The sequence below is a fragment of the Homarus americanus genome, unplaced genomic scaffold (genome assembly GCF_018991925.1).
Source record: "Homarus americanus isolate GMGI-L3 unplaced genomic scaffold, GMGI_Hamer_2.0 scaffold56333, whole genome shotgun sequence".
Lineage (NCBI taxonomy): Eukaryota > Metazoa > Arthropoda > Malacostraca > Decapoda > Nephropidae > Homarus > Homarus americanus.
This window is the reverse complement of record NW_024734940.1, coordinates 8,613,550-8,685,638: the sequence shown is the minus strand read 5'-3', so window position 1 is coordinate 8,685,638 and position 72,089 is coordinate 8,613,550. Positions and strand designations below refer to the sequence as shown.

Genomic DNA, 72,089 nt, shown 5'->3' with positions numbered 1-72,089 from the left:
TCCGGGTAACTTACGACTTAGAGTCCACCTCAAATTCCAAGCTTCAAAAATAATTGGTATTCTGATAGTGTGGTATATACTGTATAAATAGTGGTTATTAATTTATATAAAACATATTTTCTAACCAGGAATTTATATATATTATTATCTGAACGTGAATTCATATAAAACTATTTAGCTTAATTTGTGCCGATCATGGATATACACATATACAGGTAGATTTTCACTCTGAATTTATATTAAGATATTTACTGATCATGAATTTATATAAAAACATATGTTGATCATGAATTCATATAAAATTAAACATGGAAGATAATTTACGAGCTACCAACACAGACAGACTCACGCGTTACCAGATAGATTTTAAGAATTACCAGCATTTAACTATAAGATCTACCAAACAAACCAACAATACTTACGCTAACAGGTACGCAGTTTTTAAGTCACATGTATCTAATTATTAAGGTTTCAGAATTATGCTACCTCTAAGTTAATTTTCTTACAGTCGACGTGGAAAAGCGGAACTCGGACGAAAAATTCTTCACATTCTGATAAAATCTCAGAACTGAGTTAACAGTTATGGCGGGAAACTGGCATCGGTCATTTTACCTTACGTTGGTTCATATTTTTTTTTTTTTTTAATTTAGAAAAAATGACTTAACATTTATATATGATGATGGAATCCTTGTGTTAGTGAATTTGTTTCGTCTCTGAAAAGAACATTTTTTAATAAAATTCGTAAATGGTGAATAAAAAATAGATTATTTTCTAGTTTTTAGTATTCTATTCTCCATATATATATATATATATATATATATATATATATATATATATATATATATATATATATATATATATATATATATATATATATATATATATATATATATATATATATATATATATATATATATATATATATATCGTATATATATATATATATACATATATAATAGTAGTAGTATATATATATATATATATATATATATATATATATATATATTCATATATATATATAGTGATGATGGATATTGTTATATGTAGTGATGATGGATGGTGTTATATGTAGTGATGATGGATGGCGTTATATGTAGTGATGATGGATGGTGTTATATGTAGTGATCATGCATGATGTTATATGTAGTGATGATTAGACAATAAAATAATAACAGTTTAATGCTAAAAAAATATACTTTGCTGTACCGTTGTAGTGAAAAACATGGTGGAACTTACATACACCTATAATGAACTATTGATGGAAGAAGTTGTTTTGGGTACTGAACAGTGAGACAATGTGGAGTCTCCTGGAGGGTGGCGTCCTACCGTGGCCTAGCGAATGAGCCGGGTGGCGTTTCTGGTAGTGTATATGTGTATATATATATATATATATATATATATATATATATATATATATATATATATATATATATATATATATATATATATATATATATTAGGCAAGGCTCTTAAACCCTAACACCTACTCAGAATAAATTATAACAAGCTATAAACCAATCACATATATGAACCCAGGATTTCAACTGTAGGATGTTAAAATCTGTAGTCTCCAGCGACAGTGGTGGTGTCGCCAAGCGGCCGCTACATATAAAACTTTTTTTTTTTCTTTCTTTTATCCTCTTCACCACTGATCAGCTCCTTAGCCGCTTGGGCGATCCGTCACGTCTCTGTCACGCACTGTTGGCAAGTACTGAGCATGCACCGGCTTCTGAATGTACCTGAACCCGCTCCAGTGTTGGTCAAGTCTGGTCTTAAAAGAGCTTACACTCGGTGCCGTCACAACACACTGGTAGATTGCTCCAAGAGTTCACAACTCTCACTCCGAAAAACTTTGCCCTCACAGTCTTCTGAACCTGCGGCTTCTCAATCATGAGTTGTGACCCCTTGTGGGGCGAGCGTCCGCCTGCTCCAAGTAAGGACACTCGACCGAGTTGTGCCCCTTGTGATGCTTATACACCTCAATTAGGTCGCCCCTTGCCCGTCTGTAGTATAAGCTAGGCAAGTTCAGGCGTGTAGCATACTGTATGTGGCCGGTTGTTCAGATTTCTCTATGTTTGTCTATTTTCTCTTTGATAGGTTCACATACATACGTACATGTAAGAGATCTCACACTAAGGATGGAAGTAAGAAGTGAAACTCACAATAGCATTCTCTGTATATATATATATATATATATATATATATATATGTATTGTAAGTGCAGTGCGGTGCTAGGGAGTTGCTGTGTGGTGAGGAGCTTGCTGAGAGGTCTTGTTGGGTGAGGAGCTTGTTATGAGGTCTTGTTGGTTCTGGAGAGTAGAGTGACCTCCACGGCTAGGCCGAGGTGTATTTATACGATTCTCCAGGATCAGAGAAGCGAGGTGCGAAATGAGTGGCGCCAATCACCGCGCAGTCCGTGAGTGAGGCCTGGTCTGTGGAACTCGCTGCTGATTGGCTGGTATGCGAATGGCAAGTGATCAGTCAGCAGTTGTAGGGGAGAGTATCCACTACAGTACTACCCCTCCCCTCTGAGTGCTGCAGGAAACTTGTTGTCGGCAGGGTTGTATCCCACATGCGAGACATAACAGGCGGGGGTGTGAATCAGTCGGCTGCTACGGGAGACGAATTAGTCGGCTGCTACGGGAGATGACTCTGTCTAGTGACGCGGAATCTGTGGGAGAAGGAGGGTTGTAGAGGAGAGAAGGTTGAACAGGCAAGGAATGTGGTGCTTCTCTCGCGGCAGGTGCAAAGTCCTCAGGGGCGCCGGGTGGGGTGTCTGGGTCCATAGGGGCGGCTGCAGGATCCTCATCAGGAGCAGTAGGTATCTGAGGATGAAAAGAGGGTACCCAGAAATGTTGTGGGCGAGGTGGTGCTGCAGGCGGCAAGGGTGGGCAGACTGGCGAAGAAGGTGCGGGATGAATGTGTTCAGAGCGATGGGAAGGCCGGCATGGGGCAGTAGCCTTGAATGCAGAACTGCCTGTCGTAGTGTTTGTAGTAGGTCGTGACGGGCAGCAGGAGTGAAGTGGTTAAGGTCAGAAGTAAGGCATGTGATGTGCTGCTTGATAGTGTCGGAGGTTATGGCGTCTACCAATCCCGTTGACGTCGCTTCCTCGTGTAGTCGCAAGGAACCTCACAGCGTCTAACGTTAGCACCAAAACGTTGATGGTACCAACAGAAGGTAGGTACACTGCGCTGGGGGCTGATGGGGGAGTCTGAGGCAGGACGGGGGTGTTGGGGTCGGTAGGACACAGTGAGTGGGGCAGGAACAGGAGCAGCAGCAGGCATGGAGGAGCAGAGCTGCTCGAGGGTGTCCATTCTGTGGTGTAGAGATTGTTGCAGGTCCTTCAAGTCTTGTTTGTCTGGTGGAATGCTACTTCTCTGAGGAGCGTTGATGTGGTTGACGAGACCGGAGGAAAGTGACGGTGTGGCCGCTGAGTTGTTTGCGACAGCACGGCGCACAGCAGCATATTCGTGTTATACTCTGTCTGCCGTGGCTGCATAGGTCGCCGAGGTAGTAGAGTAGTCCAATGCCGAGAGGACGAGACGAACTTCTGCAGGGAGTTTCTGAGTGTGAAGCTGGCGCAGGATAGTGTCAGAAAGCCTGTCTGTGCGGCGGGAGTTCAGTCTCCGCATCTCGTCCCAGAGACATGCAGGTGTTGAGTTGCCGAGGGAGAGACAGGTTAGGTCTTGCAGGAGACTGGTGTCAGGCTGCTGGTATCGCCTCTTGAGAGCATCTCGTAGAGCTGCAAATTTGTCAGCTAGAGGGTTGGTGATGGTTTCTGAGACTTGCGTGGCGACTTCTGTGGGCAAGGAAAAGAACAGGGTGACGTACTTCTGTTTGTCTGTAGCTGTTGAGCCGATGAGAGCTGCCCCCATGTGGATTAGCCAGTCTTCAATGTTGTGATTGAAGACTGGGAGAGTGATCCGTTCCTCATCCGTTCTTGTGAGAGTGCATCACACTTATTGGGTAAGGATGAGGGATGGGTGTTTGCTCCAACCCCCTTTCATGTTCACAAACTCCTGGGAGGGAGGTGAACAGTTACAGGGGGGACCACAGGACGAATACACTTTTGAGGGTGCAGGTCCCTAGGCCAGAGCCAAAAAAGAAGGAAAAGACCTCAAACCACATCTGGAATATCACGCTATAGCTGCTCTCCAGCTGGAGTGTGGGTTACTCACACCACCAGTGGGGAGGGCAAACTAATGCTCAATAAACCGAAAACGCTTGTGAGATGTTGTTGACAATGTCAGTGGCGGGTGGTCCGGTCAGGTCAGTTGGCCAAGAATGGCAGCAGAAAGAGAGCGGTCTTCACAGCTCTGGGGGTATGGCAGCAGAAAGAGAGCGGTCTTCACAGCTCCGGGGGTATGGCAGCAGAGAGCACGGTCTTCACAGCTCCGGTGGTATGGCAGCAGAGAGAGCGGTCTTCACAGCTCGGGGTATGGCAGCAGAGGTCTTCACAGCCGGGGTATGGCAGCAGAGAGAGCGGTAGCTAGTGGTCTTCACAGCTCCGGGGTATGGCAGCAGACCAGCTCCGGGGTATGGCAGCAGAAGGCGGTCTTCACAATGTATGGCAGCAGAGGCGGTCTTCACAGCTCCGGGGTATGGCAGCAGAAGGCGCTTTGTATGGCAGCAGAGAGAGCGGTCTTCACAGCCGGGGGTATGGCAGCAGAAGGCGGTCACAGCTCCGGGGTATGGCAGCAGAGGCGGTCTTCACAGCCGGGGGGCAGCAGAAGGCGGCTTCACAGCCGGGGTATGGCAGCAGAGAGGCGTCAGCACGGGGGTATGGCAGCAGAGAGGTCTTCAGGTATGGCAGAGAGAGCTTCACAGCTCGGGGGTATGGCAGCAGAAGAGCGGTCTTCACAGCTCCGGGGTATGGCAGCAGAGAAGCTTCAGCTGGGGTATGGCAGCAGAGAAGGGCCCGGGGGTATCTTCACAGCGCGGGGTGGCAGCAGCAGAGAGAGCGCGGCTCACAGGGGGTATGGCAGCAGAGGAGCGCGGTTCACAGCGCCGGGGGTATGGCAGCAGAGAGGCGGTAGCCCTCAGAGACAGCGGGCACAGGGGGTATGGCAGCAGAGAGAGCGGTCTTCACAGCTCCGGGGTAGGCGAGCTCGGGGTATGGCAGCTTCACATGGCAGCAGAGAGAGGCGGTCACAGCTGGGGGTGGCAGCAGAGAGAGAGCGGGCTCCGCAGCAGAGAGGACAGCTGAGGGGTAGCAGCAGAGAGGATTCAGCAGAGAGAGAGCTCCACAGCGCGGGGTATGGCAGCAGAGAGGGAGTCTTCACAGTCCGGGGTATGGCAGCAGAGGACAGCTTGGCTCACAGCTCCAGGGTATGGCAGCAGAGAGGGAGCGGCAGGGGTATGGCAGCAGAGAGGAGCGGTCTTCACAGCTCCAGGGGTATGGCAGCAGAGAGGAGCGGAGCGCCGGGGTAGGCAGCAGAGAGGAGTGGTCTTCAGGGGTATGGCAGCAGAGAGGGAGCGGTCTTCACAGCTCCAGGGGTATGGCAGCAGAGAGGGAGCGGTCTTCACAGCTCCAGGGGTATGGCAGCAGAGAGGGAGCGGTCTTCACAGCTCCGGGTGTCACCAATTGTAGCGTACTGTAAGTGGCCAGTTGTCACATTTCTCTATGTTTGTCTATTTTCTCTTTGATAGGTTCACATACATACGTACATGTAAGAGATCTCACACTCAGGATGGAGGTAAGAAGTGAAACTCACAATAGCATTCTCTGTATACAGTAGTTTGTATATTGTGCATTTTAACCACAAAAGTTCCCCCTATTTCAAAGTCCTGCCCATTTCGTGCAATCAAAATTTTACTTCCTTAACTGAAATTGAAAATAATGGAAAAATATAATTTTGAGAAAAACACTAGGGTAAAGTATTCTTTTTTTTTTTATTGAAATCAGTACAAGTACCTGTATAGAGTTTTTTGGTTGTACTCTACTAAATTTCTTTACCATAATGAATTTATTATAAAATATAGCCAAGTACAACACAGTATTCAAACTTAGTATGACTTAGCTGTAGCAGGCAAAACTTGGTTAACATTCCTTTTAAGACCACCTACAATTTAATACTTGGGTCATTTCTTTTTGTACTTAAAATGAAAAATAATTTATTTTATTTATGAGTGTTTCCTGAATTGAACATCCGCCCTCCCTTGCCTCCTTCACCTTGAGATACTTCTGCGCTCTATACCACTAGCATCATGAGATTTTTCTTTAATACTCAGTGATATAAGGTAAGAAAATTTTAGTGAAATCAGCTTCCTAGGTTAAGTTAGGTTGGGTTAGTATGGTTTTCATGAATTTGCCCAAGAAATGAATGTGAAATCCATTCACAACCCATCAAAATACAGCCACTCCTCGACTTACGACGGGATTAGGGACCCAAATCCAGGTCGTAAATCGAAAATGCGAAGATAATACATAGAAAATCTAAAATGGGTTCCTTTTTTTCTTCTCAGCACCACAAAACTCTCACTTTTTAGCTTGTCAGCCATTTTAAAGTGAATTACAAACAAAAATTTTGTCTGTGTACCGACTTTGGGACTCGAAAATACGTAATTTTACCAAATTTGGGTACGACTGAGGCAGGTCGTAAGTGCGGGTGGTCGTAAGTCGAGTAGGTCATAAGTCGGGGAGGAGTTGTATATCTTCAAACTCCTGGGGTATTCAGAATAACATCAAGTGTTGTGAGTGGCACAAATTGTCCATGAAAGGTCTCATAACATTCATGGTGCTCAACCCATCAGGATTTACACAAAGTCTGAATCTTTTTTGTGGTTACATTCTATGCTAGCCTAGACCTTTCTAAACAGTGCCTGACACTCTGGAGAGTACTGTACATAAACAAAAACACAATTCAGGAAACCAATCACACACATTTTTAATACTGTACAGTACCTGCTTCTTTGCATGATGACATGTCACTCCTTTTGAGGGTATCTCCCATCTGAGCACTCAGTGCAGATTGAATCTTGTGCAGGGTTTCCATATTTCTAGCACTGATAGAAGGCCAGCTTTTAGACATACAAAATGCAGGCCAAAAAGGCCAAAATTCTAGGAACATGAGGACAACTTTTTTAAAGGGGGAAAGCAATGCAGTCAAGCTAAATAGTAATGTATGGAATTTAACATTTTCTTTGTCTTCAATGAATGAAATACAAGAATCTCCCCTTTAACCAGAATAATTGGCACAGTGTTTCCAAGTTTGAGAGATTTCCATATATTGAGATGAATTTTCTTATCCCTTAAAAAAAATTACACATCCCCTGAAGTTTTCCAGGCATTGGTGAATGTTTTGTCGTCTAAATTATATACGGGTACTCCTCGACTTATGACAACCCGGACATACGACCGCCGTGGTCGTATAAAATATTTTTCAAATTACGTATTTTCTAGTACCGACATTAGTGATCGCGCTGTGTTCCGACAAAATTTTTGTTTGTAATTCCCTTTAAAATGGCTGACAAGCGTAAAAGTGAGTTTTCTCATGGTGCCTTAAAGAAAAAGAGACACCCATTTTAGAATTTCTATGTATTATTTTCGCCTTTTCGACTTAAGACCAATTCGACTTACGACCTGGTCGTCGGGACGGAACCCCATCGTAGGTCGAGGAGAGACTGTATCTGGCATGGAGCACTGTTGCTATCGAGGCTTCCTTAACTGCAGTCGGACAAACAAAGAGCGGTATTTATTTCTGCAAACACCACTGTACACGTACAGTATATTGTAAATAAACATAATATACTATTGTATACATTATACTATATGTACTCACCAGCAGATGCTGTTGTCTCAAGTTTGTGATACAGGCAGGCCACAGACCAAATGGTGACATGATACAGGATGACTTGCCTTTGTTCTGTACCATCTACTGTAGCAGCTGTTGCTGTCACTCTCCTCACCCTAAATGAAGGAGGGATTGTACTATACACACACTGTATAATGTACATTGTACATACACCCTCTACACACAAACCTACAGTAGGCATACACTCTCCTCTTTCCTATGTACAGTACTGTCTGTACTGTATGGTACTTTTACACTTACTGAATGTACAATACAGTAAATGTAACTATAATCACTTTTTATATTTTAACACCGCTTTAACGGTATTCTTGGCTGATTGTATCCTGGTGCAGTAATGTAAAAAAAATTTATAACAGATCGTATGCGAAAACAGCAGTGAACGAGTGAACAAGCTTGTACAATGGCAGCAGACAATGAACTAAGAGTGTCATGATGCTAGAATTTGAGGAGATAGGCTGCAAGCTACATCAGCCAATCATAGGAATTGCATGCAGTCACATGACAGTATAGTAGCCAATCGTAGAGCCCAAGAACCTCTGAGCCTACCCACCCATGCGCTCGGCAGGTGTCAGCATCTGATGCAATCTCTCGGAAATTCATTCCAATACTTGAAACACTTTTTCTCAGAATTTCTCTGAATGCTCTTTTTATTTTCCAGGTACGGTAATGGAAAGTTATGGAGATCGAAGATTTTGGCTAACTGGGAGATCAGTGTACAGTATTGCACAGTATTTTGTAACCATTTCAAGTAAATAATAATAATAATGTTCTAAAAAACTGAAAGGACCAAGAGAATCCTAATCTGATTGAAAAGGCCAACCAGTGATTTTTGCAGACATATCACCTGCAAAAAGGCTAAATTTGAGTTGTTTGGCTTGAAAGGGGCAACCTGGCAGCCCTGCCCCATATTCATGTGTAATGAACAGGGCCCAGAATTCAATTCACACACTATGATGGAAGTGAAAATGAAATTCAAAATCAAATTGTGTTTACCTGAAATGACTGCACGCACTAATTCCAATGATGCTAATATACAGTACTACCCAACCTTCTCCTCCTCCACAGAACATGTCAAATGGGTGCTGAATATTTTATGACTTATCCTCAAAGTCAATATTGTGGAACAGAAGTGTCCATTTTATTTTTGCATACTTAAAAAAATGGTTACTTGCAAGAAATGAAGAGGCCCAGATGTCACCAACCATCTCTCCAGATTCATCTTTACTAACCCCTTGAGTACTATGTTGAATTAGGCCCTAAAATAAAATATCACCATGCTCTGAGGGAGTACATACTGCAGTGCATTGTATTCAAAGGGTTGACTTCACACTCAAGTGAGTGTCATTGTACTCAAAGGGTTAATCCATCATATCCTATGGGTTAAACTATCTTTCTTACTGGGCAAATTCACTGTAATCTGGGTGGTTGGTATCTTCTTCAAGGGGTAAACAATGTACAGTACTGTATACTAAAACAATATTTAATATCTGTATTGTTAGGTTGAAGTTTATATCATGTGGTTTTGCCTCAGTAATTTTAGGCTGTAACACATCTCAACATTTAACATGGAATCCCATGAGAAAGTGGGTTTTGTTGAAATAGAATTCACCTAATGAGCATTTTTTTTTTTCAAGAATATACAGTATAACTGGATTACTTGTAAACAGGGGCATCACCAGGATAAATTCAGTGAGGAAGCACTTCAGAATACGAGGGGTGTCAATGACCCATGCACCCCTAAAAAACTAGTCAAACCTAACATCAATTTAGCTTACTAACCTAGACCCTTGTGGTGAGGGGCAAAGTACTGTCTAAGCAGGTGGCTATACACTGAGTGAGAGACTGTAAGGGGGACTCAGGTTTGCCTACTTCTAGCTCGAGGCTCAATCATAACAAAATGGCACAAGTCCAATATGATACTCGGGAAAGCAATAGAAACGACATTAACTAATAACAACAGTACATAATCAATAACAAATTCTTATTTTGCTGAAGCTTCCACCAGTTGATCGAGAAATTCGCCCTCAAAAATCCCTAGTTGCAAAGAGCAATCCAAATTCACTAGGATTAGCGGTTTTCTTGCTACATTGGCAACCTTGAGTTGGGGGGGGAGCAGACTCTGCATGGTACTTCATAATTTGGGCATCATAACAGTCACTCCTTGACAGCAAATTTTATGTACAGTATAGTCTCGGTTTAAGAGGATTTTTTATACGCAGTTGGTCATTTACGCAGCACCTGTCCAGACGCGCCAATTATTAGTTACACGGTACATTCCTGAATTTACACGGGAAGCGGCGCGGGCAAGCTGCGCTCTAGGTTGCTCTTACGTCACCGCTGACGTCAGACTCGTGGCGATGACGTTTCAGACTGTGATTGGGCCACGCGTCCCCTCCGCCACAAGCTGTGATTGGTCTAATTTAACGTGACATGCCCTGCCACCAGAGGGAATAAGTCGCTGACCTTAGATGCGTCAGTCCCACTGTCCTCCGTCTCCGCGTATATAGTGCTCCCTCGTGCCCGCTAATCTGTTCAACAATGGCTTCCGCTGGACCCCCACCACCCCCGAGAAACCTTGAACTACCTGGCCCAAGCCGCCCCAAGCCCAAGAAGGTGCGACGCGCCTTAAGCTATGAAATTAAGTACAAAATCGTCCAGGAGTTAGAGAAAGGCACGAGGTAGGTGGATCTTGCCCGACAATATGGAGTGAATGAATCGACGATCCGCACCATCAAGAAGGATGCCGGCAAGATCAAAGAACACATGAGCATCACAAAGTCTGTAGGTGCCTTGATGGTGAAATATTGCCACAATAAGGTGCTGCTCAAGACTGAAGGTTTATTGGTCAGCTACTTGATTCGTCAGTCAAGAAGGAACATGGCAGTCGACATTTGGGCAGTGCAGGACTACGCGAAAGAACTCTACCTATCAGTGGCGCGAAAAATGGGAGTTGCAGAGCCCAAACCCTTCACTGTTTCCGCTGGGTGGCTGCAAGGCTTCAAACGTCGTAATAAGATCACTGTTGAACAATGACCATATGAGACAGTCTGAGCAAGTGTAACATGTCCAAAAAATTGGCCTTCGTAAAGTCTGCGGTGTCCAAGGCAGAAGGCGCATGAATGTTCACTGGTCTGTCCCTCTCCTGGTTTGACAACTGTTTCGTTCCTGATGTAAATAAATTCTGTGAGCAACATAAAGTTCCATTCAACATTTTGTTGCTGCTTGACAACGCACCAGGACACTCGCCCCTATTGCTGGATCGTCACCCCAACGTAAAAGTGGTCTTCCTTCCCCCTAACACTACGTCGTTAATCCATCCCATGGATCAGGAGTTGATATGCAACGTGAAGGCTGCTTTCTCCGCAAAGATGTTTCGGCTTCTGAACGACTTCACGAACACCAAGGATGAATTGTAGAACCTCCTGAGTGGCACCGATAGCGAGAGCGAGGATCTAGAACAAGATTTGGCGGACCATGAAGTGTATGCGAGTCAAGCGGTTCTGGAAACTGTTCAACGTCAAGAAAGCTGTTGATTTCTTGGTGGAGGCATGGGGCCAGCTATCTGTGGCAACGATACGTCATGCGTGGCGGCATGTGTTGGAGGGTATCCCAGGTGGGAGGCAGAGGCAAGCGGTGGCTGGCGAGGCTCAGTCTGTTGCTGTGGCATTGGACATAGCAAGAGAGGCCTATGCCTCCCCTACCTGGTCTTCCTCCCTAAATGCCACACAACATAAACACCTAGAAAAAGTGCAAAAGAGGGCATGCAAGATTATTCTCTCCCCTTCCTACTCCACATATCAAGAAGCGCTCAACACACTGACCCTTTCGACTCACTGACCATCACCACGACCTCATCTGCAAATTTGGTAAGAAGCTTCTGTACCATCCTCAACACCGGCTCCCACTACCACCTGAGATCCCTAGCCCGAGAATTGCTGTTCGACACCACAACCTCATCCAGCTCATACGAGCATGAACTGATCGCTATAAGAACAGCCCAGTCCCAACCATTGTAAAAATTATCAATAACTTGTTATAAACCAGTGTACAGTATTCACTCCCAGTAAATCCTACTTTTTGCACTGTCACTATGTTGAAATGCCTTGTAGTTTGAGCTTTTCCCCATCTAGTTATTATATATCTTATTTGTATCACTTATGTTACTTGTATATTATTTGTAAATCGAAACCCATTCCCCAATTATTTAACTGTATATTTTCAGCCTTCTGGCTGCTATGCTCTTTCAATAAACCGTTAATTATTATTATTATTTAGATGATGACGTCAGTGAGCAGCCAGGTGTTACGGTGGAAGAACAAGAGCAGAAACTAACACATGCTGATGTGAAGGAAATCATCGAGGCAGCCGAGAGATTGAAGCTCCTCCTTGCCAAAGACCCAGTCAAGCATCGCTACGAAGTGTGTAATAACCTGCAGTTGTAATCCATGGAGCCCTACGGTTCAGCTGTATCACGACCAAATCAATGCTAGCCGTCAATGAAACATTACCGAGTTCTTCACCCACAACCCACCGCAGCCACAGCCAGCCCAAGTCAGTGATAGTGAGGATATGGACTTTGAGGGGTTTGACAAGGAGGCCCCGCTAGCCTCTGTGGTGGATAGTGATACAAGTGATACAGGAGGCGAGGGCCAATAATCTGCCCTCTGCCTCGGAACCAACCCCCCATCCCCGTGTGCCCAGCCATCTCTTCTACTAACGTAAGTGTTAAAAAACCTAATATTATTGATATTTTTCTTAAATATTAATTGTGTTTGCATACCATCATAAAATTAATATGTTATTTTGACTACAAGGTACGTATTGTGTCGGAAAAAGGGTAGTCTGGGGGTCGGCCCAGTCTCTATTTCAATTAATCCCATATGTTCTGTTATTTTGTTTACCGTTTCGCATTATACATGGGCCTCCATGGGTTTAATTGACCGCGTAAACCCAGACTATACTGTACAGTAGTTTTAATTTTTAAACAAAATCAACATACAGTATAGTCTGCATTTACGCGGTCAATTGAACCCGTGGAGGTCCGCATAAAACGAGAAACGCGTAAACGAAATAACAGAACATATGGGATTAATTGAAATAGAGACTGGGCCGACCCCCAAACTACACTTTTTCCGACACAATACGTACATTGTAGTAAAAATAACATGTTAATTTTATGATGGTATGCACACACAATTAATATTTAAGAGAAATATAAATAATATTAGGTTTTTTAACACTTACGTTAGTAGAAAAGATGACTGGGCACACGGGGATGGGGGTTGGTTCAGAGGCAGAGGGCAGATTATTGGCCCTCACCTGTATCAATTGTATTACTATCCACCACAGAGGCTTGCAGGGCCTCTTTGTCAAACCCCTCAAAGTCCATATCCTCACTATCACTGACTTGGGCCGGTTCTGGTGGGTGAAGAACTTGGTAATGTTTTGATGACTGGGCGACCTTGTGCGCACCCTGCCCGTGCCGCCTAAATGATGAAATTTACCGAGTAATTAAAACATTTCATTCTGGCAAGGCACCGCATAAATGACCAAACGCGTAAACAAAATCCGCATAAATCCAGACTATACTGTATATAAAAATGAGGGGGCATGGCCCCCTGGTGATACCCCTGCTCATAAACCTGGACATTACTTTATCTAACATCTTCCTCAGTGAAATCTTTCACATCCGTCAGCATCATCGTTGTAGTTTCGTGACCGTTTTCTACACTTGCGTTGGTTAGCTACAATTATCTGATCTAAGTTGCACAATCTCTGGCTGCCTCTCAGCACCAATGACTAACAATCATGACCCCAAATCATTATTAATTTCCTGCATAAACAAGTCTTGAGACCAATCATAATTAATGAAGTGTATTCACAAAACAAATATTAAAATCATATTCAAAAACACATTATATAGGCTTCCCTCTTAACATTACACTTGTTAAAAAAAAAATCCCAATTTTACATTGAGAGAACCCAATTTTATATATTTAGTAAAGCTGCACCCCCCTAAAACCCCTTTCTAACAAATTTATGACAAAATTCAAACCGAAATAATTACAGTACTAGAAATAACATGAATACTTACCACCAGCAGGAACAACTATCCACTAATGGATGATTAAGTGGTTGTAGTGGTTGCTGGTGGAGCTAGATGTTGTGATGGTCGTCTGGGTCTGAATCCACTTCACTTGTTAAGAGATATCAATTGAATGACATCAGCAGGAGAAAGAGAGGACAAAGGCTGTCAGCACCAGACAGCATCAATGGAGAGGGAGTGGTGGAGGTGAGTCAGGCTAGCACAGCAAAGTTAGCAGGGTCAGGAAGAGACCTGACAGATCAAAGAGAGGCATCACGTTGGATGATGGAGGTTGAAAAAGCAGAAGAGGTGGGTGGATGTGTATCCAAGTGAGACTTGAACTTGAAAATTTTGAATTGCTTATCGTTCATCGTTTTTGTGATTAAATCCTCCTTGTAGGGAGCACGGGCAGAGGTTAATGCAATCTCCAGGTGCATTCTTTTTTTTTTTAGACTAGGGTACATATCCATCACAAACTCTGCAATTAACAATAAAAAAGTCACCTTTACCTCCAGTCTGTCCATCTGCCTCCAGGTTTTCATAGTCCTCAACAATTTCCAACAGATCATCACCACTTAATTCACCATCACAGAAATCAATCGGCGCTAATGTCTGCATTGTGTAGATCCATAGAACAATGCGAGACTGAATGAGAACACAGACTGCCTCACGTAACTGCTCCCTCAGTGCATTGTTCACACCATCAGCACAGAAGACTAGTGCTCCTACACTGGTCACACAAAACAATGTACTGTACATGCAACCCATTCAGTTACACAAAATTAAATTCTTCCAACACAAAGCAATTATTTAGTCAAAATATGGTCATCACATACAAGTAAATTCTCATTGAGAGAACTTGCTGAGAGAGACAAAGGCCTATACTTCCCTAATTACAATAATTATATGATCCTACAATTAAAAATACTGTACAGTATAAGGATAAAAATATAACAAAATACTGTAATTATTTTTATTAAAATAAGAAAGATTATTGAAGGCTATAGTGTGTAATAAGGATATATCTAATATACCATAATATAAGCAACAGAGAAATGTAAATAACTAAATAAAGAAGAAATGATAGTAACAGAAGTCCACTCCAAAACTTAAAAAAATATATCCTCAAGTATTCTCTTGGCCATTCTCAAAAGTTAGGAGTTTAGTCATTGTAGAACAAACAAGTAAATAAAAGGATAAATATGTTCTTTACCTTAATCTATAAGTGGCCACAACTAGCCAGTTTGTGACTAATAAGTACAGTACTATCATATAAAGTTAGTTTTGGTATAGCATTCCTTCAATATATCTGACTATTCTTCACATGAGAAGAACCTCGAGTTAAAACCTAAACAACAAAATTCATCTGTGGATATGAAGAACATTGGCACACCTCTACTTCATGTTTATATCATATTTCTAACAACCCAACCCAATATTTACAACAATATATACGAGGTAATGTTAGTTCACCCTTTATTAAATTGAATTTAAAATATGAACTACATAATAAAAAGTCATCCTAATCAAGGGAATGTTAACAAAGCAAAAATGGTTATGAGAATTAGAGGGAATCTTATCACTATAACACTACACTCTGAACATATAAAAATACATACACATTTAATCAATATTTAAAACTAGTGTACTTTTGTCATGACACACAGGTTACGAAACAGCTATTCAATCTTAATCAAAGACCAATGAGTCCATAAAAGATGCAGAAAGTTTGACTTTGATGACTTTACCAACTGATATAAAACTATATTTGTATATATATTTGTGAAGACGTATCTGACTAAACTTGATAGTCTTCTGGCCGCAGTGCATCAGGGTCCCAGGCTCTGATGTTTGCCAGTGACTTGTTCAGCTTGTTGCACCATATTATTCTCTCCTCTTTACTGTCAGAGGACAACAAATGCCTGCAAGAACAAAAGAAAACATATTATGACAAATCTATCTGTCAACCATCACTTAAGTACAGTAATATCTCCGTTAACCAGAATCTTCGGACACGCAACTCTCCGATAGCCGGAATTGAAATTTTCTCAAAAATTCGTTCCCAGAGTCGGAATTGTCTGGAAAATTACGGCTTTGGGAACGATTTTCCGTAAAATTTTCCCGATACCCTGAAAATTCCGGGGATGGGGGATTTTCTTTCCGGGTTTGAAAGATGAAAATCGGGCGCATTTTCCAGAAAGCTCAAGAAATTTTTTCCAGTACAGTGATCCCTTGGTTAACAAATTACCTTCCAAAAGATTCTTCACTTCGGTTAACAAGCAAACCCTCGGTTAACGAATTCCTTACAAATTTTTCCCAACATGTTTTCGCTTGCATTTGGCTGCCCACCAGCTGTGGTATTAGTCCGTCAATACAGTAATCGGTTTTAGGGCTTAAATTCCTTACCATTTTAGTAAATATCAAAAAGATTGTACTATTCAATAATTTTAAAAGTTTTATATTAAATCTTGTAGTCATTTTAACAATTATTGAACATAATTGAAGTACAGGAAACTAGTTTTTTGTGCGCCAAACAACCACTCAACACACCAAGCTTGGCATCAGTTTGTTTACCAGTTCAGAGAAAGGAACATCTTGTTTGAGACTCTTCAACATAAACGCTTTGTTTGGTGTTTCCAGTCAAATTATTGGTCATCTTTAAATATATTTTACATATTGCTAATATATAGCGCAGTGCAGTGTTGATTTAAAGAAAATAATCTTGAATTACACCAAGTGAACTGAAATTTTATGGGTGAAATGGCGGCATAGGGTGACTTCTCTTCTCCCTTCTCCTCCACCCCCATTCTAATTCCCATCATCATCATCAACCAGGAGCCTTCTACATGCACACCTCAAAGTAAGTGTACTTTACTGCATTTATTTTTAGTTTCTATGTAATTTTCGGTGAGCTGGAACCAATTATCCAAAAACCCATTGAAACAATGGTTTCGGTTAACGAGCAATCTTCTGGAACGAATTGTGCTCGTTAACCGAGGGACCACTGTACCCGGAAAATTCCGGGATAAGCGATATTTTCCTGGGTTCGAGAGAAGATTTAACGGGCAAGTTCTGAAACTTCCAAGAACCTTTTTTCCGTTACCTGGAAAATTCCGGGGACGAGGGATTTTTCCGACTTTGAGAGAGTCATTTTGTTACCCTGAAACCTCTCATTCCTGGAAGTTCTCTGCACCAATTGTTCCAGCTAATGGAGATATCATTGTACAGTGCTCTTAATTTTCATTCAGAAGTGGAATTACCAATTAGATAAAGGGCACGAAGAAATGTATATATTAACGAACTCAATCCGTTACAGATTCGAAACCATTGTTTCAATGGGTTTTTGGGTAATTGGTTCCAGCTCACCGAAAATTTCCTAAATTCAACAAAAATGGTAGAAAATTTCACTTACTTTGAGGTGTGTATGTAGAAGGCTCCTGGATGATGATGATGATGATGGGAATTACAATGGGGGTGGAGGAGAAGGAAGAAGAGAAGGCATTGGGGTGGAAGAGAAGTCACCCCATGGCACCATTTCACCCATAAAATTTTAGTTCTCTTGGTGTATTTCAAGATTATTTTCTTTAAATCAACACTGTACTGCATTATATATTGTCAATATGTAAAATATATTTCAAAATGACCAATAATTTGCTTGGAAACACAGAAAAAAAGCGTTTAGTTGAAGAGAGTCTCAAGCAAGATATTACCTCCAGTGAAAACAGAGAGACTAACGCCTGTTTGCTGTGTTAAGAGGCTGGATGCTGCGCATTAAACTAGTCACTTTACCTTCAATTATGTTCAATAATTGTTAAAATGACTAAAAAATTTAATATTAAACTTTTAAAATTATTGAATAGTATAAACTTCTTGATATTTACTAAAATAGTTAGGAATTTAAGCCCTAGAACCGATTAATGTATTGGTGGACTGATACTAAAGCTGGTTGCCCGGCCAGTGCAAGCGAAAACATGTTGAGGTCGGTTCGTAAGAAATTCGTTAACCGAATTTTTGTTCGTTAACCGAATTGAAGATCCTTATGGAAGGCAGTTCGTTAACCGAAATTTCGTTAACCGAGGCGTTCGTTAAACGAGGGGTCACTGTATATATTTTTTACAGATTCTGGATGGGATGCACGACTACTACTTCCACATACACCTCTATGCTGACTCAATTCATCCTACCAATTCCTAAAAGTCTCCCCATTTCCGGTTAAAAATGGGGATAAAATCACACCAAAAAGTCAAAACTCCTGAACCAGTGAAAGATTATAATCTTGATAAACAATCAGGATACCCAAGAAAGGAGGAAAAAGAATGAAGAGCCATTTCTATTAAGACGGGTAAGTTTAAAATACTATTAATAAATAAAAAGCAAATAAAGGAGGGAGAGAGGAAGATTTAGAATGATGGGGTTAAGAAGTTAAGGGAGAAGAGAAGACGGAAAAGAAGAAGTGTGTGTGTGTGTGTGTGTGTGACCACAAAACTTGCCATCAAGAGGTGTTTGGAAATGGAAGTGCTGCTGATGCTGAAACCAGCTAATGTGAAGCATGAGATAACTTATGTTAATGCACTGAGATCAAACAACAACAAATGAAGAGTTTATTTGTTCTTTAATCTGACCACCCTAAATTATAGTGAGATAAGGACTGAAAAAAAAAGTGGTGGCAACATTTACAGCCATTTTCTACGCTTGCATTGAATAGCCGTAATTGCCTGATGGCAGTTGTTGGGTAAAACCAGAACAGGATATCCTCCACCTCCAACACTCCACTGCAAACCCAGGGCACCAACCCAGAAAATGCAGTCGTGATAACAGGGTGAGTACAGCACTGGTGACCTAGTTGTCATCAGGAATGTTAAAGCAGTTTTACAGCTGAATGTCTTTCCTGACACCAACCCACAAGATGGAAATAGCTAGCAAGCAAGGTTGCAACTCCCTGGGGTAATCATAGACTAACTTCCACTACCATCTGAGTGTCACTCATCCATATCACAGATGCTTTGATCTGTCTGGATACTCACCTTTAAGGAAGTGGTCATAGTTCCATTCTGCAAGTCCTAAAAATACCTCCTTATCATGCTCCACTCATCACCCCTCTACTAACCCTAACTTCACCTCCCAGGATGCTGGTTCTTTCCTCTCACCCCAATTCCTTTCCCTTCATCCCCAAACACTTCATTTACTATTATTTCATCTAACATACTTTCCATTTAACCAAACCAATGTATGTTTTATCTAATCCACACTAAGACCTAACACCCCATGTACTCAGTATGTGTCAATCAGTATAAAAAAAAACATTCCTCTCATTTCTTACTCAAAAGTAAACCCCCAACTTAAAAAAAGAAAAAAAAAACAATCTAAAGGTACATACTTAGTGACTAAAGAGGAACCCTGAACTTCTTGCACAAGATTTGTAACATCTCTGGCATGTGCTGGCCGTAAGCAGGTGAGCTGGAATGTATGCTGTCGAGCACAGATGTCCCTGGCAACAAGTTCAACGCGCCGGGTGGTGCATGACCGTAAATCAATCTGTCCACTTGCTTCCTGAAAAGACAAAGAAAGAAAAAATAAACAATAAATGAAAACACTTAAACGTCTCTCATGTTGAAACAGGACGGCTCTGCTTGGGTCACACCACAACTACAGAATGTTGTCAAACTGTACCATCCAAGGGATTCCCCCCCCCCCCAAATATGTTATTGATTAATAATCTTATATTCTACCATTTTTGCAACATTCATGATTTTACCTTCAACTACCAGTAATTAACATCTCCTTCACTTATTTGTATCACATGACATGAATAATCTTGAAAGGGATGTCATGGGTACAGTCATCACATTTTTGCGGAGGGTTTTCCACGATTTCGATTAAGAGCGAATTTTGGGAGGGAATATAAAAATATGTCAAAGGGAAAATTTGATTTGGGTGCCATTTTCTGGGCGTCCCACAAGGTGGTGTGATGGAAGCCCAGGCTTCGGCTTTCTGTGCACCCTCTCTTCCCTACAGTCCTTGCCCTCTCATTTTAGTGTAATAACGCACTGCATATGCAGTACAGTAATTTGTCGTGTCCTCAGCAACCCACGTGTTTTCGGCATGGCTCCTACACATAAGTGTACCGTACTAACTCTGAAAGAGCCACTAGTGACTTAAAAGTTAACAAAGGAGCAAAAAGAGTAATGAGTTTGGTAGAAAAGGTTGGTTTATTGACAAACTCCTAAGTGGTATGAGTTATGCCACATATACTCATGCATACGGGGTAAATGAATCTACAGTGCGATATATTAAGAAAAGTGAAAAGGAAATTAGACGGGCAATGGTTAATTGTGCACCAGTTGCAGCTCAAGTCTCCCAGAAGACTTGAATTGCCACCACATTCTTGTAGATACAGTAATATAACTATCTGTGAGAAGGCCAAGGTTTTGTATGAACGATTTTATATTGAAGGAGATGATGAAGGGAAGTACTCTTTTGTGGCCAGCAAGGGGTGATTCAAGAACTTTAAGGGGAGAGTTGCTGATCATGTGGCTGCAAGTCTTCAATGCAGACAAAACAGGTGTGGTGGAAGAAAATGCCTAGCAGAACATACATATTCAAGTAAGAGACACAGGTACCAGGATTTAAGGTGGCAAAGGTCAGGGTCTCACTATTGTTGTGTGGTAACACAGGTGGCCACATGATATCCTATGCTTATTTATAGGGCAACGAGATCACAAGCACTGAAGGGGAAAGATCTACAGCAATTACCAGTGTTCTATTGCCACTATAAGAAAGCCTGGATGACCTTTATACTCTTTAGTGACTGGTTTCACAACTGCTTTACCCTCCAAGTGGAGAAGTATTTGAAGAAGGGCATACAGTTTACAGTGCTGCTGGTGATTGACAACTGCCCAGGCCATCCACAATCCTTGATGTTTGCCCACCCTAATATAAAGGTAACCTTTCTGCCAAAGAACACCGCCTCACTCATCCAGCCACTCGATCAAGGTGTTATTGCTGTTTTTAAGACAAAATAAGTTGCTCAAAACTTCACCAGGATCAGACAGGCACTGGAAGAGAGCTAAACGGATGTCAGGCAGTGCTGTAAAAAGTTTAACAATCTCCAACTGCCTCACATTAATTAAGAAGTGCCATGATGATCTGTCTTACCACTGTATCAACTCGTGCTGGAAGAAATTGTGGCCTGAAGCCATCAATGACTTCAGTGGCTTCCCTAGAAGACCCTTAAATATTAACCATCGTGAATCTGGTAAGTGAAGTTGGCTGCGAGGGATTCTCCGAAATGCAAAAAAATTTAATTCGTGAGGAACTGCTGGGCAATTCTGGAGAACTAACCAAAGAGGAGTTAGAGGAGTTATTTCAGAAAGGGGAGCAGGAGGTAGAACAGAAGGAGCAGGAGATAGAAAAGGAGAAGACTGATGCCCCGCAGGTGTGGACACTGGAGAAGTTTGGCGAGATGATGAGGAGTGTGAAGAGTGCAGTCTCCCTCATGATGGATAATGACCCTTCTCTGGACCACGTGTTGAAAGTCAAGAATGGCATTGACAGTGTTATGACTTCATACATGGAAATTATGAAGCAGCTAAAGCATGAGGAAACAACCTTCCATCACAGAGCAGCCTTCCATCACAATGTTTTTGTTTTTAAAGAAAGAGCCATCAAAACTCTACAAGTTCCCAGTTGTCGACACCTAGCACCTGACCCACACCACCAGATGTAGAATCAGCTGATGACCTCCCTCCCCTACTCTCCCTGGCTTCATCTGACGACTGTGGGTGGCAGTAACTTTACAATCTTCATCATTTCTACCATTAAAGGTTAGTCAATCAGTAAATTATGTACTGATAAGTACTAAATATCAAAGCACTGAACATACTTTTGTCTGAAGTGCCAGGGAAAAATATTAATTCGATAAGGGAAGAAATTTCTGTGTTTGACTATAATTTTCAACCCTATTAGCTGACTATCTACACCAAGTTAATTCAAATGCTACTTCTAATTTTGTTTTGCATTATTTATTTGTAAAAACATTTGGTCTATTTAAGGATATGCAAGAAGATTGCCAATTCATTTGAATTGTTTTCTTTAATAGGAAGCAGGGCTTTGGTGGGCAACAGGGAGGCAGAGAAGGTTGGCATGAGGTTGTGGTGTGCAAGCGGGGAGGCTGGTGATGACATGGACTATTAATCATTATCATATCCCGTATTTACCATTTTCCTCAACTTGTAAATAAAAATTAACAAAAAAAAAATTTACATTCTTCCTTTATTATTGTAGACTTAACTGTTGCTAACACAGATGCTACTAATATGACTCAGAGGGCTTATAGCAACATCCCAGTAATTAACGTAAAGAAACAGGGATTCCCAAAATAGTATTCGTGGTTTTGGCCATTCGCGGATATTTCAGGAACCCAACCCAAACAAAACACAAGGGTTGATTGTATTACTTTTATGATGGTAATGGTGTTGTCTTACTTTTTAACATGGCTTAATTACCAGTCTGCTATCTCATTCTTTGACCTTTTTAAAAATTCACTGAACCCAGTCATATTTCTATAACAATTATATCATCTGCCCCTTTTCACTAATTATACTATTGTATACAGCAATTTATATAAAAGAAAGGATGAATGTTTTAATAAAATAATATACAAGTCAAGATTAAATTTACCCTTTTGATTTCGTCATCAGGATACCGCCAATAGCGAAGATGCATTCCACTCAGGACGCACCATCGCCGGTTCCAAGCTCCAAACCCGCCCACATCCTCAAACATGGTAAGGAAGCCACGCTCTGTGATCCCTCCCTCAAAGCTGCAGCTCACACGCATCAGAAGGTGGCCATCAAGGGGTGAGGAGAAAGGTACCTGGAGGGGGGAAAAGTTCCATTTTCATTTCATCACATGTAGAAGAAAGATTGCTATCTGAAGCTCATATACATAAGAATTCTTTTAGTTTCTGTACAAACAAATACAGATACTGCAGCAACATTTAATAACAAGTCATCAATAGCAATTTTTGGAAAAGGTAACTATATTTACAGCAAAAGACATCAAGTATGGCTGATCAGGTTTTTAGAAAAGGAAACAACATCTGTGACAGACTGTATAACTCCTGAACTGTTACATAGAAATAACAAGAGCAATATGTTTTCCAAATAAACTGTATAATGCATAAATCCTTTTAAGATTATTATTTTTTTACATTATGCTCAGAGCATTTAAAAAAGGAAAATATTTACCTTTTCAAGAGTCCAAGCATTCCGGGTAAGGGTAGCAATATTGAGGTGAGTGAACCCAACCAGTTGAAAGGCTGAGGTGCGAACAGCATAAGGTCCACCAGGAGACTGAACTGATGGAGACGCCACACGAGAATCATGCTTCTGTAACCTCTTGAGGGGAGTCAGCTTCATACGACTCTGCTCCTGTTGCAAACAAAAATATATAAATAATTAAGAAATAAAAAGCAGCAGAGCACAACAATCCCTCTCCTCAAGAATCCATCAATCAGCCATTTTTTAACACCGGATACACAGTATCTTAAAACCAATAACTGCATTATCACTATTATTCTGTAAACTTTTGAAAATTATTAAAATAGAAATCTATGTTTTCTGAGCTATGAGAGGAAATGAAAAACATGCATTGAGGATCAATTTACATTTAATTTCCTTTTCCTTTCTTATACTGTATTGCCAATTTGATCGACAAGATTTTGAACATGTACATTAACTTTTCTTTTCAAAGCACTGTATCTTCATTCAACGCAAAGTAGCTCTTCAAATACCTACTGTATATTTATCTTGAGTTTTACGAAGACACCAAAATTCTTTGAAAGTTGGAGCAACCCTTTGTAACCCAATCATATTGTATAATTTGAGGTACTGATGAACCCAGTAATACATCCCAGTAATTCTCAAATGCAAATACAGCAAGTCTCTATGTGAAACAGACAATTGTGAGATGTACCTTTTTTATGTTTTGATGTCGTTGCTGGTGAGTACATAACGCATACACCTCAAGGGTGATGTTGAAGTCAGATGTGAGGTGATGGAGGGCCATGAGGTTGGGGAAGGTGACTGATCCCTCCACCACACACTCGGGTGTTGTCAGCAGCTGGGAGGATATCACCTGCTCACGGTGCTTCACCAGAACCATCAAATGGTACAAATCATCACCTGCGCAAAAGATTTATCATATTACTCTGTAGATTATCAAACTTGGGTAATGTGGAGAAAATGGATGTGGGACTGTTAGATAGGAGTATGATATGTTAGCAAGGGAAGAAGACAAAACAGAGCAGACATGGTGGGTGTGGGACTACAAGGGTGAAAGGTCCATAAAGTAAAGTGAACAACCCAGTAGTCATCTGCACATACAGGATAGTGGATGAAAAATTTTGCGGTCCTCTGTTATTTGCTGATGACACCCTGGATGTACCCAAGAATGTTTGTGGGTAGTTTTAAAGTTGCCAGCAATTTCGCGGCTGGGACAGGGAGTCTTTCGTTCTAGAGACAGCAATTTCCTTTTTCTGTATTGTAAATATGTGTGTGTAGACACACACACACACACACACACATAGAACACATACAAATAAATATAATTGGAAAATACTCTCAAATAATATGAAACAAATTTATTAAAATTGTGAGTCTAACCTCAAGTCCGTGCTTTATTACTTTATTTATAAAGCACAGACTTGAGGGTAGACTCACATATTTAATAAATTTGTTTCTGATTATTTGTGAGTGTTTATCCATTATTATTTACTTGTATGTGTTTTGTGTGTGTATGTACACACACACACACACATATATACAATACAGGTAAAAGAAATAATTGTCCTAAGGGCAAACACAAAGGGAATATACATTTCTTTGTACAGAAGTAAAAATGTACCCCCCCCCCCTTCCTCAAAATGTTATTCATGGATTTAGCGATTCGCAGCCATTTTGAGAATCATAACCCTCGCGAATTTGGGGGGCCCCCTGTACAAGTAAGTTGGAAGTATTATTAAATGAGCTATGACCAAATCTAATACTGTACATTAAATTGGATATGAGCTTTCCTTTTGGAATATTTGTAAATAATACAATGGACAAGTATGTTAATGAATACATACACTAGTTTACAAGTGTTTTAATGTAAGAATGGATGCCCCTCGTGATTGAGGGTGGCCGGCCCTAGGGCCACCTAGGCGTGAACTTGTTTAATGTGTAGAAGCTGTCGCCAACACCACAACACACCCTAAGTTAACAAGTTGCATGACCCAGTGTCAAGAAACAGTCCGAAAAGACCAGACAGCTCACCAACAGCACAGGCTAACCATTACCCTGAAATATGATCCACAAATCGATTAACATCCAGGTTCCCAATTACTGCTGTGTAGACAGAGGCAAATGGCATAAAGAAACTTGCCCAAAGTTTCACCCTGCTAGGGGATCGAACCTGGGTCCACTCACCTGCGAGGCGAGCATGCTGAACAATACACCACAGGTCGCCATTTTTTTTTTAAATGTATACAACCCTGACATACAAGAAATAATGGAGACAAATGTACGTAAATAAAATAAATATACAAGGCATCCAATACTTACCAGTCATTCCTTTCTGGAGGAAGTCCTGTTTAAGAGGAACAGATACATTGCTGATACTAATGGAGCCCATGCAGGTGTCCTCATCACCAGACCCCTGTTGCCCCAGGGCTCCCTCAGCCTTTATTCTCTGCAAATGGGACAACATGCAATTCAATACAATTCTGACATGAACCGGTATATACAGTTATACAATTTACTGTGTTACTGCTTTTCTATTCCATCTTAAGAGAAAAATTCAATGAAAAAGAATAAGTAAAAGGAATAGAAACAAAAACACAGTTTACCAAAAATATTTGGTGAAAGTTGCCAGTAATATTGTTCGGGGTTTTATTGGTTAAAATACTAAAAAATATAAAAATTTCCGCCAGAAACATTATACAGTAGAATAAATTATTATTATTTTTGTTTTCTTCACTTTCTCCCTATATGACTCAATATATAAGTAGGCATAGGCAACTTCTAAATATTTACCCTCCTCTTTTCTACTTTATATTTCCAGCCCTTTCCTGCCAATGCTGTGTAGCTGGAAACTAGAGCAATTACATGCACACACTTCCCCACCACTCATTCTTACAACAATAAAATCTATATTCTGCAGAGGTACTCCCCTTCCACAATGAAGCCTCCCAAATCTGGTTTTACCCTTCACACCACACAAGCCAATATCGCATCTTTCCCCCCAAAATCACACAATGCTGTTATTTACATTCATTCATGCCCTCTGCTGCTTCCTTAATGTCACTCCCACCTCACTTATAGTACTTCCCTCACCTCACCCTTTCACGTCCTCCTTGGTTCCTGCCCTCACACTCACCCATCTACCTCTGAATTACAGTACTGTATAGATATAAACTTTTCAATACTAATCTTTCACTTTCCAATTCTCTCAATGTCCATTTCACCTTAAATTATTTTCTAACTATATCAGTTAGGAACCCAATATTTTGCATAAATGTAGCCTAATGTTACAGAAAGAACGTGACATGATCCTTAGAGTTATCAGGTATCATGTGACCAGTTAGTGATGTTTACCAGGTTTTCACTCAGTCATGCCATGGTGGTCATTGTGTTTGTGAGCACCAAGACATGACCGAGTGAAAACCATTAAATGCCACTCAGGATCATGTCATGTCTTTCTGTAATATTAGGCTACATTTACATGAAATATTAGGTTCCTAATTGATATAGTTTTTAGTGTATGGGAATGATTTAAGGCTCTTGAATAAAAAATTACTCCATAATTCTCCTTGTATCTACTTTTGTTTTATAGTTTGGTGCATCCTATTTTTCCCCACATTTTACTCTCAAACCCAACATTCCTGTCACTTTTAAGTTACTCCCTTTTGCATCCACACCCATATTGTTAGTTCAACATCTCCCCTGTATCCCTCTATCAACAAACAAACAATTAATGACAGCCTAAATACAATTCACTCAGTCAAGTTATATTCATGGCATCTTCTGTGATTTCTTCATCTCCCAAAGTATGTCTTACTTTTAAGCTAGGATTCTATTCATGCGTTGGCGCCAAAAACAGATCACATTGAAATGTATGCGGTTGTTTCCACTGACACGGTTGCGTTAGCGTTATACATTTGCAGTACATGCCAATCACCCCCTGTAGCAAGTGAAAATGCAAACGGACTGCAAACGCGTGAATGGAATCCTAGCTTATCCCATCAATCTTGTATGCTAACAATAAACCACATGTTACTCACCTCAATTCAGAAAATCTATCACACGTGTTTTACTAAGCAAGGTTTGCAGTCCCCCCATATCAGCCAGGTACATGAAAAATACCTGAATTTCATTCAGTGCTGTTTGTCTCTTCTGACTGGCAAGCAGCAACAGCTTCTCAGCTTCCACATGCTGTGGAGTTCCCTGTTGTTCAAGACGCTGGAGCACTACAGTAACAGCATTGGAGGCTTGGGCAATTACCCGCTGCTGCTCCGACACCTGTAATTCAAATAAAGTTTATTACAAAACATGGTACTAACTTTAGATCAGTTACAGTTCTCTAAAGGTTAGAGTAATGGATTTCAAGTGTTGTCATTTACACATCATAAATATAACTAAGCTTCTAAAAGAGACTTACATCTTCCTGTAATTCCTTGATGCGAGCACTGACAGTGACAGATGGGCTGACAGGCTCGGGAGTTGGAGAGCGCAAGTCTGGTCGACGAACAATCTGGCGCACTGGAGTGTAGGTCACTTCCTAGAGGCGGTAGATAAAAACAATCACAGTATTTTTTTTTAACAAAAATTACCCATTTTACATTCCCATACACGTTTATCCTTAAATTGTACTAAGTTGAGGGCAATATTATTGTGGCAAGTGTAGAGGGACCTTTCTTTTTACTACAGGTACTATACTGTAATTTTTTTGGACACATTCACACTGTTAAGTACTTGAAGGTGTGCCACTTTATTGCTTCATAAGCTTCACTTTTTATTCTTACCTCAGTAATTTGCTTTTCAGATACTTAAAGAGACAAAACTTCCACTTATAAGTCTTACTGATGTAAGCTAGGATGTGGTACTACAGTGAGTTCTGCTATAACGCGTGTTTTGATAACGCGAATTTGCTCTAACGCGATTTATGAATTCGGAACAATATTTGTATAACGCGATCGCTTGTTTGCTATAACGCGATTTTTGCTTACTATTTCTCCAATTTTGTGGTATTAACTGTGAATATGGTAAAGAAGAATATCTCCAAAAAGCATTCTGATGATAGAATTCCCGGTGATTATCGTAAAAGAAAGGATATAACACTTGAAGAGAAGCTTGATGTTATCAACCTCAAAATCACCCTTCTCCCCCATCAAGTTACATTCATATTTTTTCAAGGTAAAGTGTTAAATTTACTGTATGATTTCATTATTAGATATGAATGTAACATTTATTTAGACTGTGCTATCCTTTGTGTTAGGCTAACTACTAAATTTTTTCGATTTCGAGTAATCTGCACCTAACCCTATTTTCTCCATAAGCCCTGTTATTTCTATTACGCGATTTTCTATAACACGATATTTTACAAGAACACAATTATCGCGTTATAGCAGAACTACCTGTAACTGCTTTAGAAATGTGAAAGCCTGATCAGTGCACATGCAGCTCTTAAATCTTTGAACAAATGATTTATGCACTTCTATGGTATCGGACCTCGAGAGAGAGATATTATTGTCGACTAAAGGAGGAGAGTTAATAAGACGATATGTAATTTGTCTTGGTATGCTTTATTGTGGGTAAAAATAAATACAGTATACAGTCTCTCCTCAACTTACGACATATTCGACTTACGACAACCCGGACATATGACGGCCATAGTCGTATAAAACATTTTTCACATTGCGTGATAGCGCTGTGTACTGACAAAAAAAAATTTTGTAATTCCCTTTAAAATGGCTGGCAAGCATAAAAGTGAGAGTTCTCATGGTGCTGAGAAGAAAAAGAGACGCCCATTTAAGAATTTCTATGTATTATTTTCGGCTTTTCAACTTACGACCCGGTCGTCGGGACGGAACCCCGTCGTAAGTCGAGGAGAGACTGTATACTAAATGCGTCCTCAAAAAGCGTGAATTTGCTACCAATGTTTAACAGTTAATTCATGTAAAGATTTCTGATAAACTTCCTACGTGCTCCTGTTTGAAATGATGAATGTATATCTTTATATAATTTAGCTAAATATCATTCTCGTCAGAAACAATTATCCCAACGATTATGAATAAACTAATTTAGACATACATCATTACTTCCGGACGAAATTGGAGATTTGCAACAACCAATCGGCTGTAACTCTTGAGGAGGGGGCTGGGCATCTCTTTTCAGCTGGGAAAAAATGCACTATAGTAAAGTGATCAATGGAACTACAGGAGGGAAGGAGAGAAGGGAAAGTGGGGGAGAAAGGGAGAGGAAAGGGGAAGGAAAGAGTGGAAATAGGAAGAGGGAAGGAAGGGAAAGACATAGAGGAATAAGGAGAGGAAGGGAGAGGGAAAGAAAGAAAGAAGGAAAGGAAGGACTATGGAGATAGAGAAAGAGAGCTTACTGGCAATTAATGGATATGGCAATGAAGGAAGAGGAAAAAGAAGGAAGAGAAAGGAAGAAGGAAAGGAAGGATTAAGGAAATGTTTGCGATACATGTGGAAAGAGAGAGGGAGGGAGGAGGAGGGAGGGAGGGAGAGGAGGAGGAAGGAGGAAGAAGGAAGGAAGGAGGAAGGAAGGAAGGAGGAAGGAAGGAAGGAGGAAGGAAGGAGGAGGGAGGGAGGAGGAGGAGGAGGAGGGAGGAGGGAAGGGGAAGGAAGGGAAGGAAGGAAGGAGGGGAGGAGGGAGGAGGGGAGGGAGGAAGGAGGGAAGGAAAAGGAGGAGGAGGAAGGAAGGAAGGAGGGAGGAAGGAAGGAAGGGAGGAGGAGGAAGGAAGGAAGAAGGAGGAAGGAAAGAAGGAAGGAAGAAGGAAGGAGGAGGGAAGAAGGAAGGAAGGAGGAAGGGGAAGGAAGGAAGGAAGGAAGGAAGGAAGGGGAAGGAAAGGAAGGAAGGAAGGAAGGGAAGGAGGGAAGGAAGGAAGGGAGGGAAGGGAGGGAAGGAAGGAAGGAAGGAAGGAAGGAAGGAAGGAAGGAAGGGAAGGAAGGAAGGAGCTTACCGGTCTTTGTTTGCGATACATGGAGATGCTGTGAATGAGGGGGTTCTCCTGGTCCTCTTCATCATAGGTGGGGGAGTTCCTGTTAATCTTTGGAGTCTTGTAAACACTTGAAGGCTACACCAGAGAAGAGACACTCATTTATTTTTAATTACGGACAACCAAAATAGCGTTAAGCATAAATGCTGTATAGAAATAAGCATCAATTTGGCTTTTACATCAAAGAATATTTTTTCACCTACTATTACAGCTGTACCAATAATAAAAATGTTAATGTCTTATTTACGAACAAAACCCATTCTGTATAAATGGAGAAAACATTCAGTGGTGTTTAAATATAGTCAGAGGTAAACAACTGACTGCAAAGGGCTTCTTTTTTTTTATAAATAAGTTACCAGCACTGTACTTGAAAACCAACTTATCTTCTTAGTGATTTACCTAAGAAAAGAGTCTACACGTATTCCCATATAATGCAAAGTGGCTGAAATTGAGAAAACAATTTAAATTTTTTTTTATTCATTTCTGCCATTCCACAATTCCGAACACTAAAAGCTCTGTTCTGTTATGGTTCTTCCTTTCAACAATAAGCCCTAAAATCTGGGTGTCTATATATAACCATCTCTAATATATCTCAAATGATAATCAAACTCACAGTGTCATCTTGAGAACGGAATCTCTTGGGTGGCGTTGGTTCATCATTCAGAGCTTCATCAATGGCGTCATCAATAGCACCAAGAGCGTCCATTGTACTCTCTGACATAACGTTTAACTGAAATTTTATGATTATATTACAACTCAAGAATAACATCATAAGGACATGTAAAAAATTTTATTACTGTGGAAAAAGTTTGGTATTCTAGACCAAAAACTTGTCAAAATTTACAAGCGATTCATGATATAATCTTTTAAGATATGCTCTACATACAGTTGGCAACATAGGAAGCGAGAAATTTTGTGGCCGATGGGGACATCTGGCATCTCTTCAAGGTAATCCAGTATTTTTTCATGAATCACTCCAAATTGCCGGGTGTAAGGGTTTCATTTATAGTACCGACTACCTCAAGGTGATGCTATATGTCTCCATCAGCCACAAATTGTCTCAACTCCTATGATGCCAACTGCACAATTATGTAGTTCATTAAATATTTTGAATTAATTAACAATGAAATGTCAATGTACAAGTGAACATCACCAGGGATGCACCAGATAGTAAATTTTACTATCTGCCAGGTACCAGATATGCTATACAGTAAACCCTTGAGATTCACAATTTCAACAACTCACAGTAACCAGATGTTGGCTAGCTTGCAAACCTCTCCCACAGCGCAACGAGTCACCCCACGTGCCAGTAGCGTATCCTCTCCCTTTGTTCGCACTCAACCATTGCCTGTGATGCAGCATCTCTTGTGCTGTACAGTGATCCCTCGGTAAACGAGCGCCTCGGTTAACGAATTACCTTCCATAAGATTCTTAACTTCGGTTAACGGTCATTCCCTCGATTAACGAATTCCTTACGAGCGCCCCTCAACATGTTTCCGCTTGCACACTAGCTGTCATATTAGTCCGCCTTAAATTCCTCACTATTTTAGTAAATATCAATAAGTTTGTACTATTCAATAATTTTAAAAGTCTTATATTAAAATTTTGAGTCATTTTAACAATAATTTAACATGATTTAAGTACTGTACAGGGAAACTAGTTTTTAGCATGCCAAACAGCCTGTCAACACACCATACAGGCGTTAGTCTCTGTCTTTTCAGTGGAGGTAACATCTTGCTTCAGACTCTCTTCAACATGAATGCTATTTTCTGTTTCCAGTCAAATTATTGGTCATTTTGAAATTTATTTTACATATTGACAATATATAATGCAGTGCAGTGTTGATTTAAAGAAAATAATCTTGAATTACACCAAGTGAACTGAAATTTTATGGGTGAAATGGCACCATGGGGTGACCTCTCTTCCACCCCAATGCCTTCTCTTCTCCCTTTTCCTCCACCCCATTCTAATTCCCAGGAGCCTTCTACATACACACCTCAAAGTAAGTGTACTTTACTACCTTTTTTGTTGACTTTAGGCAATTTTCGGTGAGCTGGAACCAATTACCCAAAAACCCACTGAAACAATGGTTTCGGTTAACGAGCAACCTTCTAGAACGAATTGTGCTCATTAACCGAGGGACCACTATACTCAAAACTTTAGCACTGACACTAGGCAGTCTTTTAGGGGCCATTTCACACAGAAACATTAGTGATGCTAGTGGAGTGAAATGTAAAAGGTAGAACTCACCGATGACCTTGACAAAAGGAAGTTGAATTGTTAGAAAAGTTAAAGGAGGGGATGAGTGCTGCCGCAGCAGGTTGGTTGTTTGGTGTAAACGAATCCACAGTGCAGTATATATTATAAGGAAGAATGAACAAGCAATTCTCGATTCTGTTAAAGCGAGTGCTCCTGTAAGTGCTAAAATGGCGCAGATTGTTCGTGACAAAAGCACTGCGAAAACTGAAAAATCATTGAACATTTGGATTGAAGACCAGCCCCGCATAAATGTGCCGATTGACAACAACGTGATTAATGAGAAGACCGTCTTTATGCCCATTTGTGCGAGTCAACAGGTGGTGACCGGGCTAGGTGCAGCTACCGAACCAACTTTTAGTGCCAATAAAGGTTGGTTCGAGAATTTTAAGAGAAGATTCTCTCTCCACAATGTGAAGCTGAATGGGGAGGCCGCATCAGTTGACCACACAGCTGCAGATGCATTTCCCGCGAAATTAAGGAAAAAATAGAAGATATAGGCTATAGAGCTAAAAAAAGTTTTTAATGTCGATGAATCTGGTCTATATTGGAAAAAGATGCCTGGTAGAATGTACATTAACAAGCAGGAGAGGCATACCCCTGGGTTCAAGGCAGCCAAAGACAGTGACTCATCTTCTGTGGCAGTGCAGCTGGCCACATGATTAAACCTGGTTTGCTTTACCACTCAGCAAACCCCAGGGCTTTAAAAGGTCAAAACAAAAACCCCAACAAAAAGGCATTGGTTCCATAAATGCTTCATCCCAGAAGTGGAAAAGTACCTTGCTTCCAAGAAGATGGCATTCAGGTGCTATTCTTAATAGACAATGCACCAGCCCACCCAGAAAGTTTGCAGTTTAGCCACCCAGGTGTAGAGGTGGTGTAATACACACCTTCAAGGCATATTACACCCGAAGCTCTTTTGGTCATATCCATAGTGCCATAGACTCAGACCCTGACCTTGATGTTAGCAAGTATTGGAAGGAGTACAACATTGCAGACTTTAAAGCCAACATCTGTGAATCATTCAGTGAACTCAAACCAGAGACAGTGAATGCTTGTTGGTGAAACCTATGGCCTGAGTGTGTGAATAACTTCCAGGGATTTGTCTAAAGTAAAGGATGTGAATAACATTGTGAGTGTTGCACATCAAATGGGTGGTGAGGGGTTTGTGGACATGGCCGCTGAAGACATCGAAGCGTTGATTGATGAGCACAAAGAGTAACTGACAGAAGAAGATTTGGAAGAATTGGTAAAAAGTGCTGAGGAAGATAAAGCAGAAAAAATTATGGAATTGCAACAAGAAGGTTGGGGGGCTTGAACAATTTCGACATGTGAAGGTAGTAACCGTTTTCATTGTTGATCACGACCCTTCCATGGAATGGAACCTTAAGATCGTCCAAGAAACCAACCAGTCATTGATTCCCTACCACAAAATGTTTAAAGACCTCAAAACCAAGAGGAAACAACTACCAATCACCATGTTTTTGAAGAAAAAACCAGCTGCTCGCCCAGTTGATTCGTCTCCTTCACCTACTCGGTCAGCTGCTGCTACTGTTTCACCACCCACCTCCCTGCCATGTGCCACCCCACCACCTGCCTCTCCACCAACCACCACTGCATCACCCTCTTCCAATAGTGATCCTGTTAGTCTCCCTATGCTTCAGTAACCAGATTTCATCCTATTTTACAGTACACTTCATCAAGCTCCAAACTTCCACATTCAAAGTTAAGTAGTATTGGTGACTTAAGTTTCTCAGACATATAGGTATTCAGTAGTGCACTAAGGTAGTACAAGTAGCTATTCGTGGTTTTGCCAATTCACGCCATTCCTTGGAACCTAATCCCAGTGAATAGCAAGGGTTTACTGTAGTTTAAAAAATATAAATTATTTCAAACTGAAATATGTAGCAATGGGAAGATGCATTTTAATATGTTACCCAAGAGAATTACAGTATGTTCCATCTTCTCTTTATCCTTTTTTTTTTTAACTTTTCACTCTTAAGTACAATGAGAAATAAATTTTAAAAATTCAATATGATATGTGCAATTGCATTAATATCCAAATATTTTCACCAAAACTGTTATCAAGCAACAATTACTAATGTATACAGCAGAAATATCTTTTACACCAATACTCATCAAAGGACGTGGGCAGCAAAATAATAATAAAGTCAGTTCTTGAAATAGATATTCACAATACTGTATACAGTGGTCCCTCGGTTAACGAGCGCCTCGGTTAACGAGTTGCCTTCCATAAGATTCTTAACTTCGGTTAACGAGCAATCCCTCGATTAACGAGTTTCTTACGAGCCAACCTGAACATGATTTCACTTGCATTTGGCATCCACCAGCTGTAGTATTAGTCCGCCAATACAGTAATCGGTTCTAGGGCTTAAATTCCTTACCATTTTAGCAAATATCAAGAAGTTTATACTATTCAATAATTTTAAAAGTTTAATATTAAATTTTTTACTCATTTTAACAATTATTAACATAATTGAAGGTAATGAAACTAGTTTTATGCGTGCCATCCAGCCTCTCAACACACCATACAGGCGTCAGTCTTTGTACCTTTTCAGTGGAGGTAACATCTCTCTTCAACTAAATGCCTTTTTTCTGTTTTTGCAAGCAAATTTTTGGTCATTTTGAAATTTATTTTACATATTGACAATATATAATGCAGTGCAGTGTTGATTTAAAGAAAATAATCTTGAATTGCACCAAGAGAACTAAAATTTCATGGGTGAAATGGCGCCATGGGGTGACTTCTCTTCCACCCTAATGCCTTCTCTTCTCCCTTCTCCACCCCCATTCTAATTCCCATCATCATCATCCAGGAGCCTTCTACATACACACCTCAAAGTAAGTGTACTTTTCTACCTTTTTTGTTGAATTTAGGCAATTTTCGGTGAGCTGGAACCAATTACCCAAAAACCCATTGAAACAACGGTTTCAGTTAACGAGTTTTTCGGTTAACGAGCAACATTCTAGAACGGATTGTGCTCGTTAACCGAGGGACCATTGTATATGTGTAATATTAACCCAAAACTTTGCTCAGGCAAAATAATGTCCCAAAACATTATAGTTTCAGCCAAGCTAGTACCTACCGAAGTATATTTACAGAAACAGAAGCACCTTTTGGACAAACTATTACCGGTAAGTAGAAAATCACTATACAGAAAAGATTAATAAAAACTGTGCATGACAACCACTACAACAACAATGACACCAATTGAACAGCTACAGTTTACATCAAAATAGGAGATCTGTAACACCAGACTACTATACTGTATATAAATTAAAATAATCCAGGACTAATAATAGGCCAACTTGGCCATAACTGAGTCCTTTTATTATCCATTTTCGTTTTTTTTTGTCATTATTCAACTGTATTTATATAAAGTTGGAAATCATATCTATCCAACAGGGTGAAAATATCAATAAGCTAGACAGATAGTCTATCTAGAACAGTACACCCCTAAAAATCACAAGATAGTGTACAGTACGCCCGGATAATTCATGGATTTTTATTTCAGTCCTCTATTATTCGTGGAGGACACCCTGGCTGTACCCAAGAATGTCTGTGGGTAGTTTCAAAGTTGCTGGCATTTTTGCAGCCAGGACAGGGAGCCATTCATCCTAGAGACAATAATTTCTTTTACCTGTATTGTATATGCAGTATGTATGAGTGTGTGTGTGTGTGTGTAGACACACACACACACAAAATGCCTACAAATAAATATTAATGGGAAAATCCTCTCACAAATAATCAGAAACAAATGTATTAAAAATTTGTTTCTGATTATTTGTGAGAGGATTTTCCCATTATTATTTATTTGTGGGCATTTTGTGTGTGTGTATCTCTACACACACATATATATATATACAATATATAAAATATACAATAAGGGTAAAAGAAATAATTGTCCTAAGGGAAAACACATAAAAGGAATATACATTTCTTTGTATGCAAGTAAAAATTACCTCCCCAGTCAACAAATGTTATTCATGGACTTGGCGATTCGCGGCCATTTTGAGAACCTAACCCCCGTGAATTTGAAGGGCCTACTGTACTGTAAATAACATCCCTAATTCCTAGTACAAATATGACTTAGTTTAGTATCTCTTCCTTGATAAACTAAGCTGTAAACACAGCATGGGGTATGGTATGAATGTACAATATCAGGGGTTTTGTTTGTGGTAAAGAAGTATGCACGTTTCTGATCTTGCCTTGTCAATTTCTATGTAGGTAAACAGTAAATTAAGAGAGGATAAGGAAAATGAAATGACGTGCATGCTCTTCCTCATCACTAAATATCCTGTGGCTTACATCATTTTCTCGAAAAAATAAAAAATATATAAAAAATAAACAGTAAATACGAATATCGAGTCTAATTGGAATAAAATCTCAACTTACATCACATCGGGACGACTCCGTAGTCTCAGCAATCATGGACAGGGGTTTGTTCACATTAGCAGAGGCTGCCTGCTGTATTTTATGTCCTAGACTCTCCATTGATGCACAAGTTAATACACTCTCAGAAAAACTGAAATGAAATGGAAAAAATCTATAATTACATCAATAGATAAAGTATATATACAGGGGGTCCCCGACTTACGAATGCCCGCCAATATGAACGAGGTTAAACTTGAAACACAGTATTTTATTTACCTGATGACATTTCTTACTTTCATTTACTGTATTTTGTCATTCTATTTCTTCTCTTGTCTTAATTTCTGATTTTAGATGTAAATAAGGACTTAGGCTATGATATAGTAGTGGGACTTTAAACATTGTTCTGTAAGTACGGTACGGACATAGCACACGTTCCGACTTACGTACAACTCTGAATTAAGAACGTCCTCAGGAACCGAACCCGTTAGTAACCCCGGAACCTCCTGTATATTTGGGTACCAGTATGGCAATTAAAGCAGAACCCTGGATGAAGCCATTATTATATCCAAAAACTATCATTTCAATATTACAAGGATACATAATGCAGTCATAAAATATAATGGAAATTAGATCACGTCATTGTGGTAGAAATACCTTGAGTCTCGTACATCCTCCTCATCTTGGCTTTCAGGAGCTTCAGAGTGAGACTCAATGTCAGAGAGTGATGGGTAGATACAACCAGGCTTCACTTTGGTTATAAATGTTTTCTTGGGAGACACACGGACTTCTGTAAACACGTGCAAGGTGAAAAACCAAGTGCCAATGCAATGATTGACAAGAAACAATAAAAAACATTTGTACAAAAGGATACCAAAGTTTCATACCAAATATACTTTCACAAGATAACACAAATGACCATTTTTGTGTCATTTTCTCAATTATAAATTCTTTAAGTAATCTTTAAATGCGCTGATGACAGAGTGAAAGATCAATAAGTGTAGAGAGCAGCTCACTTTTTCATATTAGCTTACAAAGCACACAGCAGACCTACCTCCTATTTCAGTTGAGTTAAGTCTACTATGAGAGGACATGGACCGATGACTGGGTGATTTCTGGAAGGTAGGAGGAGGTGGTGGAGGCGGAGATGACTCGCAACCCACTGGTACTGATGAAGACTCTAGGAAGAGTCGTGGAGGCTTGGGAGGTCCCGACACGTCTTCTCGACCAAGCATGTCCTCGGAGCAAGTTGATTCGGCATATGATTCATCACTCTCCAAGTACTCAGACTCTGACTCTACTGCATACTTTGGTATTTCTGCAAAAACAATGAATTAAAACAAAAATAAAACCAACACAAAGATTTCCATTACGGTAAGGAGATACACTTACTCTAAAATGTGCTGTCACTTCAGACAAACTTGGATTCACTGTCCCAAGGAAGAAACACAAACATCAACATCCTTTTCCGCTCATAGCAAATCTTTCATCTGGCAACACTCACCACCCCTTGTTGGTCAACCACATACACCATTGCCACCATCATTGTTTTACAGCCACTCACCAAGCTTGTGTGAGGTTAGCCATATAACAACTTCCCAACCAAGTGATCAGCCCAGGTCAGTCTCAACCTCATTCCCATGGAGAAAGACACTGGGCCCAGTCCATCCAGCCACCATGACATCATATATACCTGTACAGTTCAATACAGTTTTTGAACACTTCAAAGCAGAATTGAATCTGCATCAGATGCAAATGTGGATGTCACCATGCTATTCTCCCTTATTCTCACCCCATACTGTTTTTGTTTTTTTAAAGTTCTTGTCATCTTTGATACATCCCAAGACCAGAGCCAGGCAGCTACTGACTCAAACCATCTCTTCCACCCACTGTACCATCATGAGTCATTCACCACAGGTACAGTCCACATCAATATCATCTCAATATATCTAAAGCTAAGCTCAATAGTCAATGTCAAGCAAGCCCTACAATTGTATTTATTGCATGAAAATGTTTCTTAAAACTGAATAAATTCAAAATAAATTAATACAAGTCTTCACTGACCTCAACTTTAAGCAAAATATGACCAACTTGAAACTAAAATTTGTGAAATGAAGTCAATTTTACAAGCCAAAGCTGAAAACATTTTGTATATCACTTGAGAGATGATTATTTGGGAATAAAATGCATAAAACAGAGCCAAGAAACCAACCACAGTGGATAAATGAGCATCTTGGAGGCTTACCGGCCAGTGTACTCTTTGGTGCTGTAGTGTTTTGTCTGGGTTTCTTGAATCTATTTAACAACAGGTCCATCTCCTTCTGTCGTTCTGATTGGATCTTACTGTTTATTTCATTATCACGCCAGTTATCTTTTATGTTCTCAAAAGTATTTTTCTGTGATTCATAAGAGTTTGGCTGATTTCTTTCTGGCGACGGTGACCGGTGTCCTGTCATGACAATGAAAATTTTACTTATTATCCTAAAGCTACTTAAATTAATGTAAAACTGTGGTGGCTATATCGTATATTTGAATTACATTGTAAATTCGTCATGTTTGTTTGTTTGTGTGTGTGTGTGTGTGTTTGTGTGTGTGTGTGTGTGTGTGTGTGTGTGTGTGTGTGTGTGTGTGTGTGGATGTGCATACTAATGATAACCTGATGCCACAAACATTGGCACTAAGTTTGGAATGCCTTACAAAATAAACAAGAGCTATTAGTGTAATGGTTTATCCCCTCGATCTTCACTTGATAACCAACAAGCATCATCCTCAACCTATAAATTCTGCATACAAAATTTTTTTTATAAGGTTGTCTATGAATAGACAACAGCACTAGACAGACAGATGTACAGTATGATGATGTTCCCCTGAACTTGTTAGTTGGGGGTGTTTACAACAAAAACAAAGTTATCTAAAACATAAAATTCTGACAAAGAAGTGTATGAAAATGTTTAGCGAAATAATATACAGTATTTGGGATAGAATAAATAACTGTTTTGTGACTCAGAGGAAGCAGGATTTGAAAGTGACTTTTTTTTTAAATATAAAGAGATCAATCTTGAAGGTCATTAATTTTAAATCCAAATGAGTTTCAGACACTGCTTAACAGGGTGGTGTGGCGGTTAAATTAACTAATTCCAGTAAAATTTATTTATAATATTGGAATTAATGTAGTTAATTTTCCCGCCACACCACCCCGTTAAGTTCAGTACTGCGGTGCCCCTCAGGACTCATTTAGTTTAAAACTCAGGTTGAAACACGACGACCCTCTTCAAGGGAAGATGTTGTTTCGTAATACAGGCGTGAGCAATAACTTTAAATGAAGAGGAACTATAATTTGGCATAGCAGAACACACAAACTTCTGAACTGGAATATTCATCCCTCCATGACACACAGTTTTGGAGATACTAAGATATGTGGCCTAATAAAAGACAGACAGATTGAAATGGCAACTGTTACTGTCATATGCGCTGCCAGTCCGGCTCGCTCACACCTTGTGACATGCCATCGTCCTTGGGAAGGAGGAACACCTGGCGTGGTGCGAGACTAGGCCTAGCAGGGCAAATGCATGCACTCGGGTGTTGGCAATAACAGGCGCTATATGTTAATTTGGCATGGGATTGGCTGCAAGGACTGGGGTACAACGCCTGGCAACGTCACCTCAGCCGGCTCCTCACTTAGTCTAATGCCCGTGGTCCACCTTTAGAGTGGATTAGAACCTGGGGGTAATGCAGATTAACCTTTTAGAGGGCAAAGTACCCCTTAGGTATTTTATTCTGGCAAACGCTAGTGTTAAATGATGAGAACATTCTGAACTGATCCCCATCCCCCATGACACAGGTGCAGGGCACAAATGGGAGGCATTGCTGCACCAGAGAGGAAGCAGTAGTCAGAGGCTGCACATTTGTGTACATAGTGAGAATTACATTGGGGCATAAGAGATCATACATGAGTACAGACATCGATTCACTGACTATACACACTCAATTGCCTCGTCAAGCTTGTTATAAGTGTGTGAAATATTATTGTGATTAATGTATACTGCCATTTAATACACATGTCAGAATTATGCCTCTCCTCTTTTTGTTAAGTTGTCATAAATATCATGTGACTAATTCTATCTCTGCCAAGCCATGCCTGTTATTTCCCTATACAGTACATAACTAATAGTGTGGACATGTTTGGGGACTATTTGTGTGTTATTTGTGTACTTGTCACAGGTGTATACAGTACACCTTTATCACAAGAATAAAGTTTGCTGCTGTACATCTGAGGTTGTCACCCAACTGGAGAGATCTGCTGTTAGTGATTATATATCTTCCTTTTATATCAAGGAAAAATATAAAAAAGGTACACTATGGGTATACATATTGATGAAAGTCTGGAGATACATCATAAACAATTTCTGATAATCTTATGTAAGGAGAATACCATAGAGCAAAGATATACATGTTGTAATTATGGAACTGTACATAACACATTTGTTGACACAATGCATCAGTATGTGTAGCAATACCGGCTCAGACAACAAATTCTTATAATAAACTACAGTTTCGTTTTTCAACAGGACATAAAAATAAGATTAACACAAATTTCCTTATTCACACCAAACCTTTACCTCTTTGTATCTGCTGCAGCTTTTGGGCAGCAAAGACTGGGGATGGTTCAGAAGCTAGTCTCTTTGATGGCTTATGGACTGGCTGTGAGTGAGCTACTGTGGGCTTACTGGATGTTTCTCTAGACACACTTGCTACATCACCATGAAGCGCCTGTATTAAGAATCATTGTGGTAACAAAACAATAATCTACTGAATTATTTTTAATAAATATTAAAGTGAATTCTGCACAATACTTTTCAACGATGTTCTATACAGCAATAGTCTACAGTCTACTATTTCATCTCGCAATTTAAAACTGATTGCTGATTGATCAGTACCATATCTAAAAATAATATTAATTCACCTTTGCCGAGACAGGTTGACCAAAAGGTGCTTTTGGGACCAGTGCTGCACCCTGTTTTTTGCTAAACAATGCTAAACGTTCCTGCACACTCATTTCTGCTGGATCCTTTGCCAGCTCACGTCCACCTGTAATTAAAACAGTACAGTATTATCAAATAAGACATTCACTTAAAAACTGTATTATTCTTGATCTTTTTGTTTACTACTGAGCAGAGAAAATAATAGATCTTATTACTGGATCTTCAGACTTGCAAGATGACTCGGTTTCTCCAAATATTCAAAAAGCTTTACCACACTAACCCACCCACCACAGATCCTTAAGATTCCCTAATTTCACAATTCAATCTTCAAGCCTCTTAGCCAATTCTCAAGCTACATACCTATAATACTACCACCATATAACAAGACTACAATATTCTTAAACATCGTGATAGTTAACTCCCACTGTTGTCTTGAATGAGTGAAGCATTTATCTGAACCTGATAATCATTAAATCACTATTTGCTCATTCTTCTGGGCACACAGACACAAAAATGTAGACTTTAACCATATCCATTCCTTTAAATACCCAATTCATCTCCCTTAAGATAAAACAATTTCTTTCATGCAAAATCGTTTACATAATAAAAACTTTGTGGTTCTTTTATTAAACAATGCTGCAATTATTATTGAGCAATACACAGTGAAATTCTGATGGAAACCAGTAAATAAGGAGCTCTAAAATAAAGGTAGTGTCAAAAAAAGGGCTGATCAAGGTGTACTAAGATGGTTTGGACATCATAATGGAATGGGAAATGAAAAACTGACAAAAGGTGTTAACTACTATCTGAAGAGAAAGATAAGTGAGAAAAAAACATAGAAGTGGTACTGGATAGATGGAAATGTGGATGGATGAACTGTTGGCGGGTATTGCTGGGTTGTGTGAAGCAACATCTCTACATTTTACAAAACTGTGTGTTTGAAGTCTTACTGGGGCTAAAGCTCACTTTGCTAAGATATTAAATTCTGACTAACTTGCAACAGATCATACTAACCTGCATTATCAAAAGCAGCGGCTCTTTCTCTAACAGATGACATGAAAGGCTGATCAACGAGTGGGGCAGCATCAGGCACAGCAGTCTCCCCCTTCACCACCTTACCCACAGGCTGAGGTTTGTGGGGGCTCAAGTCCCGCCAGCTTTTGCGTTCAGGGCCACACCGACTCAATCCACCCTGGCTTTGTGGTTGATACCTGAAAAGAAAAAAAAAATTAAATACACTAACGTTCTAAGAAAGAAAAAAAAAGAAGTCTACAAGGTTGGTTGGTACACATACTCACAGTGCATTATGTAATTTCCCTTCCAAAATCATAAAGGACAAAATTTAAGCAAAAATAAATAAATAAATAAAATGAGAAGAATCAGAAGTTGAGGAATGAAAGTATAAAACTTGAGTTTCAAAAGCTGGCTGAGAAATGATGCAGCAAAGACTGACGACTAGTGAAGCAGAAACACTGTGGGAACAGAAGACTGTCCTACTGGAGGCTGGCAGAGTGTGTTAAGAAGATAGGAAAAAATTTACAGGATACTGTATATTATATGTCAGGGATGTGTTACGGAAAAAAGTGACTCGCTGTATAGTGAGACATTTTATAATGAATTTTCCCCCATAAGAACATAATTAGGGGTAGAGGCATTCCAATATGTACAGTAATAACCCTCGAGAGCTCAGCAAATCAGTTTACTGTGGTGTCATTATAACATACAATTCTGTACTCTAATATTTCATCTAGAAATATATTCCAAACATTATTTGTTACATTTGAGTGATACATGATGGCTCAATTTGGCTACCTGTACACTTTGACAACTAATTAATAAATAAACCAGGGTATATGCAGATACATAATACCTGTAATGTACACTACAATATTATTTATTAAGTGATGATAAACAAATTACAATATTATTTAGGTAATGATAAATACATTACAGTTGTAATTTGTTAAGTGCTGAAGACAGATGTGATAAGCATGAGTGGTGAGGGAGCTAGGCCAATCAGCTGTTTGCCCTTTGTAAACAAACTCATGGTGTTGAGTGTGGGATTCTTTTTTCGGGAAAATGTGATTATTTTACTAAAATATTTTATCCCACCCGGCACCAAACGAACCTAAATGATATGAGAATTATGGTAAATTTGCATAAAGACATGTTAAAAGGATCTCGGGGAAGGGAGCCACCCTACCACAATACCCTCCCCTGCATGCTGCTCCCAGATCTCTCTCATCTCCCACACACAATATACCCATTTAGCCGGAACAATTGGTGCAGGGCAACAGAAAAAATTTTCTTTAAAGTTCCAGAAATTGCCCATTAAGTCATCTCTCGAACCCAGAAAAATATCCCCCATCCCCGTAATTTTCCGGATACCAGAAGATTTTTCTTGGAATTTCCGGAAAATGTTCTGGATCTTCATCTCTCAAACCCGGAAAAAGCTCCCATATCCCCGGAATTTTCTGGGTATCGGGAAAATTTTCACAGAATTTTCCGGGAAATGTTCCCCTCGGAAAATAGTTCCCAAAGCAGTAATTTTCCGGCTTTGAGAACAATTTTCCGAGAAAATTTCAGCTCCGGCTAATGGAGATATTACTGTATAACACTACACAGTACAGTACGTAACCAATCATCTCGGTAAAAACAATTGTTGACAACCATATATATGTCTGATTTTCAATCCAGTCGTCGTCTTTGTTTTTCTATTGTTATGCACTTAAAGGCCTTAGTTGTTGAAGAGCAGTAATAACATTATAGTAACTGATTTTCCAGACTGGGGTCTGCCCCAATTAGTCCTGTGTATTGAGGTACTACTGTACCTAAAATTGACCCACTGGGCATTTCAGGTGCAATAGTAAAGAAACCTTTGACCAGATATTTGGGAAGGGGACACCTAGTATACACTATACACAGATAATTGGTATACTTCCCCTGTTGTGTCACCCTATTCACTTTAAACAAACCAGAATGTGTGGCACAGTAATAAAATAAAACAGAAAAGATGCCCAAAATTTCTGCAGTAACTCATCGTGGCCAGTGTGAATAGCAGTCATCTTGCAAAATATTAGCTATAAACTGTCAAGATAAATGGAAGGTGTCAGTGTTGACTACCCTTAATAAAAGGTAAATGAAGGACAGCAGAAAACACTAAGACAAAATAAAAGACCATGATTATGAAAATACGAGACTACGTATTGATAAAAGCTGTTGAATGCATGACTCATTTCAATGTCTTCCTCATGCAGCATGAAGAAGACATTGAAATGGTATCACAAATTATTTTATTTTGTGTTATGTATGTTGTTATTCTCAATTCCTATAACCTGTACCTGCTACAAACTGGAAACAAAATTGTTTTTATTGAGTTTATTTACAACGCTGTACAATATACCATTATCTCAACAATATGGACAAAGAGGATGGTAAAACTAAGAAACAGAGTGTCTGACTGCAAGACCTCATACACGGAAATGCAACACCACAAGGTGTCCTGAATACAAAGTAGGATTGTATGCTGGTCCGTGTTATCGTGACTTTCACACTTATAAGTGCAGTACAGTGGCCCCTCGGTTAACGAACTCAATCCGTTCCAAAAGGTCGTTCGTTAACCGAAACGTTCGTTAACCGAAACCATTGTTTCAATGGGTTTTTGGGTAATTGGTTCCAGCTCACCGAAAATTTCCTAACTTCAACAAAAATGGCGGAAAAATTTACTTACTTTGAGGTGTGTATGTAGAAGGCTCCTGGATGATGGTGATGATGTGCATTTGAAGTGGGAGGTGCAGGAGGAGAAGGGAGAAGAGAAGGAAGTGGAGGTGGAGGAGAAACATTTTACTGCTTCTTGGAAGGTGAGTCACCTTCCATGAAAATGTCAGGAACCTCTGGACTGACAGATTCTCCACCATGAACATCCTCTCTCCTTCTTGAAGTGGAAGGCTGAGGGCTAGCATCTTGTTCCCTCTGCCTTTTACTGAAGAAAGTGTCAATTGTGGTCTGTGGGGCATCTGTCCTCCTCACCATTAACTTATGTTTAAAGAAGGAGACCACTGAGTCCTCAACATGACACAAAGTTAGTTCAGTTTTTCCACTTCTGGGTGCTTTGAAGCCAGTTCCCTGAACTTCTCCCAGTGGTAAATCACATCTTTCAACTGTTTAGCTGACATATGGTCATCACTTTCAATTTCCTCCTCACCACTGTCAGCCTCTACCCGTAACATCTCATCCAGTTCCTTCAAGTCATTAGGAGTAAGTTCCTCCTCATGAGACATCACAAGCTCTTCCACATCCTTCTCCTCCACTTCAAGACCCAATGACTGACCAATGGACACAATCTCCTGGTCCAACTCTGTGTCATCCTCAAATCCCTCAAAATCATGGACTACTGATGGCCACAGTGCTTTCCATGAAGAATTGAGGGTTCTATTGGAGACTTCTTGCCATGATGACACAATCAATTTTACAGCCTCCAGGACGTTGAATTGTGTCTTCCAGAACTGTTTCAGTGTTAGTTCAGGATCAATGGAAGTTGCCTGATGACACCTCCTAAACATTTTCTTCATGTACAACTTCTTGAAGTTGCTGATCACATTCTGGTCCATTGGCTGTATGAGTGATGTAGTGTTTGGAGGCAAAAACAACACTTTCACAAAGTCAAATTTATACTCCAAATTTCTGGCAAGGTCAGGGTCATGACCAGGAGCATTATCCATGAGGAGAAGAGCCTTTAAAGGAAGTTTATTGGTGGTTAGGTAGCTCTTGACAGAGGGGCAAAACACATCAACAGCCCATTCATTAAAGAACTGTCTTGTCACCCATGCCTTACGGTTGGACTTCCAATAAACTCCAAGCATTGTTCTTACCACTTTCTGTTGCTTGAACACCCTGGGGTTTTCAGAGTGGTAGACAAGCATAGGCTTCAGTCGGAAATCCCCTGAAGCATTGGCACCAAGCAATAGAGTGAGACGGTCTTTCATGGGTTTATGCCCAGGTAAAGAGGCTTCATCCTTGGTGATGAATGTTCTTTTGGGCATCTTTTTCCAGAACAGCCCAGTTTCGTCAACATTGAACACTTGCTGTGGAAGATAATTTTCTTCTTCCATCAGTTTTTTAAATTCAATTAAAAACTTTGCTGCCCCTTCTTTATCAGCACTAGCAGCTTCACCATGCCTAACAACACTTAAAATGTCACTTCTTTTCTTAAATTTTTCGAACCAGCCTTTGCTAGCCCGAAAATCTTCAAATTCTGTTCCTGAAGAACCAGGTTGATCTGTCTTTAAATGTTCATAAATCTCCCTGGCTCTTTCACAAATGAAATCACCAGAAACTGAATCACCTTTCATCTGTTTTTCCCTAATCCAGATGATAAGTAACCTCTCAGTTTCTACGATTAGGGATCTACTTTTAAACACTCTTGTAGATTTGTCTCTCACGTTCACTTCCTTAAATTTGTCTTTTTGTGCAAGAATTGTCGACACAGTTGATGCCGACATGCCATATTCTTTGCATAGCGCATTTGATTTAATACCTTGTTCGTGTTTTTTTATTATTTCCTGCTTTATTTGGATTGAAATCACTTTTCTTGATCTCTTAGGCCCCATGCTGGATTCAAACAATGGCAACACGTATTTTTCAAAGTTAAACTAGCTGTAAATAAAGAATATTTTCTTTAAAGTAACACTGCACTGCACTATATATTGTCAATATGTAAAATAATTTTCAAAATGACCAATAATTTGCTTGGAAACACAGAAAAAAAGCGTTTAGTTGAAGAGAGTCTCAAGCAAGATGTTACCTCCAGTGAAAACAGAGAGAGACTGACGCCTGTTTGCTGTGTTAAGAGGCTGGATGCCGCGCATTAAACTAGTCACTTTACCTTCAATTATGTTCAATAATTGTTAAAATGACTAAAAAATTGAATATTAAACTTTTAAAATTATTGAATAGTATAAACTTCTTGATATTTACAAAAATAGTAAGGAATTTAAGCCCTAGAACTGATTAATGTATTGGCGGACTGATACTAAAGCTGGTTGCCCGGTCAGTGCAAGCGAAAACATGTTGAGGTCGGTTCGTAAGAAGTTCGTTAAGCGAAATTTTTTTCGTTAAACGAATTGAAGATCCTTATGGAAGGCAGTTCGTTAATCGAAATTACGTTAACCGAGGTGTTCGTTAAACGAGGGGTCACTGTATTGAAATGCTTACTTTTTTGGTAAATATATGTACAGTAATAGACTAGTGTATAAGTGATTGGAAAATAACTCAAAAAGTACTTTGTAAACATTAGTGAACATTTTAGTAAAGACTAAGTCAGTTTTGTTATATAATATGCTAACTACTAAAATACTAGACAGATACATTGCCCACACGTCCTCTCCTACCCCAAAAGTGATGCTTCTACAACCTCCGGTGCTATCAGCATTCTCCACCACACACCACATCACCAGTGAATTTCGTGTTCCGAGCAGTACCACAACTAAACCAGTGTAGATAATTCATATTTTGGTTGTACATGTAAAGTTATATACAGTAGAACCTCAATAAATCAAACTAATTGGGGGCAGACCCCAATCAGCAAAATGCTTAAGTCCAAAAAAAAGGAGAATATTTGGGGCGGGGGAGTTGGAGATAACACTGCTTATCTGAACTGTTTATTAAGAAAATCAGTTATGTTATTACTGTTGTCACCGAGATTATTGTTACCGGTATTTGCTGTAAAGTGTTATATATAAGTAACAACAGAATTTGTCTTAGGAATAAAGAGAAAACTGTATACTGTACAGTACTACAAAGATAAAAAGAACAAATAAGTGTAGGAGTACAGTAGGGCTGATATATAGCGATTTTTTTATATCGCAACTACCAAAATTATTGACATTTTCCAATATATAGCGATAAATCTATTTCGCGAAGGAAATCGGGCAGGAAATATTTCAAATGTACCGCCATGGCAAACAAGTGCGTTATTTGCTCACCAGAGGCGGCACCGTGGCTGCTCATTCATGCATTCACGCTCGCCAGCACAGCCTTTCTGATTCAGCTCTTGAAAACACACAATGCCGTAAAGTTGCTATATCAGGTCCAATGATAAAGAATGGGGCAATGGAAATACAGATACGTCTGCTTCAGCGAGAAGTTAAGCCAGGAAGTGAATGCAAATTCACAGCTAGCCAAGGCTGGCTTCACAGCTTCATCAAGAGAGCTGAATTATGCTGCGTGTGTCCGTCAGCAGAAGCTGCATCAGCCGACACAGCTGCAGCGGAAAAAGTGAAGATAGATTTGAAAAAAAGTGGTTGAGGAAGGTGGCTATACTCCAGACCAAATCTGGAATTGTGATGAGACAGGAATAAACTGGAAAAAGATGCCAAAGAAGACATTTAATGAAAGCAGGAGGAGGCTGGCTGAGAGTCGAGCGGCGCGAGTGACGAGTCAGCAGCCGACTCTGCTGCAGATTCCGACTTCTAAGGTGAGTGTAAATGGGTTCCTAGTGTCGTGAAAAGTGAAGTGAAGAAAATGGAAAGCTTAATGGAAAAGATTTAATACTGTAACTAATATTTTTGGTTTGTTCGTTTATGTAGGTGTGCGATTGTCAAGTGAGGGTGGCAGTGTGGTGTCTGCTGCCAAATCTGGTGTTCCCGGGATGGCACGTCAGCTGCCGAGTCTGGCGTTCCTTTTATTTTTAATTTATTTCGGGGAATAGCCCACCCGGGCTTAGGGTGGTGATCCCGAGCATAGTGTTCATTGGTGCTTTAGTTAGTCATAAAATAAACTCGTTAAGTCAAGTTCAGTCACTTTTATTGGCCTCCAGAAGCTAACCCTATTTTCCCCATTGATTACATGTACAGGTAATTATATATCACGATTTAGTATATGGCGAACATCATTGGACCCTGTCTCGCGATATATCTCGACCCTACTATATATTATGTGGAAGACGAATGTTTACCTGGGAGCAGCTGACAGAAGGGTATGGGGGTAGCATGGGTGGGTGGCTCCCTCCCACAAGATTTCTTTAACACTTCTTTATGCAATTCCACCATAATTCTCATAATTTAGGATCATTTGGTGCCAGGTTGATAAAATATTATCCTAAAAGAATCAGCTTTCATGAAAAAAAAGAATCCCACACTGAAAACCACGAGTCATTGTTTACAAAGAGCAAACAGCTGACTGACTTACCACAATGTCTGTCTTCAACACCCAGTAAATTGGCACAGTACAGTTGTGTATTTATCATCACTTAATAAATACTATTGCAGTGTATTTATCACCACTTAATAAGTAATACATTGTAGTGTAAAGTATTGTGTCTGCATATACCCTGGTTTATTAATTAATCATTTGTCAAAGTGTACAGTAGCCAAACTGAGTCATCATATAAACTCAAAGGTAGTAAATAATGTTTTTAAGAAGGTATCTTCACATCAAATACTGTACTATACAGTGCATTATAGTGACCTCTGTTGTAAGCTGGTCATTTGCTTAAATCTCTTACACAAACGCATCTTCAGTAAACAACCTTCTGATACAACTTATCCTTTTATTTATGTCATATTACAAATTACATACAGTATTGTATTTTTTCTCTATTACTGAAGATGTTATACTAATCATGATAAACCATAAGAGGCCAATCATAGGAGAATATAATACTGAATCAATATACAGGTATAAATAAACCTGTCAAATGTGGCAACACCGGATCAGCCCCAACCTGCTTACATACTTAAGTGCCTTAGTCCTCAGTAGGCCTATAACAAATCCGATTAGACCACTGTACAGTATTCAGTAAGTGTTGTTCATTTCATAAGATTTTTTTTTATTTAACCCCCCCCCCCAGTATTTCTAGTGACCAGAGATCTCAGGGTCCAAAAAAGGCAAATTCTGATATACTGATGTCTGACTTATCAAGGTTTTACTGTATTTTTATTCTGTTTTGCCACACACGAAGCTGGGACAGGAAACCAGGTCCTGCAGTTCTCGGGTTAAATCTGCGCTTCTTTTTGTTTTAATTCTTTGAGTGATGGTTTAAAAGCTAAAAGAAATTGTATAAGCTTAGTCAAGAAACTAGATGTGTTAAAACGATATGGAAAAGGTGAGAGGTCTGTGGATATTTCATACACTTCGGGGATGGCAAAATCAACAGTGAAAACTATCTGGAAGAATGAAGAAAAAATTTAAGAGAGTGCTCAGTTGATGAAGATAATGTTCAGGAGTTATTAAACAGTGACAGAGAAGACCTAACAAATGAAGAACTTATGCAACTTGAACAAGAGCAAAATTGGAACACAAACACACCAACAGATTACCCCAACCTCACCTCACAAATTCACAACATTGATTGTCCTTAATTTTTTTACTTTGCCACCATTGGCGAGTGGAATTTTTTTTTTGACATTCATAAGCATGAACAGTAATAAGTGTTGCTTTCATATTCATATGGAGAGAAATGATGCTATGTTTTCACTTGTGCGTGTGTACATATGATGGCCCTGCGCAATCCATCTCACTTTTTTCCTTTACCATCAGTGGTTACTTCAACTGTACATTAAATAACATTAATTATAAAAAAAATTTACATTAATTTTACTACAGCTATAACCAGGGACTCATTTTCTTCATTTTCATTTGTCCATCCATCGTCATGGGTGTAAACAAACGAAAACAATGCAGTCTCGTCTCCTCTTGTGTGTTTTAATATTCTACGTATTATTAAATTGTATTGTATATTTTGCTACATAAACATTAATTCAATCAGATATTCAGTATTAAACAATAATGAATCTTTTGCACATACTGTACAGTCAGTCCTCGACTTACGACGGGGTTAAGGACCGACGACCAGGTCACAAGTCGAATTGGTCGTGTCGAAAATACATAGAAATTATAAAATGGGTGTCTCTTTTTCTTCTCAGCACCACGAGAACTCTCACTTTTACGCTTGCCAGCCGCTTTAAAGGGAATTACAAACGAAAATTTTGTCAGTACGCAGCGCGATCACTAACGTCGGTACTAGAAAATACGTAATTTGAAAAATATTTTATGCGACTGCAGCGGTCGTAAGTCCGGGTGGTCGTAAGTCGAGGAGTACCTGTATTCTTAAGATAAATGAAGAGCTCCGCATTACAAGGGGGTGAAGCGCCAAATTTAAAAAGTGGAGAAAAACGCATTTAAAGTTTTTCTAAGTTCAAACAACCATAACTTTGTTGTTTTTTAAGCTAGAGAGTTAATTTTTTTTATCATGCAACTCAATCCCTCTCCCAGTTAGTATTGTGAATAGTTATTACACGTTGAATGAGAATAACTACCCATCATGTATGGTTGTTTGATCTTCAAACCAACAATACCCTGTAGTTGCGTTTTTCTGCAAAATTTTATTATTATTGTGGGCTAATACTGTAAACCAAGTTAACGATCACCAAAAACAACATTCGTCTTACCCCCCCACCCCCCTCAAAAAATAAATAATAATAAAAAACTCATTTTCCTATCAGTATTTATCTTTCTGTCCCTATTATTAACCAAAGATTTATAGTATTGTTCGGTATAAGGAAACACCACTACACTCATCCCTCCCCCAACGTAACTAACATACAAAGGAGGAGAAAATTTGCATAACCTTGGGTATAAACAGTATTATGATAATAGAATTACAATCTAACTTTGTTTAGTTCCTTCGTTTTATTATCCCTGACGATTGTAGCGAGTTGAAGTTACGTAAATCCCGAGGAGTGCGTATAAGTTTAATGGCCTCATCATAATCAATCAAGTGCTGTTCAAAGTCTTTCTCTACCCTATCTAGAAATCGCTCCTCTCACTCTGAACGGGATGTGACCACCTTTACTTACTGAGCACACAGCCAGATACATAGTTCTCGGCCTGAGGCAAAATGACACCATATTTTTTAAAGACTTTCAACCATACTTCTAATCTACCTAGGGGGTTACATCCAATGCCAACATGTAGAGTGAGGGTGAAAATAGTGATATCCATCAGAAAACTAATTTTGCCTAGGGTGGCGCTTTATCCCCATGTAATGCTGAGCGCCTCAATGTTTCCATGAGTGAGTGCGTACATACGTTGGCTATCAGTCATTTTTTTCTTTACCATCAGTAATAGCCAGCGTAATAATAATAATAAAATATAATAAAATTAATAATAATAACAATAATACTGTAATAACAAAATATTAATAATAATAAAGAAATACAGGTACAAGAATGAAAAAATGATCAAAAGTGAGAAACACTACCTGGACCTATGAATTATTATTATTATTATAATTTTTATTATATTTTCGTTCCCCAGGCCCTGATGTGGGTCAGTGATCTATGCCCGGGTGAGCTAATACACATTAAAAAAAATAACCATTCTGAAATCCAAAAAATTCCAAAAACCGAAATGCCCCTGGCCCCAAGGATTTCGGATAAGGGATTGTCAACCTGTACCGACTGCAGCCGTCGTATGTGCGGGTGGTCGTACCGACTGAGGCAGGTCGTATGTGCAGGTGGTGGTAGGCCGAGTATGTCCTATGTCGAGGAGTAGCTGTACAACGTAAATCAGCAACTTACTATACATTTCCCGGTTTTTTTGTGTGTACGTGCGTGTGTATGTGAACGTGTGTGTGTATGTGTGTGTGTGTTGTTTTTAGTAGACATAACTTTTTCCCTCACTTACTTGTGGGGACTCCGTGAGCGAACAGGACTACAATTCCTCACTGGACTGTGGGATGTAGAGGGACCTTCATTCTTCTTTGGGCTTGTGTTATTAATATGGCTAGCACTATGTACAGCAGGAATCTTCTTGGGGCTCACACACCGTGGAACCGACTTCTTGGGGCTACGTGAACGATCTGACCGTTCTGGAGACGCCTGACGGATGTGCTGCTCCCAACGGCTGCGCATTTCCCCAACTTTAGATGGACTGGTGTCTCGGGCACGTTCCTTATAACAGAAATAGTGTTGAGTTTAGAAGGTTCATCAACATTTTACTACTAACTCTCAATCCACAATTTTTTGTCTAAGTCTATGGAAAGGTGATTAAAAAAAATAATAGTAAATAAAATAAAGCTCAATTCGGTGATATGGATATATGAAGCACACCCATGTGAGAGAGACAAGAAATTCTATTTCAGCAATTGCAAGAGGTAGACCACAAAATAATGAACATGCTATGCAGTATTGGAGAATCACCGAAATGAAATGGTTATATTTTTTATTTAGTAGTACTGTAGTAATAGTTGTTGTGGTGGCAGTAGTGGGCGGTTCATTTACCAAATAATGTAACCAAATTTCAGAAAGTAGAGAAAAAAAGTAAAATTTAAGGTGTATATTTCAAGGTTGAAAACCTTTCTCCCATGTAGGAATGAAAGAAAGCAGAGTCAGCAGTGACACATGAATAATGTAGGAATGAAAGAATGCAGTCAGCAGACACGTGAATAATGTAGGAATGAAAGAAAGCAGTCACCAGACACATGAATAATGTAGGAATGAAAGAAGGCAGGGTCAGCAGTGACACATGAATAATGTAGGAATGAAAGAATGCAGTCAGCAGACACATGAATAATGTAGGAATGAAAGAAAGCAGTCAGCAGACAAATGAATAATGTAGGAATGAAAGCAGTCAGCAGACACATGACACATGAATAATGTAGGAATGAAAGAAAGCAGTCAGCAGACAAATGAATAATGTAGGAATGAAAGCAGTCAGCAGTACACATGAATAATGTAAATGAAAAGAAAGAGCAGTCCAGCAGACACTTAATGTAGGAATGAAAGAAGGCAGTCAGCAGACAAGTGAATAATGTAGGAATGAAAGAAAGCAGTCAGCAGACACGTGAATAATGTAGGAATGAAAGAAGGCAGGGTCAGCAGTGACACATGAATAATGTAGGAATGAAAGAAAGCAGTCAGCAGACACATGAATAATGCAGGAATGAAAGAAAGCAGTCAGCAGACAAGTGAATAATGTAGGAATGAAAGAAGGCAGAGTCAGCAATGAATGTCAGGCCAAAGACTTGTTCATCATATCACAATTTAAATACCTGTATACGGTAAGAGTAATTTCCTACCTTTATAGGTTGGGGTTCAGGACTGGGTACTCGTGTAAACTGACGGGTAGGACTCCCACATGGACTTTTAGGAAGACAGGACACAACAACAGGCGGAGGAGGGGGTTGTGACGGTAAGCTGGCATTAGGTGGGGTTGGAGGCGGCAAGCTGGCAACAGGTGGTGGCGGTGGTGGTATGCTGGCAACAGGTGGTGGTGTTGATAAGCTGGTAGCAGGTAGTGGCAGTAAGCTGGCATTAGATGGTTGTGATGAAGGCAAGAAACTAGAGCTAGCAATTTGTTTCGCTTTTGTTGTACTTTTCATCTTATCTGGACTGGTACTTCTAACAAATTCTGCTAGACTCATGCCTCTCACCTTAGAAGGACTTACAGGTGGTTGGATTTTCTCCTCAGCTTGGATTGTTGATTTGGTTGGACTAGATTCACGGGGTGGTTTTTGTTGTTGTTGACGTTCTCTCTTGAAGTCATAGTAGAGCCTCGATCGGGAATCGGTAGGAGTAAAACCCTGAGCCTCCTGAAGACATTAAGGCAGTGTGAGTAGTTCATAAGTGCTATAAAAGGAAAGTATCGCAAACAAGTCACACACACACACACATCAAAATACAGTACAGTATGTCATTAAACCATAATTCATAACAAATTCAGCATGTTGGTGAATTAAGCACACCACAACTACAGCTGACAATGAAAAAAAAACTTACCAACTCTTCTTGTAAATCGTCATTAAAATATATCTGCAAAAAGTTAATCAGGTGTTAAGCATGCAAGGTGCTGAGAAAAAGTAGGTTATTTGAAGCAACATGCAATGTATCCTCACCCAAGAAGTTACAACTAATGAATAAGTGTATCTGTCATGTAATTTCTAATTGCATTAATGCCAGATATGCACTTACCAATGAATTAAGCATGCCTCGGTCCCAGACAAGCTTTTTTGTGGGTGAGGAAGGGCTCTCAGTCTGATGCAAAGCTGTCTTGTTTCTTGGCATCTCCAACTTTGAAGGATATATGAACTGATGGGCAGAAGAGTAGGAGGAGGTGGAGGAAGAGGAGGTAGGGGTGTTGTAAGATGTTGCCATGCTAATGTTAGAAGAAAGAGCTGGAGACTCACTACCACCACTGTCACTACAATCCATACTAGAAGGTACTTCACCAAAATAATACTTTGGAGTAGTAATTCCAATGTTTAGTGAAGTTGGAGAGTGACGTGGGCTTAAAGAACCGTTAGTCTTTATAGCTGTTCTGCCATCTACTTTTAACACAGAAGAGTTATGTGGAGTTATTTTTGTACTAAGTTTAGAAACATTTAAGTTTTTGGATGAGCCATTCATACCAAAGGCTGAGCTACCCCCTACTTCTACCTGAGAGCCATGATTGTTGGAATGATAAGCGTAGTCATCATCCCATTCCCTCATCTCCTGGCACCTCCGAGCTAGAACATTTAGACGAGATTTGCGAGGAGAGGTGGAGCCCTCATCCACAACAGCTGTGGCTGAGGTGACCTTAAGCTGTGAGCCCTCACTCAGTGCAAAGTCTGTTACACACATTGAGTTTACTTTGTTTGGACTCTTATCAATTTTTGTTGACACTGAAGGCAGGGCATTGCTTGAGTCTGCAGGATCACCATTACTCATTCTCAGAGGAGCAGCAGCTTTTGTGTCATCTGTGGTAAAAAACAAAATACATTAAATTAAGTTTCCCTTGATTCCGAAACAGTTACCACATTCAACCTCTCCCAACTCACCATGGTTTGCATGATACCTTGAATGTTGCTTTGTTGAAGAAAAATTTTAAATAAATAAAAAATTCAACTGTCTTCCCATCACCAATCTCCATTCAAACTATCAGAACACTGTATCATCAATTTTTCAAACACTTCAACTGTTTTTAATTTCACTTTCAACTTCTCCTAATGACTGGCACTTTAACAAAGCACTGTACTGTACAGTATGTATTATTCTGTACACCGAGTTAATTAAACTGCAACAATCTTCACTCTAGGCCATTATAATATGACCACAGTGTTATTTTTACTCACATTTCATGCACAGCCCCAACCAATAACATAATGCAGTACTTTATACATTACTTTCTGAATACTGTAGGTATGGCACTTATATCTACTGGTAGTCCTAGCACACTCCAACTTTTTGCTGCACAAATAAAAAAAATTCTTGACATTTGAAAACAATCTTCTAATTTGCAGACACTCATTACAGAATTTGTAGAGAAGACCTGAGGGACATTGAATAATGGAAGGTGTTAAACAAAACCTTACATGAACAAACTAAGGAACTGTGGTGCTGTAGAGTTAAAACTAGGGGCATTATTTATTTAACCTCTACTTATGTTATGGTGTCTCCAGTACAGTAGTATAACTTTACCAATTCAGTACAATATTCTAGAATGGCTATTTGTTGTTAACTGTGTTTCTTCACTGAGATACCAACCAATACATTTTCCTGCATTAAATGCAAATTCGTTGGCAGAACAAGGAAAACATTAGTGAAATTTCTAGTAGCAGGAAGTAAGTCACTGACACCCATTGATCTGGCAAATGAAAAATATTGCTGAGCTGTCTGATTTTACATGAAAGGACTTCTCATTAATGCCAAACTCTGATGTGTGCCTAGTAAAGTTAGACTGTTTAGTGATGGTCCATTTTCATTCACTGAAGTGTAACAGACTGTCAACATAAGATAGTAGTTCTTATATACAGTACAGTATATGTGGACTATTTACATGCATGTAGCAGATTTATAAATTACACTACCAAAATTAACTATATAAACAGCAACTATGCATGCCTCATGTGTTGGATGACACTCCCATGTCCTCCACACACCTCTGTTTTACACAGATATCACCAAGTGCCCAGCCCTCAGTGGACTTAACCCCTGTATCTCACATGCAACAGACATGTTAAAGGAGCTCTGTAAATTACCCGGTACCTCCTATATTCTCATAAAAGGACGGTTGCTTTCTATTGGTCAATTTCTAATTAATAACCATAAGTTGAGCATATACAGCAGATACTTTGGTAAACAAACAGAAAAGCCAGATTAGTGTTTGTGTAAACATTAAGTACTGTGAAACAACTACAAAGTAACTAGCTACAAGAGTTACAAGGTGATTAGCAAATGGGATTACCTGACATTCCACAACTAGTTACAGAGGTTACCAGGCGGTATAATAAACATCACGCCAGGAACATGAAGGTGGCAATGGTGAGAATAACTCTAGTCTCCACTAAACTGGAACATATATATAAAAGCAAGGGATAATGATACTTATAAAATGTCATCTTCAGTAAATTCTCCTCCTTCCCTCGTGTTGGTCAAGATTTTACTAAGTTATTTTTAAAGTCAGGGAACCATTCTAGAATATTACTATTATTAAATTATGTAGAAAATAACCTATTCTTAAATTCTGAATCTCCTCAAAGACTAATCCATTTTACTGACCTGAATATATTGAGTTGATTTGCTTCAGCCGAGAGCGGGTGTCATCTGAAATACTAGCGTTCTCCTTGTTGTTCAGATTACCTGCAGTTTTTCCAATACCTGCTCGACGAGCTTGGCTTCTTGCCATCATCCTCTGAGATGAAAAAAAATTAAATAAATTACAATGACAAAATGATACATTCATAAATAACCAACATAGGGAAGGCTAATTATTTGCCAGAGCACATGATTAATCTGCATTTTCCCAAGTTATCAAAATAATTATACTGTAATTGTGCAGACATACACTACTGTAACAATGTTATCTCCATTAGCCAAAATAATTGATGCAGAGCGGTTCAGGAAGTGAGAGATTTATGAGCATGGGGACGAATTTTCTCATCTTGAAAAAATCACATCCCTGCAATTTTTCCAGGCACTGTACGGGTATTTGGAAAGTTTTCCGAGTCTAAACTACACATCTCGCAGACAGACACAGAGCTGTATTTATTCATGCAAATGCCACTGTACACATACAATATATTATAAATCAACAAAATATACTACAGTACTCTTTTTGTAAAAACTCGAGACAATTTTCTATTCCAAACATGTTAAAGATCCAACTCAGTACAGAGGGAAGCAAACACCCAAACCATTGGACCTCATCATAACTAACGAGGAGGGTGTGGTGGTCAAGCTGGAACACCTAGTTCCCTGTTAGTACCAGTCACCACATAACGTTGTCCTTCAGATTCAACTCTTACTTGGTTCATGACATAAGCAGACCAAGGATCATATACAGTATTACAAGGGTAATTACAGCAGGATGAAGGGTATTCACTGGCCTGATTCACTAAGATACAAGAACAGACACTACACTGAATATCATAACCATTAAGGTGAACCATTTGATCGATGAATATATCCCAAGACCAAACCCAGTGCCTCCAGGAATACAAGGAGACCACTACACATGAACCATGCAGCGGTCGACAAAGTTAAGAAAAAACATTTGAGACCTGAGTTTGGACAAGTGATTTATGAAAATTCTCTTAAACGAATTTACTAAATTGACACCACTATTTTGAGATACAAAGCTTCCCCCACTATATGCATTTGAATCCTGGCAAAAACTCAAATCGCGTGTCCCCTCGAGTCAACTGGGGTGGCCATACCCCTCCCCCAGCACTCTCCCTACCAAGCTAAGGAAGGATTTATGTCGTGTTTATTTCTCAACTCGCAATTTTGGGTATATTTACAGAGCTCACTTCATATTTTTCATTCAGTTACATGCACACACAATCTGACATATAGATTTAACTTATCCACATTTTCATTGTGGATTTACATGAAATATATATATATATATATATATATATATATATATATATATATATATATATATATATATATATATATATATATATATATATATATATATATATATATATATATATATACACAGTATATATATATATATGTTTGTCCTGGAGCCCCCACCAGTGGACGCAGAGGAATGTTGCCTCATACTAGTTGAACAGTTCCCGCTATACGCTACTATCGAAGATGCTCGTGACTTTAATCCTCGTATACTTAGTATATATCAGCACTACCTGGGGAAGACCCGACAAGCAGCTGTCATAGTTAAATGGAAGGGAGTGCCCAACCACTGCTGAGGCCAACCCAATCCTCCCTCCACTTTATGCAGAACCCCATCACCCCGGGTCTGCTTTTTGTGTTATCTGTTCCCATTGGGGTCGCACCTTCACCGCCTGCTGCCAACGTGATCGCCCCAGATGTCGCTTCTGTTCATGTAACCATCGCTCCGAGGTCTGTGCACAGAAAATTAAAGACCACCTTAACAGGGGTAGTGTGGGCCATGTTGTTAACCCCAGGTGCTGTATTTGTGGTGGCCGGAACAATGCTGATTCAAGGCAATGCCCCAAACGTCCGCCTGTCCCAGGGAAAAAGCCTCCCCAAAGGCCGCTAACCCCCCCGTCTACCAGACTGCCACCCTCTGCTTCCCCTCCTCTGTCTCGAGCATCATCTACCCCTGCCTGGCCTCACCTGGCTGCAACACAGCAGTCCCAGACATCTCCTAACTCAACTATTACTGGGCCTCCTTCCCATCTCTACTCTGACGCTGTCAGACCTTGTGCTCCCACAGGTGCCCCCCCCCCAACAACCCCTCTCCAGTGACAACACAGATCATATCCCTCTTCCACGAATTTACCAACCAGGATGAAAAACTCTTGGTTACACTGTACCGCCATCTCCAACCTACACCGACTACTCTTGCCCGCTGCTGCCACCCAGTCACCCCCCTCTTCTGGTTTGACAAGCTGGTAGCCCCCCTGTGAGCCCCTCATACTCACTGCCTACTCCACCGTCGCCGGCCATCACTACTGGTGTGGCGCCTACCAGGCCCGCCCCGGTGTGTTCTGCTGCTCCCGAGCCACGTCCTGCCTAATCACCACAACACGTGGTGCCTCAACCTGTCCACTCACTGCAAGATGCGCCTGTTCCTGTCTCTGTGCTGTCTCCACCAGGGCCTCCTATTGGACCTGGAGGACACCACCCCCGGCTCCCCATCCCCCACCAGTATGCCGGCACCTGGGACCCATCCGTCCACACCAGGGGTACACGTTCCCAGCCGGCTCGCCAGTAACCAGTCAAATACACCACAATGTATAGCTCCACTACAGGACTGCAGGTACTCACCCGGAACCTAAATGGCTTGCAAAACAAGTTTGTTGCCCTCAAAACCTATGCCTACACATGTGTTGTGAGCCCCTCCACTCCTGTTCTCCGTGTCGATGGACCACCACGAGGACATGCACGCAGACTACGTATCTACATCAAGAAGGATGTTCCCTCTGTACCTCCCCCTTGATGACAACACTACCGACACAGACGCCATCACAATCACACTAAAAGGTATGTCCCTCAATATTGTCAATGTCTGTCTCTGTCTCCCTCCACCTCTACTGTACCTGTCCTACCACAACATATCACCTCCACCCCAGGTACAGTAAGTCCTCGCTTAACGTCGTGGTTCCATTCCTGAAAACTGCGACGTTAACGGAAAAAAACGTACCAGAATCAATTTTCCCCATATGAAATAGATAAAATACGGGAGTTACGTTCCCCAGCCTCCCTTTGCTCCATAAAATACATTTCATACATAAATTCAATGGATTTTTTTTAGAAAATAGTTTACAGTCTCTCCTCGACTTACGACGGGGTTCCGTTCCAACGACCAAGTCGTAAGTCAAAAAGGCGAATATAATACACAGAAATTCTAAAAAGGGTCTCTTTTTCTTCTCAGCACCACGAGAACTCTCACTTTTACGTTTGCCGGCCACTTTAAAGGGAATTACAACCGGAAAATTTTGTCAGTACATAGTGCAATCACTAACGTCGGGACTCGAAAATACGTAATGTGAAAAATATTTTATACGACCATGGCCGTCGCATGTCCGGGTTGTAATAAGTCGAGGAGAGACTGTATATTATAAATCCAAAAAGATAAATAAACTTAATCATTTTGCATTGTACTCGCTCATGGGAGGAGGTGGAGCGAGTGTGTGGTGGGCAGTGGAGAGGAGGAGGGCGGGAGAGGAGGGTGGTGGTGAGTCACTGAAACCCGGAGGGTGACTCCTCCTCCCGCTCTGACTGGGTGAGAGGGTGATGCACCGTACAAAGTACTGTAGTCTGTGACGACGTTATACCGAATCGGCAGGACGTTGTTTACAATCATGGGTATCTAACGAGTAGCGACGTTATAACGAAACAACGTTGTCGGGGGTAACATTAAACAAGGACTTACTGTACGACTAAAAGAGGTTTCTCTGAAGTGTTTTTTCTTTTCGTAAACAAATACCATATCATATTTATTTCCGTGTATGTTGGCCTGGCGAATTGGCTAGGAATTAACATACCTAGGTAGCATTGCTGATCGTCGCATTCGAGATATATCACAAAAACTGTTTTTAGAAAAAACTGGCTTTATGTAGATGTTATTCCTTTAACACTGTCAATGACAATGACTTCCAAAGTGAGCAGCACTTTGAAGATTAGGGAAAATGAGGGGTTAAAAAAATAAATAAATAAAAAAAAAAAATTTTAAACCCTATTTAACCTTTCGAGCCTACATTACCGATTTTACCCCAAATTTAATCTTATTCGTGCGATGGCCCCGCAAAAACTGAATTGGTGAACCTGGTTTCCTATACAACAAAACATTTTTACAATTGATGAACGTGTTCTACACAGTACCAGGATACAATATTGACATCTTAAATTCGCTAAAAACAGTGTTGTGGGATTTTATATTTAAATCTCTTGCATCTGAATTTTACATGATCCACTTTGACCAATCGGAGGAAATTCAAATCCCTTGGGAGATTTACACATGCAAAAAATTGGGGTAAAATTTCACTTGTTGCCAACCGAAGAATTTTGAGAATTTTATGGTTGCAATCAATAGTTAAACAATTCTAGTAGACTTCTCTTCAATGATGTTTCTCTCCAGAAAATGCGCCTGATTTTCATCTCTCAAACCCGGAAAAAACTCCCCCATTCCCGGAATTTTCCAGGTACCAGGAAAATTTTTATAAGAATTTTCCAGAAAATGTGACCCTCGGAAAAGCATTCCCAAAGCCGGAATTTTCCGGAATATTCTGGCTTTGGTTACGATTTTCCAAGTAAAATTCAATTCCGGCTATCGGAGAGTTCCAGGTTTAAGGGATTCCGGCTAACAGAGATATTACTGTGTATTGTTTGAGATAGAAACGTTATAGAAGAAAAAGTGTCTTAAAAATGTCTAAACCAGTGGTTCTCAACCTGGGGGCCATGGCAAGAATTTAGGGGAGCCACGGCGAGCTGTTATAATTGTACGTTTCCAAATAATGTTGGGAATCTGAATTAAACAAAACTTGTATTATTTATTTTGACTTGGCAGAAGAGAATTTTAAGTTTTTTTGGTCATTTTGTTTAATCATAACGACAATACAATTTTAATATTTACATACTCTGGTGCCATTTTTTTTTTTTACGGATTATTTAAGATTTCACAGGTCCAGTCCGTCTGTGTGACAGGCGCTGGACCGAGCTGCTGAACTGACTTGTTCAGTACGTGTCCGTGTGTCATCCCTTTGCAAGTGGTGATAGGACCGAAGGATCTCAGTCTGGCCTGGGATACCATCACGAAAACAGTGGAGTGTATTGTCTCTGAACCATATATTGTGTTTGAGCTTGACTCAAGCATAATATACTCCGTAATTGGTGTTACTTATTTTGTTTCATAATTCATGTGGTCGCTGCTTTATGTGGGTGAAATATTTGTACTTCCTTTATTAATTATTTCCTTATTTATTGGTGCCATTGATGTTCATACTCATTCTTTACTTACATAATCCTACCATTTTTAGTGTTAATTGGTATGACTCACTATTCTTCTCATTCTTCGTAGTTGGGCAGTGCTTGTCAAAGGAGGCGTGTTCTTGCTTAAAGTACACTTCAGCTTGCTAGCTTGAGTGTTACTGTTTACCCGTTTGCATGTTTGTGTATGACTATGTGTGCTTTATGTGAGTGCATGGGCGTGTTATGTATGTGAATGTGTGTGTGCGTTTGCCATTCTAACTCTTGTCCTATTTATCTGTCCTCTAACATTCTTTAGTCTTTATCACTTGTCTGTTTGTCTGTTCTGGGAGAAAAATGAAGTACGGTAGGCCACGAGGATGTTGAAAATTCCTCAAGGGGGGAATGGAGTGAAAAAGATTGAGAACCACTGATCTAAACTATTGATCGGAACTATAAAATTCTCAAATTCTTTGGATGGCAACAAGTGAAACACCAAAAAATTTACTGGACATTCATTTGCCTCGTGACTTAAACATCAAAAACAAAAAGAGCATCACTGAAAAAACACTGAACACAAAAAAATATAAATGCAGGTATAAAATCACTTTTATCTCTGCCATTGGTTAAATAAGGTACTGTAAGCTTTTTATAGTGTTAGGACTTTCCAAGGTAAGGAAAGTTTTTATAGGTTTGTTTGGTGGTGTTTTGTGTGTTAACCCCACATTATCCTTCATCTTCAAAGCCCTGGGGGGCAAAAAGATAAAGAGTAAAAAGAAATAAAAAATAGAAGAGAAAGACTAAATTAATCTACACCACAAAGATGCCGGAAAACCAGCTTTTTGAAGCGAGACAGACTGTAAGAGTATGGAAACGCAGGAGGAGGCAGAGCATTGCACAGTTTGGCTGTGTGACGAAAGAAGGATGTACTATACAATACTGGGTTATTCTAGTGTGACCGACATCCACACAGAAACGGTGGGCACCGTGGGCAAGACGAGTGTTATGAGCCCACGGCTTTTCCGGCAGTACACAGGATGCCAAATCCACTGTAAGGGCGGAAACGATCTTCCTGCTCGTTACCGCTGCTAACACTCTCGTTTGCTGGTGCGGACGACACTTGGGGCGGTTGGACAGAGGTGAGAACGGCAGTGACTATCTGGGTCACCGGCAGATTCAACCCAGCCGCCATACAGTCACTATCTAGCTACCCCGCTGTTCGTCAAATTCTGGCTGTGATCTCATCATAGGTCCTGGACTCGTGGGCTGTCCCCCCCAGACCTTCACCTATCGACTGTCAATTCTCTGGTCATCTACCACTACCACATACAATAACCGTCAATTCATCTCATTCCGTCTGTGCCCCAGTGTTCTCCTGCCATTTCAAGACAATCGGCCGCTGTCGCTCGAGTGTGGAGCTGAGTGGACGCTTCCCCACCCTGAGTGTGCATCACCGTGTTCCAGAACCTTCCCCCAGGGCCACTGCCGTAGGAAATATCTGTTCATTGTTTGATTCTATGGCTGTTTGCTTCCCTTAATTGATTAACACCATTAATTGTTGACTCCATTTAATTGTTTGAATCCATTAATTGCTGACGCCCATTAATTGTTTGACTCCAGTAATTATTTATTGTTTGAGTGGTGTCAGAGTTTTGTTATATTTTTTTATAGTAAAGAGATGTCAATCTCAAACGGTTGTTTGCTATTCCTCAGAAAACCATGGTCCTTGACTTTCCTTTATTAAGAACCTGATTGGTCTGGTAAGGGATTTCTATCCCAAAGTCCCAGGCCTTTACATCCACCGAACATTGCCCGTTAAAATACCTATAAAAGAGAGAGTGAAGCAACAGTGCGGCGAAGAGAAAGGGAAGAGATTATCAACTAAAAGAGGAGAATTAGTAAGATGAAATGCCTTTGATTCCACCCTATCTAACAGATGGACAGAAGAGCCCCCCCCACATATGAAACAGTACTCCAAGTTAGGACGAATGAATCCCTTATAAACTTAAAGCTATTGCTCAGGAGTGAAGTAGCTACGGCATTTGTACAGCATTCTCAGCTTTCGGGAGGCAGCTTTAGCAACGTTGTGGATGTGTGGCTTCCGTGACATATTAGAGGAAATGGTGAGGCCTAACATATCTATTTTAGAATGTAGCAGAATGATTGCATCCTGAAATATGATTGGTGGGAGATCTTCTATTTTGAAATGTAATTGATAAATACTGTTTTATTACTATTGAATTTAATCAAGTTTCTACCTCCTCATTCGGAGATGCTGCACAGATCCGCATTGATAGATAAAACGATATCAGCTGTAGAGACAGATCTAGTTTGAGAATTGGGGGAAGAGAAAAATGTGAAGAAGAGTAAAAAGTAGAATCATCAGAGTAAGAATGGATAGAATTAGTTGTAGTGTGAAGTAAATCATTGATAAAAAGGAAGCGAGAAGGTGAAAGAACAGAACCCTGTGGGACAGACACCACTATTGGTAGAGAAAGAGAGAGATCGAACCCTCGACAACAACTGCCATGGATCGGTTCTCAAGGAAGCTAGAAATTAGAGAAAGTTGGGGAGAGAAACTATAAGAGGGAAATTTAGAAAGCAATGGCTTGTGCCATACCCTGTCAAATGCTTTGGAGATGTCAAGCGCCACGACGAAAGTTTCCTCATAATCCCTGAAAGAGGATCACCAAAGATGGGAGCAGTAGGAAGGCAGATCCCCAGTAGATCTCGCCTGGTGAAAGCCATAAAGGTAATCCGACAAAAGAGTAAGGCATTCAAGGTGACGTAGAAAATGAGAGTTTAAGCTAGTTTCGAAAATCTTACAGAGGGATGAAGTTAGGGCAATAGGGCAATAGTTAGAGGGATTAGAATGGTCACCCTTCTTCGGGATGGGCTGAACCAAGGCATGCTTCCAAGAAGAATGAAAAGTTTGGGCTTTGAGGCAACGGCAAAAGAAGCGAGCAAGCATAGGGGCCAGAACTTCAGCACACTCCCTCAGAACACGAGGGAGTATTCAGTCCGGTCCATGCGCCTTACTCACATCCAAACTGGATAACACACCAGCAACCCAACAAGTGGAGATTATAAGAAAGTGCAAAGGTTCAGTAGAAGGAGCAGGAGTATTAAGTTGATCGTGTTGATCTGGAACAGGTGTAGGGTGTTTCATTATTTGTTCCAGATCATTAATTAAGGAAAAAGAGTGTTTCAGCTCCACCTGGGTCATCCCTTGCAGAGCCAAGCCACTCTGTGAAATCCCCTAGGCAGAGGATCTCGGTGTTGGGGTGTGTGGATAGCAACAACTCGTGGCAAGAAGTGAGATAACCACTGCCCTGTGGTACCCCGCTTGTGACGGGTACACATGATGATTTCGTGCCATTAATCACCACACACTTCTTGCAGTCATGTAGAAAGTCTCCGATCCACACGAGGACATTTTCCTGAATCAGGTACCCTTCCAGTTTAACTTTCAGTCTTTCATGGGGCAGTCAAAAGCCATGGCAAAATCTAGGTATCTATCGTCAATATTACCACCCTGTTCCAGAATGTGGGTCCAAATATCCAGTACCTTGAGTAATTGTGTTAAGCAGGAGCGCCCCAATATAAAACTGTGTAAGCAATCCTTTACAAGGTTGTTTCATAGATGTTCCATCATGGCATCTCTTATAATGCTCTCAAGTACTTTACATACTATGCTGGTCAGGTTCACCGGTCTATAGTTGTTCGTGGAGTGAGGCTCGCCCTTCTTGAAGTTAGGACTCACATAAGCCATTTTCCAATCACAGACCTTTTGTTCAACCAGGCATTTACAGAACATGATCTTCAGGGGCATAGCAAGTTCATTGCACAACTCTCTTAGCAATCTGGGTCTGGTTCTATGGCGGGAGGGAGTAATAACACCAAAAGATTCATTTCGACGTAAATAAAGGTTAAATTGGAATTCGACACACAAAATACCAAGTGAAACACAAAAAAGGTAAAATTAATGTTTAGGTCTCCCCTGTACTTAGATATCCAAACTAATCTAACCTTACCTATATCTAACCTAACCTAACCTTACCGTAAAATGGACCACCTCTTTTAAATGAAAATAATTCTTAAAACTACAGAGTACTGATAATCCTACCAGAATAATATTTACTGATAAAAGTTCTGAGTTTTTACTTGTCGTGTACATAACATTATTATTAACTTTATGGTAATGTGAAGGAGGACCCCAACACTACACTTTACACCCTCTAATTCTCTATTAACAAAACCAATTAATATTTTACGACTAATTACATTTACAATACCATAATAAAACATACCTGAACAAAAGGATCAGCCATCGTTACTGTAATATGCGATAAACGAAGACAATTCAGGAAGTTCCTCTCAACACTCGGCGGCGAAAATTTTAAATCCAACGTCCAGCACCGCGCATGCGTCGGCCCGGGTCCTGGACGACAACACTCACTCCTCTTATTACACCCTCACACAAAGAAATGTTACTGTAATAATTTAAAGAGAAAGATACCAACTAATTTTTATAGTAAATTTAACTTGTTTCTGGATGAATATATTATCCAATTTTCCAGTTTTTGTTTTATATTTATAAATTTGATTAAGAAGATTTACATCCATGGGGTACGATAATATTCATTAATAACGATAGGATTTCGAAGACGGGATTGCTGAAAATGTAATTACCTATAGTTCAATACTTTTTCAGGCGACCTATTTAAACAATATAACATTTTTACACACGCCAAACACATATATTAATTAAAGGACAATATTTGATACATATTGGTCAACTTTGACGATTCAAAGGGATTTGTCAAGACAAACCGTGTTTCACAAATATACTCATCCAAGCTAATGTTAACAGACATTTCCATATTATGTGAGATTAAGGTGACCCTATTAACCCAGACTTTCGTATAACTGAACAAATTATGGTAGATAATGAAACCAAGGGCGCGAAAATAACAGGTGTTTATGCCTGATCTACAAGTCCACGTACATAAAGAAGTATATACAAATATTCGCACTGTTAACTTGAAAGTTTTGAATCGTTATTAGCGTTTTCTTTACTTCTTTCAAGTACTAAAAATGGAGGTCTGATTTTTAGCATACTGTTGTATACAGATTTAATGTACGACCTAGATAATGAAACGACATTTTAACCACACACGCACGATAGTTTACACCTACATCCATTAATAGTAACCATTCGTATTAACTCTGTCTGTATTAAACTACATTATGTAATTACTGTATGTGGCAATGGCAGTATTTTCGACGCTTACATCATTATCCCTTACCCCTCCCCCTGGAATATACCAAAGAATGGGCACATAAGAAATAAAGTAACGCAAAATTACCTAGAATGATCCACACAAGGTTTCATAGACAGGTAGTTTTATTAATTTAGGAATTGTGTAGATATTGTTAGTTGAAAAGGAAACAGGAATAATATCAACCAAGATAACTAATTACCTACACACAAGCTCATGCTATTATTACTAAGATAAATAACCATCAACAAAATGCTTAAGGCAGTTCCGTGAAGCATCAGTGAACCGTTAGAGTGACAGCTAACCCTCAACTGCTATTTACTTCCTGTTGTTTGGTTGTCTCGGGGCAATACTTCCTCTTAGTTATGAAATGAAGTATTATCCCTTATTTGCGGGCGGTGTAGACAATATATTATTACATCCAGGGTCTTCTTCGCCTTGTATGTAACCAATTAAAAAAAATCTATTCCTCGGTGTGGGTGGATGAATTGGGTAACCGATCTTAGTGTTATCTCAAGAAGTTATCTCACTTAAGAGTTATCTTTTTGTCGGCAGTAACATGACATAACAAACTTCCTTTATATAGAGTACAGTATAAGGAACCCAATGTAAACAAGCTTTTAACGGTTCTCTTGGGCTCTCCTTAACTGAACCATTATTTATTATCTTTCGTATACCTGCAGTATTTATCTACATACTGAACTAATGTGAACCTGTATAGTGATTTAAAGGAATCTCTCTCTCTCTCTCTCTCTCTCTCTCTCTCTCTCTCTCTCTCTCTCTCTCTCTCTCTCTATCTATCTACCTGTACCTTAGTTATCCCTTATCTTAACGTGGGCCCATAGCGGGTTTTACCTGGGGAGGCCCGAGGACACAAATATTTCCGCTATAGTCTTGGGTGTGACTGATTATCTTAGATTACCCCGCCACAGCTCGCACGCCCACGAACAAATATTGTTACTTTTGTTATTTTGCTTAATATATAATTAAAAACTACGACCTACTGTATTTATAATCTTCATTTTATTGGCACAGAACATCAATAATCTTTTTATTTGTTTAAGTATGCAGTGATAATAAAATTAGACACCCATTTGGGTAATTATAAATATCAAAATTACATACTGAAAAGCGAAAAATTACCATTATCAACGTATAACCTATATTAAAAAAAATATCCTATGTGCGAGCCCTCAACCCACGCTATCCAATAATTGAACAATTGGAAAACAGCTTCTTATATATATATATATATATATATATATATATATATATATATATATATATATATATATATATATATATATATATATATATATATATATTGTTAGAATAGTGCAATTACTAACTTTGTTACGCGCTTAAAGACCTTAGATGGCTGTTGCAGTAATAACAATATAACAACAAAAAGGCATTCGTACACAGTTTCATCTCTCCTAATTTTTAATGTTGTTAGAATAGTGTAATTACTAACCTTGTTACGTGCTTAAAAACCTTCGTTGTTGAAGCGCAGTAATAACCTTATAACAAAAACAACAATTAAGGCGTTCTGCCGCCGTAATGACCCAAGTGATGACGGCAAGCAAATTCAAAGAGAAGAAAGGCGTCGGCAGGCTAATTTATATATAAAAAAAACCAGCCTTAAAATCTTTACATACTGCTAGGCTATGTGGTCCGCTGAAAGTGCCTCAGGTTATTATATATTCTTACACACTCCATGCAGTCTACCGTTGTCTGACTTGGGGTGGCTTTGAGCGAACCATACACTTGATATTACAATTTATGTATCCTTCCTGTCCATGATTTACAACAATAACTGTAGGTAAAAAGTTACAATATTATACTAATAACACTGTAATGCATTGATACTATGACTAGTTACCAAGATACAGAGCACGATGAACATAATGATAGTGAAGCCTGGAAGGGTTCATATCATAACTTGTGTGTTCGTGCGTATGTTGCCCCGTGAGAGTTACCGTGGGCCTCCATGTGCCCAGGTGGGATGGTCAAAGTATTACACTATAAGTGTGTCAAATGAGGAGTGACTGATCCACATGTAATTTAAGGTTTTTGAAATATGTAGTTAAATTAAACACGATTTTTCATATAGTTATGTGAATGATGAGAAGCATCGTGGTCTGGCACACACACACACACACAAGCGCTGTAAAGGTTGTGTGGACTTGTAGTGGATTTCTCCCTTACAAACGCTGTTTGTCGCTGAGTAGCCGACCCCACCAATTCCCCAGTGTATGCCTCGTGGTCTAGGTCAACCAGCGCCGCCATACATCACGGAGCGGGGGTCAACTACTAAGCCACGCCTACCCCCGCTATTTAAAACCTGACCTCGTGGTGACCTGCCTCTTTCTACCTCCACCAACCAGCTAGCAACACCTCCTCCGCCGCTGCCTGGCGGTCCTCTCTCCCGCTGGCGAGCATGGCGACCCACAAGCTGTCCTTCTCTGAGCGTCCTCACCAACCAGCTCTCTCTACATCACGCTTGTAACCATGCTGCCTTCCCAGCACCAAGCTGCATTGTACATCCAATACAACATGTATACAGAGAGCACATCGTGAGTTTCCTTTCTCCATCCCATCCTGAGTGTGAACCAAACAACCTGAACCCCACAGACTCACTGGGTGGTTTGGAAGTGTTTATTTCCATTCATACTTTCGTAACTACAACCTATGGTAATTTTTCTTCGTGTTCATATATAATGGAGATAATGCAGAGTATAAAATGCCATATACAATATTTACACATAATGTCATCTATACAGCCGTACTATGACTGTGTGTGTTCGTGCGTGTGTTGCCTCGTGATAGTTAGAGTGGGCCCCCGTCCAGAAAGGACACTGTACTAACCTCCAGCACCGACCCAGGTAAGCTAGAGAATATGGTTTCCGAGTGTACATACGTACCTTGGCCTCCAGTGACCCCTGGACGTAGTGAAAACACTACCGCTATAGACACAACAAGTGAGGAAGCTAATCATTCTATTATTTATACTTCGTATCAATCGCCCAAGACAGTTTATATTCTGTAATCAATATCTCATTTGCTACCAGACGTCCTTTCAATGTTTAAATAAGTTTAAGGTCAAGTATAAAACAG

At 39.9% G+C, this 72,089-nt stretch overlaps 1 protein-coding gene across 5 annotated transcripts; it reads right to left on the bottom strand.

Annotated features, from left to right (window-relative positions):
• Positions 1–14,859: 14,859 nt before the first annotated feature.
• Positions 14,860–68,139, bottom strand: LOC121870611 (anillin-like). 5 transcript variants are annotated; one of them, XM_042372449.1, is made up of 23 exons: positions 68,001–68,139; positions 58,348–58,480; positions 55,780–56,546; positions 55,588–55,620; positions 54,888–55,400; positions 53,495–53,760; positions 42,824–43,020; positions 41,791–41,915; positions 41,447–41,597; positions 39,073–39,276; positions 37,882–38,145; positions 37,485–37,617; positions 36,852–36,981; positions 30,792–30,908; positions 30,143–30,256; positions 27,599–27,718; positions 27,304–27,459; positions 25,504–25,630; positions 23,876–24,084; positions 23,149–23,331; positions 22,580–22,774; positions 19,278–19,450; positions 14,860–15,822 (listed from the first exon to the last, which is right to left on the bottom strand). In XM_042372449.1, exons 1-23 carry the CDS (start codon positions 68,019–68,021, stop codon positions 15,699–15,701), a joined length of 4,455 nt encoding a protein of 1,484 aa, XP_042228383.1. In that variant the 5' UTR covers positions 68,022–68,139; the 3' UTR covers positions 14,860–15,698. The 5 variants fall into 5 exon arrangements, with proteins under 5 accessions (XP_042228383.1, XP_042228385.1, XP_042228386.1 ...); XM_042372451.1 differs by having other exon boundaries at positions 55,242–55,400; XM_042372452.1 differs by having other exon boundaries at positions 55,257–55,400.
• Positions 68,140–72,089: the final 3,950 nt, after the last annotated feature.

What these genes read in the sequence shown, in the direction of transcription:
- LOC121870611 (XM_042372449.1), bottom strand. Translation starts at nt 68,021, where the DNA reads ATGGCTGATCCTTTTGTTCAG. An exon ending in AATCAACTCAATATATTCAG is followed by an intron (nt 56,547 to 58,347) that starts GTCAGTAAAATG and finishes TTTTTACCACAG; the next exon opens with ATGACACAAAAGCTGCTGCT. An exon ending in GACATCAAAACATAAAAAAG is followed by an intron (nt 23,332 to 23,875) that starts GTACATCTCACA and finishes TGTTTGCAACAG; the next exon opens with GAGCAGAGTCGTATGAAGCT.